Raw genomic sequence first — 72,089 nt, 5'->3', positions numbered from 1 at the left:
CTCACCGACGCCGACTTGTGCGGGGACTTCGCAGACCTCGCCACCGAGCTTGCCCTCGACGCCGGCTTGCCCACCGGGCGGGATGTAGCCACCGATTTTGAAGAGGTTACAGAGCCCGCTCGAGACCGGCTCCCGGCATGGGTGGAGGTTCGGCCAGACTTCTCCGCGACCCCAGGTTTCTCCGCCTCGGAGGGCCCAGGGGCGTCCAAGACCCGCTGCCACAGTGAAGCCTTGAGGCGGGCGGACCGCTCCTGCCTGGCTTTATGCGTAAAGCCCTGGCAGATCTTGCAAGTGGGGACTACATGTTCCTCCCCCAGACAAAGCAGGCAAAGGCTATGCCCATCCGTTTGGGCCATTTTAGCACGGCACTGGGCACAGTGCTTAAACAGGGCTGTAGAAGCCATTCTGGGGGGCAATCCAAAAAGCGAAGTCAAACACAGTCCGGGTCAAATACTTCACCAAGATCAGTCCGTCCAAATCACTAAGCAGAAGAGAAGTCAAATCCAGATCCAAGTCAGTCACGAGAAAGCAATCCAAAGCACAGGAAAAAAGCACGGAGCTACAAGCGAACGTTCTCCTCAAGCGGCGGCAAGAAGAGAACTGAGGGAAGGGGCCGTTGGCCGCTGGAGGAGCATGTGACCGTTTGGGCGGGAAACGGTCGCTGAGGCGCGCGGCAAACGGCCCCTTCGGAGCTGGGAAAGCGATAAAAAATCTTCCGGCGGCTGGCCTGCGCGTGCGCAGTACCCATGTGTGGAGGCACAGAAGAACGAAGATGAATATCAGGGCTACTACAAAAGCAAGGATTCAAGCAAGGAAAAGCTGAACCATGTCTGTACACCAGAGTTAAAAATGGACAATACCAGTACATTTTATTTATGTTGATGACTTGATAATATCTTGCCAAGACAGACAAGACATCAAAGAAATAGTTGATGGACTGAACAAAGAGGTAGAGGTGAAGCAACTTGGAGATGCACAACATTACCTTGGAATACAGCTAGAAAGACTTGAAGATGGAACTTTTCTTCTAAGTCAGAAAAGAAAAACATTGGACTTTATAGAATCTATTGGCATGAAAAACTGCAATGCGACAAGTATACCACTTGAACCCGATTACTTGAGAGAAAGAGATGGAAAACCACTTAGGAATATTGGTGAATACAGAGAAGCAATTGGAAAACTTCTGTACTTGAGCAAAACCACAACACCTGATATAGCAGTAGCTGTTAGCATCTTATGCAGAAAAGTAAGTTCTCCTAATCATCATGACTGGAACGCGATAAAGAAAATAGCAAGATACCTGAAAGGAACAGCAGACCTAAAGCTGAGAATCTCGCCATCTGAGAAACCAAGACTGGTTGGATATATGGACGCCAATTGGGGAGAAGAATCAAGTGACTACAGATCAACCAGCGGATATCTATTCTTTTATGGAAATGGACTGATAGACTGGACTAGTAGAAAACAAACCATTGTAGCACAATCTACAGCAGAAGCTGAATGTGTGTCAGCGGCGAGTGCCTGCAGTGAACTAGAGTGGATCTTCAACCTGCTAAAAGACTTTGGAATAAATGAACCTATACCTGTAGTTATGTTTGAGGACAATCAAGCATGTATTACTATATGCCAAGGAGAAAGTACTAAAGCAAGAAACAGATCTATTGGACTTAAATGTGAACTTGTGAAAGATATGTACCAGAAGGGACTAATAGAAATTGAACATTGTCGTACTGAAGAAATGGTGGCTGATATTCTGACTAAACCATTGTCTAAAACTAAGTTTGAGTATCTTCGTGAAATGTTGAATATGTTTGATCCTAATGCTGAGACAAAAGTTGAATGATGTTTGTTAAATATGAATGCATAATGACTTCCATGCTAGACCTTGAGAAGGGGTGTTGGAATATATGTGTGTTGCAAGGTCTGAGATTCAGTCATTATGGGGTTAATGTGTTTACCTACCATGCTATTGTTTAGATTGACCTGGAAAGGGAACCTGGCTCAAAGCCAATAATCTGCAAGCCCGGGAAACTTGAGTGTGTTTGTAAACTGTTATTGGTCAACAGGTCAGGTGACTGTCCTTTCAGGGTCAAGAAGAAGGAGGAAGAAGAAGATTCTCCACTTCCATTCGAGGACTTAGGTCCAGAACCAGAGACTGGATCAACACCAGCACATGTCCTCTTGTAGGGGACAGTCTCTGGAGTTCAGGGGTGTGTGATTTGGGGTGATCCAAAGATTATTTCGGGTTGCAGGGGGCTTATATTTTCACCACTTCCTTATTCAAAGCCATGTCTAATACAGGGTGCTTGGAGGGAGGCCACATTCAAGGACTTAGGTCCAGAACCAGAGACTGGATCAGCACCAGCACATGTCCTCTTGTAGGGGACAGTCTCTGGAGTTCAGGGGTGTGTGATTTGGAGGGATCCAAAGATTGTTTGGGGTTTCAGAGGGCTTATATTTTCACCACTTCCTTATTCAAAGCCATGTCTAATACAGGGTGCTTGGAGACAAGCCACATTCGAGGCCTTAGGTCCAGAACCAGAGACTGGATCAGCACCAGCACATGTCCTCTTGTAGGGAACAGTCTCTGGAGTTCAGGGGTGTGTGATTTGGGGTGATCCAAAGATTATTTCGGGTTGCAGGGGGCTTATATTTTCACCACTTCCTTATTCAAAGCCATGTCTAATACAGGGAGCTTGGAGGGAGGCCACATTCGAGGACTTAGGTCCAGAACCAGCGACTGGATCAGCACCAGCACATGTCCTCTTGTAGGGGACAGTCTCTGGAGTTCAGGGGTGTGTGATTTGGGGTGATCCAAAGATTATTTCGGGTTGCAGGGGGCTTATATTTTCACCACTTCCTTATTCAAAGCCATGTCTAATACAGGGTGCTTGGAGGGAGGCCACATTCAAGGACTTAGGTCCAGAACCAGAGACTGGATCAGCACCAGCACATGTCCTCTTGTAGGGGGACAGTCTCTGGAGTTCAGGGGTGTGTGATTTGGGGTGATCCAAAGATTGTTTTGGCTTTCAGAGGGCTTATAGTTCCCCACTTCCTTATTCACAGCAATGCCTAAAACAATTTTTTTCCAGGCAGGCCACATAGGAGGCCTTAGGTCCAGAACCAGAGACTGAATCAGCACCAGCACATGTCCTCTTGTAGAGGACAGTCTCTGGAGTTCAGGGGTGTGTGATTTGGGGTGATCCAAAGTATTTTTCTGCTGCTGCCGCCGCCCCTTTCTTCTTATTGAAATGTTCTGGGGGCATCCTATTTTGAAGCTGTTAACTCAAGATCTGGGTTTTGTAGGATGACCCAGTATAGGTCCACTTAGAGTGCTGAGTCTTCTGAATATGGAGGTGTATAATATGTGCCCCTGCAAACTTTATTTTGGAGTTATAGCTTTTCAGTTTTCACACAATATTTTTCTTTGGCTTTGCGAATAACGAATAAGGAATAAGGAACTGCAAATAAGGAACTGGGAACCAACTTCAGCTTCGTTATAGTAATGGCAATGACATCTGCCTTTGGTCTTGGTTAGCTGCATTGTTTTTTGAGGCACTTCCCGTAAAAAGGATTCTCACAATATCCTCAAATAGAATGTTTGAACCCTAAATTCTATCAAGTTCAAACAACTCCACAACTCATAGTTAGGAATGCTGTATTGTCCTGTCCTAATTTGTACTTCAAAACCACAAAGGAGTGGGGAATTGCCCCAATGTTACTGGTTTTATCCTCCCATCTTCTGCTTATGTTTATCACATCAAACAACCGGTTTTAGCAGAGATATACTACTTGCAGATAAGTATCTTTGCCATGGAAATGTAAGGATCCCAGTCCCCGGCTTTCCAGATTTCTGTCTTCTCTCAACCTTCATCTGTCCTTCATCAGTCAGCCATCCCCTCTTTCTCCTGCTGCATTCTCAATGGTCCAGCTTTCCAATCATTTTTAGAATTAGTTAATACCACCCAATCTGGCCAAAGTCATGTACCAAGTATCCATATTAATGAACCTCATTTACGTTATATGCGTATGCCTTAAGTATAAATATAGCACCTCAACAGGTGCCCACTCCCTCATTAGGGGTGTTTTCTCTGAGCTGGAGCTGCTGCTTTTGTTTTAAGTGCCTTTACGTCATGCATGCTGGGGGGGAGGGTTGGGCTTGATCCCCTGCATCTATACTTTGACGAATGTGGAGGGGAGAGGATTTTACCACCTTTGGCCTCTTGCTCTTCTAGATAGATTGTATGTTTTATTATTGCACCCTCACTTACACATACACTAGGACTTTTAGGAACATTTTGGAAACATAAGGTTTAACCAAAATAGTCAATCTCAACTATTCTGCAACATATGTGCCTGATTTCTGATTCTGTATATGGAGTGAATATTTCTCTGTTTTGTTACATGTTTGTTATAGTGTATCTGTTACTTTGTGTATTTGTTGCAATCCCATTGGTTGCCTATTTGTTAGCAATAAAACTCTGTCATCATATTTGAATGCTGGTTTTACTGTTCCCCAGTACTTTGATAGAATACATCCTCCCTTCCCTTCCTTGTCACAGCAGTGGTTAGCTCAGCATACGGGACCCTGGTATGTATAGGAAAATATCCTGACATGCACATCAATCCTAGTGGTGCCAGTCCATTCTTTTGACATGCTCAGAGGGGCACCTCTGGGGCCAGAAGGCAGACACATGTAGCCATTCAGGTAACAAAACCAGCCTAAATTCCATCAGATATATACCAACATCTCAAGCTAAAAGAATTGTTTATTTTAAAAGGAGGAGACAAGTCAGATTATTTCAGAAAGGAAACAAAACTTTTCACTATCTACAAATATGGGATATCTAGGTCAGGATATGCTAAAGTTTATATTCATATGAGAGTCAAGTAGGGTACAATGTAGGCAGATCATAAAGAAGCCAGATAATATAGCCTCTTCTCCTCAGGGAACAATTGGAGGGAAGACTGAGTAGAAAATTAACCATGGGAAAGAAAACTGGAGGAACCCTCCATGCATGTTCAATAGATATGGTATAATGATGAGGACAGCCTGGTCAATCCCTGGTTGGTGCAGACCAAAAGAAGTGAACTCTACATCATCAGAGCAAGAGAGAGGTGATGGCATTTAGACAAAGGGTTAGAAGGGACTACTTAAATTCAGAGTTCCTCTTAGTGAACATCAGGGCTGCCAATAATAATGATTTATGAAGAAAATGCAGAGGTAAGGAACAGTCAAGCAGGTCCTCTCAAGAGGTGGAGGACTGATGACCAAACCCACTGTCCACAGGAAGTCAGCACAGTATAATCTGTCTCAGGAAAGAACATCATCTAAGCCAGTTGTACAGCTATTTGGCTCCATGTGGTTTTAATGATTACTAATAGAATGGGGAAGCCATATTTAATAGCAATGTTAACAGTTCCCAAGAGTCATCCAGCATGGCAAAGCTTCTCTGAAGGAGGACACACAAGTACAACTACTGAATGGGTGTAGAGTTCAGGTGAGGATGTTAGAATTCTCATGACATCCTTTCTGGTACATGATTCTGCATAGTTTCAGGTACATCACTTTCTTACCTAGGGTTCACAGGCCTCTATACCCTCCCAGTGGGACGGGCAACCCAGGACTTACCTACTTCACACGCACTGCCAATGGGGTGTGATGATGTCATTTGTGAGAAGGGAGATCATCACGCCAGCTGCAGGCATGCTACTGTGCTTTCCACAGGGCCAATTCTGGCTCATTTGGGGCCAAAATTGGCCCCAGAAAAGGCAGGAGCACACTCACGGCCAACACAATGATGACACTTCAGGAAGTGATGTCATCACACCCCACCAGAAGCATACTCAGTGCAAGTTTTCCCAGGTTGCCTGCTGGTGGCAGACGATCTCTGGGAGGCTTGTCACCTCCCACAGATCACCAGTGATCAGTAGATAACAGTGCAAACCCCAGCAGGGTTGCCCACCATTGTCAGGCACATGGGAAGCCTATTCTTTCCTTATAACAACTTTAAACAAGCAAACAAGCTATGAAGGTAGAATGCTAGCAGGGTGGGTCGGTGGGCTATCTAGTTTTTTTTCAAAGTGTGCCACATGTATGATTATCTACTAACTAATTGTGAGTGTGGAAGCAATGTGTGGAGCGTTTGGATATCAGGGAACAGTGTGGAGAAATTAGTTTTACTTTGGAGGTTTGGTCTATACAAAAACTTCACCTTTCATTTTAAAAAATTTCTCTCTTTTAGCAGAGAACAGGCAGGAGAGGGTAACTCAAGCTGTACTCAGCAACACTTTAGAAATACTAATAACCTGCCTGCCCAGAGACAATGAAGTCTGCTGCACACTCTCACTTAGGAGGAAACAGAGATTTGGGAAATCAAGATGCTAGAAGGTCTTTCTGGAGACTTCAGGAAACATTTCTTTGACCCACAGAGGGTGGTCAAACAGAGATAATAAAACCCCTTGGCATGGAGGGGAAGCCCTCTCGCTGATTCCATTCCAAAAACACATCATTAAAACAATTTCTTGCTTGCAGCCTCTCCTTCCTTCTAAACCTCCTCTACTCTACTCCCTGACATTCACACACATACACTTGATAAAATTGTACTATTACTAATGAAGGAATACATTTAGTTTACCATTAATTAAACAAATTGTTTCAATGTATTTTTAATTTTTAAACATAATCTTGATCCTCCTAATGGACAGCCAGGTATGATACACGCAAATCTATTTCACAGACAGTACAAATTTAGCGAATGTGGTCCACTGTAGACTTTTACAGCTGCTAAACTTCTACACCTCTTTTCCATGGTTAGCAGAACAATTTATACTTCACCTGAAGTTCAGGACATAACTAATGTTATTCTAAAGTGAAAGTTTGCGCTGCAAAGAAGCAAGCATTTTCTGAAACCACTGGTCTCAGTTTGATTAATGTTTCTAGCAATCTTTTGTCAGATCAAATAAAGGTTATAATACATCAATTTCCCATTCTAGAAAGTTACCCTCTGGCTTGAGCTCTGTGGTAAGAATTTGAAATATAATGCATGTGTTCTACAATGCCAAATAAATCCAACCGGAATTTGGTTCATTCGCTTTTTTGAAAATGGCTTCAGAAAACAAATAAATATAAAACTACCAACCTTCTAAATACAAGGAAACTTTCAATTCAGCAGAATGACGGGACACCCACCAAACAATGCAGTTGTTTAATTTTTACCTTTCAGCTTCCTGGTCATAGAAGGCTATAAACTAGTTATGATAAAACATATATAAAATAAGGCATAAGAATCAAGCCTCTTCTCCCCTGCCCCCACCAAAAAGAAATCCTGACCACTAACCAGCCCATTTTTTAAAAATGAGCCCTAAATCTGAAAATGCTCTGAGCTTGTCAATGTCCTGTTCTCTCAAACACTCTGCTCTCACAGAGCACTGACAATGCTTTCTCCTTGGTGATACACCCCATGCTCTTAGTATTTTTGAATACTTCAAAAACAAGAATAGGAAAACCACATTGGTATATTTCCGCCAAACCAGCACTCCACTGAAAGAAAAATCAATGATGGGTACTGTCAGGCCTGGCTAGGGAATTCTCTCAGACTCTCCACTTCATCCAACACGTTTGTATGAGTTAAAGGTCTTTATTCAGATAAAACTCCCTAGAAGGGCACTGATAGATAGAGATTGCCTACAATGCTGAAGTAAAGTCTTCCCGGAGAGGTTATACCCCAGTCCCCCTCCCCCCAGTCCAAACAAGTCAGTTGAAGTCAGCAAAAGTCCTGAAAAAGATGCAAAGCTGAATTTCTCACAATTGGTTCCCACACGTTTCCAGCTGTACTGATAAGACCTCTTAGCAAAGCATAGCCAAGTACAGTGAAGGTAGAATGCTACACTACAGGAAGAAAGCCCATCTCCTGCCCCGCCCTGCCCCCCCCTCCAGTAGACATGCATTCAGTCATGGCAGGCAGGCTGGCTTGCCTTCCAGACATTACCCCCCCCCCAAAAAAACCTACATCTATAACAGAGTCACCTTACCTCAGTTTCTCCGGATAACGTTTGTGAAAAGCTTTGATGAGTCTTTTAGCTTTTACATCTTTAGCTTGAACCCACTCATTTTGACCCTGGTGAAAGAACTTCCATTTATCAAGTAAAATAATTTTCCTCTTCACCATTTTGAGTCCAACACATCTTCCACTTCATGATGAGATTGTCCATTCACCATAGGGAGGGGGGACTCCAAATTTCGGGTGCCAGGTATTATTACTTCGAGGATTTTATAAGGTCCAATGTACTTCCATACCAACTTTTTGCTCAGTTGTTCGCCCTTGAGATTTTTTTGTGGACACCTAAACCTCATCTCCAGGTTTCAGATCCGGCGGGGTGGGGGGGGAGCGTTTATGGTCTGCATGTTTTTTGTAATCCTGTTTGGCTCTTTCCAGGGTTTTTGTTATTAGATCCCACTGTTCCGTGATAGAGTTCCACCAAGTACTGAGATCCCCCACCCCTCTCGGGCAGGGGTCTTTCACAAACGGCAAGGGTTTGCCTTCAAAGCCCTGTGTGATCTTGAATGGGCATGCTCCCATAGAGCTATGAATGCTATTATTGTAATAATATTCTGGAAATGCAAGAAAATCAGTCCAATCATCTTGTTGATAATTAATGTAACACCTTAAAAATTGCTATGGGACTTGATTAACCCTTTCAGATTGCCCATCGGTCTCAGGATGATATGTTGAACTCAGCCCTTGAGTCATGCCTGTTACTTCCATCAGCTCCTGCCAAAACTTGGCAACGAATTGTGGGCCCTGATCCAATATTACTTTGTCAGGAAATGAATGGAGTCTTACTACATGCTGCATGAACAATGTGGCCAACTTTTTGGCTGTTGGCAACTTAGAGCATGGAACGAAATGGGCTTGTTTGGAAAACAAATCCACCACCACCAAAATCACTGTTTTCCCTTTGCTCGGTGGGAGATCAGTGATGAAGTCCATGGATACTACAGACCAGGGTCGGGGGCGCGTTCCAGAGGTTGTAGTAGTCCTGGAGGTTCCCTCCCCCTCTTTTTGCCCATTAAACAAGTCTGACATGTGGACACATTGTGACACATCCTTCCACATTCCTGGCCACCAAAACTGTCTTTGTATTAAATGCAGTGTTTTTAAATAACCCAGATGCCCAACCAACTTGGTATCATGACAGTGTTTCAATATCTCTCCCCATAGTCCCGGCGGGATATACAGTTTGTTGTTCTTATAACAACAATCATTTTCTCCCTTTTCTAAGTCTCCAGGCTGATTGCCCCCCTCCTTTTCCAGTTCCGCCTTAATTTTCTCTTCCCACTCTGGGGGGGGGGGGAGGGGGAAAGGAGGTTTGCCTTTGCCACTTGGTTTCTGGTAATCATGGCCTCTCCCAACTGGGCGGGGGAAAACATCATGTCTACCACTTCCTCCCTCTGGCTGTTGTGCGGAGAAGCGGGCCACTTTGCTGCTGAGTGTCCGGGTGAAGATGAGCGCCGCCCGGAGTTGGAGCCAAAGCTGAGGAAGCTACTGGAAAGGTGCTCGATGGGGCAACCCCAACCTACTTCCAGGAAGGAAGCCGCTGCAGTGGCCACGGCACCAGAGGAAGGAAGGGACACTATGAATGAAGAGCTCTTGTTGGACAACAAAGAGGAACCGAAATCACCAATCGGAAATGGCGGAGACCTGCTGTGAAGGGCACCAGCCGGCGGGTTGCAGAAGTCCCGGTGCCACAAAGGGTGAGACCTAAGGGAGTGTTGTTTTTCATAGTAGTCACCTTGTTAAACCCATGGAGAGGGACGAACATCAGGGTAAGGGCCTTAATTGACTCGAGGTGCAGCAGAGACTTGATTGCCCCTGCACTCTTGATGGGGTTGGGGCTGGAGGTGTCAAAGCTACCTGATCCCCTAGTGTTCGAACAGATGGATGGTATTGTGATGAAGGGGACTCCCCTAATTACGAAACCAAGACCGCCTCAGTGGGAATGGGGGGGACATTGGGAGGAAAGGACTTTTGTGGTCAGCCCGGCCACCAAGTTCCCCCTGGTGTTGGGCATAAGATGGCTGTGGGACCATGATCCCTATGTGAAATGGAAGGCTGGGGAGCTGTGTTTCCCTTCCGAAGCTTGCCAAAAAATGTATGGGACGTCAAGTGGGGCCAAAATCCTCACTACAGGAAAAAAGCCCATCTCCCTTCAGTAGATATGCATTCACAGTTATGGCAGGCAGGCTGACTTGCCTGACTGACAGGTACAGCATTGGATGGCTGATAATGGATAATATAGTGTTTTAGCTCCAAAAGTTGCCTTGAGGCTTTTCTTATCACGGAAATCTGAGCAGAAGCCATAGCCACATGACATTCTTAGTTGTAAACAGTGTAAGCTCCTTTCCCTTGAAATAATGACCAGGCTTGCTTCTACTCAGCATGCTCACAATTCAGTTTCGTATAGTGGTTAAGAGCAGCAGGACTCTAATCTGGAGAACCAGGTTTGATTCCCCACTCCTCCGCTTGAAGTCATCTGGGTGACCTTGGGTCAGTCAGAGCTCTGCCAGAGCTCTCTGAGCCCCACCAACCTTGCAGAGTGATTGGTGTAGGGATAATAATAACATACTTTGTAAACTGCTCTAAGTGGGCATTAAGTTGTCCTGAAGGGTGGTATATAAATCGAATGTTGTTGTTGTGGTTATATATGCATTACAGCCAGAATAGCAGGAGATATTTGTCTTTAAGGAGAAGGAAGCTTTGAATCTTTTTGTGGAGGAGAGGAGAAATCCAGGCCAGGGAGCTCATGCCATCAACTCCTGAAAAGGCCACCACCAATAATCTGAGAGAATGATCCTTTTTGTTGCATTATTGTAACTTTGAGGTGGGGGGGAGGGTGGTATTTTAAATTATAAACTCTATTGGCAGAAAATTGATGTTTAAAAGCAGTAAACACTCGTACTAATACTTGTTGTTGTTGTTGCCTGTCTATTTTCCACAGTCTGCCAGATGTTTGAGCTGGAATTTTTGGTCCATCTCCAATTTTATCCAAGAATCTTGTTATCAGTCAGGTATCACCTTAGTATGTGGCATGCTCCAAGTAATGTGGCTGTTTGCAACTGACCAATTGTTATCCTGTCTATGCCTATATCAGCTAGGCGTTTATTAGTCCATTTGGAATTGCACCTAACATTCTTATCACTACTGGAATAACCGTTGTATGTTTCTCTCAGAGACGTCGAACTTCAAATCTTAGATCTTGATATTTTATCATCTTTTCAGTCTCTTTTTCATCAATTCAACTGTCACCTGGATTGCCACATCAATCAGTTCCACTTTCTTATTTTCAACCATAGTAATACCTGGAGTATTATGTTTTAGCTTCTTATCCATTTGGAAATTTTCATTTCGAGATTAAGCCAAGTCCATATGAATAGGGTACATACCTTAATGGCACAGCTATACAGACCCTGACAAGATTATGTTATGCAGAGAGGTCAAAATCCATACACTGATCTGTGCACAGAAGACAATGAAGGGAGCCAGTGCATAATGCACAACTATGCCTTGTGGGAGCTGCATGCAGTACAGTAAGCAATTGTCCTGGTGTTATGAAGGAATAAATTATACACTCCAGCAATAAAAAGACATGCAGCCATTCCTCCTGCTCATATGAATCTTGTCTTTCCTGGCTGCTTAAATTTGCCAGGGGATGTGGACCTGAGAGGTAGTTAATGCCTCCTTGAATGGGGGGAGGGGTGATCACCCCAGCCTTGAAAAAGATTGTAGTGCATTCACTACTAAAGAAGCCTACCCTGGACTCAGAAGATTTCAGTAACTATCAACCAGTCACATTCTTGAGCAAAGTGATTGAATAGGTGGTAGCTGAACAACTTCAAGTTGCTGAAATCTTTCCAATCTGGTTTCAGGCCTAACTATGGGACTAAAAAAGCCTTGGTTACCCTAGTGGATAACCAGTGCCAGGATATGGACAGAGGGAGTGCAACTCATTTGATTCCCTTGGATCTCTCCACAACTTTCAATATCATCAATCATAGTATCCTTCTGGGAGGCACCATTTTGTGGTGGTTCCAATCCTACCTGGAGGGTAAATTTCAAAAGGTGGTGCCAGGGGACTGCTGTTCAGATCCTTGACCTTTGGCCAACAGGATCCTGCAAGACTCTTATCCCATATTCTGTTCAACATCTACATGGGGCTGCTGGATGAAGTCATCAGGACATTTGGGCTGTGCTGTCACCAATATGCAGATGACACTCAGCTCTATCTTACACCTCCAGTCAATCCAAGGGAGAATGTAGAAACACTGTGTAATCCACTTTGGGTCTCAGTGAGAAAGGCGAACTATAAATAAATGAATAAAAGAAACAATGCCTGGAGGTAATTTTGGAGCAGATGTGGGCTGGAATCAACCCAAAACATAGTGTTTTCGCTGTGTTTTTGGCCAGTTCCTAAAGAATCAGCCCCACTGAGACCCCATTTGTAATGTTTTTGTTTTTAACCTACCCTTGCCTTGTGACCTTTTTAAAACTTCTCCTTACATTATCTTAAACTTTTACCTCAGGAGGGCCTTGGTAACAGCCAACACTCCTTTTTCTCTCCACACACACATAGCTTTATGTATTCTCTACTTTACACCTTTTCTTTGGAGTTTGAATCCCATTGCTAGCACCACCTGTGGCGTTTTGCCCCATTTGTATGACCTATATATTGCTGCTTCCCATAAGGTTCTTGTAGTCACCAAAGGCTTTTTGCCTTCTTCTGTTTAAATGGTATTATAGGAAGACTTTGTTATAGATGATAGTATGACAGAATGGTTAGCATGTGGGGGATGGCTATGAGGTGGGGGAAAAGGGGAGGGTTTTTTTGCTTACCCAAAGGTAGAATATATTTATAAGTACAGGAACACATTAGTTTCAGAATAGGTTCATAAGCTTAGTGGTTTCAAAAATAGTTATTTTCTTATAGGTATATTTACAGACCCAGTCACAAAAACTAATTTTCTACACAGATCTTCACTAACAGAATAAACACTTCTCTTATTCACATAGATATAGATTCACTCAGGCTTTTCCACACAACTTGCCTAAGCTAATAACCTCTCTCTGAGATACATACAGACTGACCCAGGCTCATACACAGTTGGTCTTAAGACAGAATTTCTCAGACTTCCACACAGATTCATTGAACTTGACAGAATGAATACTTTCCCTCAGCACTCTGACTAAAAATGCAGTTTACTCCACCCCCTAGGGTACAGCTATCATCCAATCACAGCACACTTCAATCAGGCATCCAGACCACCACCACCCCCTCTTACATTAGAGGCCTGCATTTAAACGCACAGTAAGCAAATATTTAAAATCCCACATTGACCAGCAGAAATAAAATATAAAAACTTACTTTCATGAAAAACATTACACCATTGCTTTCATATTACACCAGAAGAGCCAGTAGAGCACAAGCATGCCATTTTGCCACATGCTTTGGCCAGGTGAGTGGGGAGGGGAGCAGCTGGGGGTGGGGAGCCAACATCGCTAGCCCTTTGCCAGTTTTGATTGGTTAGCCAGCTATGACTTTCCTGGGCAGAAAATATCTGGCCACTGTGATGCCTACTTTGGTTACATCTAGATTAAATTACTGCAGCGCACTCTATGTGGGGCTGTCCTTGAAAAGTGTCTGGAAACCAATCGGTGCAGAACGCTTCAGGCAGGATGTTGACTGTCATACGGACCATGTCATCTTAGTTTTGGCCTACCTACACTTATTTCCAGTCTGTTTTTCAGGCACAATTCAGAATGCTGTTGTGTTGACCTTCAAAGCCCTTTATGGCTTGGGACCAACACATCTGAAGGACCACCTATTCCCTTATGAACCTAACTAACCTCTGCATTTTCCAAAGCCCTGCTTCAAGTATTTTGGCCTTCTGAGATTAGGTTGTGTCATGTCTGTGCCCCATCCATGCCATTATTTGATGCTGACCTGTTATTCTGAATCAGTGTTTCATGCTGTACCTTGATGCCATATTGCCAATGCCATAACTGCTTTGCTTTCACCGGCTTACTGAAGTTGCAGGTGTCTTATCTAACAGTTTTGAAACTTTCAGTGCTTCTGACCTTATACACTGCCTGCTCCCATGAATTACTGTTTCAACTTTAATTTCCTGCTTTCTCAATGTCTTAGACGTGGTAGTTAAAATATGTGAGAAGTTCCCAAGACGGGTTCGCGCCAAAAGTTATGTTTTGCTGATGGGAGGGGGGAAAGGAGTAATTGTATTCTTTAAGAGGAATGATTTTTCCACGTTGCCATTCCTGTCAACCTGTTTTCACTGCTTAGTTGCTTACCTTGCTTCTGAATAACCCTATGGACATATCTGTGAAAATGACCCGATTCCTGAATAAAACCTTTTAACCAAGAGCCTGGATTCTTGCTGGAATGGTACAGGGGTCAGCCTGTAATCCATAGCCTGACAGGTTGGTGGCAACCCAAGAGAGGACCTTCTCAGTCATGGCAACAAAACTCTGAAACTCTTTCCTGAGAGAGACTCATCTGTCCCTTTCTATTGCCATCTTTCTCCAGCAAGTGAAGACTTTTTTGTTTTATTTGGTGTTCTCTCAGTGATCTCTCCTTCCCACACTATTTTAATTGTTGTTTTTTGTATTTGTATTTGAGCTTGGTTTTAGGTGTTTAAATGATGTGTTTTTGTTTGGTTTTAATAGTTTTTAAGATGTGTTACATGCCCACTGAAATCGTACCTTGGACCCATTTTTCTTCTGCAGATCCCCTCCCTTCACAAGCTGCTTTTTACCACCACTGGATAAAAGATACATCCACATACCTTTTTCTCCCAATAGAGCTGAAAGGAGCTGGAGGGAGAAAAAACAATTTCCAAAGGTGGGGGAAAAGTGAGGAAGCTTCAACAGCTGCATTTTTTAAAGTTTAAAAACATCACAAAACTATTTGTAATGTCTAGTTCTATCCTCTGAACATGCATGCCCACGGTAAGGAAACACAGGTCATGATACAGCTGGCAAAGGGAAACTGAGTAGGAAAGTGCAATTCCTATCCATAGAGCATGCAGAGTCCGAGACAGCTTTTCTGAGGGAAATAGAATTCATGGCTAAAAGCTTGCTCTAGAAATTTCCAAATTGTTGCTCTGAGCCCATCAGAGTGATGCACAGGGACCATGTAGAAATAACAAGAGTAATAACTTAGGTTATTCAGGCCCCAGAAAAATATCATCAACACTTTATGATCAATTACTTTAAAGACCAAAGAGAGACCTAAAATGACTGAATAATTTCCCTTCCTTGTTTCCAAGCAAAGCAAAAATCTTGTCATAAACACAAAAGCAGTTTCAGTGCCAAGCTCAGGCTGGAATATAAGCTGGCATAGATCCAGTATATACTTCTCATCAATGTAAAGATTTAGTACACTGACTATTAAATAGTTTCCCAAGACATTCCTCTACATTCTGTACTGGCGTTAGTCCTTATAATGCCATAGGATATAGGGAAAGTCTGAGAAGATTTTGCTTATCTCCATAACCTCTGTTCAGATCTCCTAATATCATTTGAGCTGAACATGGTTATGTCTCGAGAGCTATTTCAATGCATGGAATTCCAGCCACAGATGGGAAGTTAAACTGACATCATACAAAGCTAACGTAACACTACAAAATATAATCACTATTAACAGTATTTGAACTTGTGTTCTTCAGCTGAACCAAAAATCGAAAAAACAAAGAAGAAAAATTGTATTTCTGGCATTTAAAATTAAAATGTAGAGTCTAATAATGATTCCATTTTAATAAAAAAAAATCACTGACTAGAATTACATCATGCCTATGGCCTGGATCATAACAGATATGCAGTGTAGTAAGCTGCTACTGCCCTCTTGAGGTATACAAGAGACCTGACCAGAAAGAATCCTACAAAGGCTACAATCTTCTGCACCCTTACCTCGGGACAAATCTTACTGAACAACATACAGTACGACTTAATTCAGTGTAAACATTCACAAGATTGGAATGCAACTATTGTAGCTGTGTTCTTTGTAATTTTGTAACCCATTGATAAAGGAACCTAAACAAGTAAGACATACCTGTTGCCCCACAAGCACATTAAATTGAAGTATTTGAAGTATGTTTCATTCTTTTAAATTAATGGAATGTAGCCTGCATTAGTCTAAGAATCCCAGCTTCATTGGCTTATGATTTGCTATTGTGCAACTCAGTACTCTAAAACCACTTTAGTAGATTTATAGATCATAAATACAGAGTGTGTGTGTGTACATGCATGTATCCATAATATACAATCAAATATAAGGCAACTAAAGCAGCATTACAACAGTGACAAAGAGTTGTGTTCAGCTTCATCATCCCTCCTCTACCATTCCAACACAATGCAAATTCACTAGAATGATAGGAGCAGTAAACAGAGATGTACCATTTCAAATTCCTGTTGTCTCTCAGTTCCATGTACATTAAACCAACCTCACAATAAAATACACAATGAGCCTCATTGTCAACTGGGGATAGTGGTCTAATCTAATAATTTCTTTTAAAACAATTAGGTCTGCTGAACAGGACAAGAAGCAAGAGAAGCCAGCCTATTGTTGCCATACAAAGTACCCACAAAAGGGTCTTAAAATCTGACCCAGGTTCACTAGGAAATTTCTTTTCAATCTAGGTCTCAGCCCTGGAACTTGTAACTAAGACAGTACTTCTGAAACATACATGGAAGTACAAAGATTGAATTGATGCCTCCTCAAAGGCTAAGGAATGCTTTGTGATAGTGAATAAATGATACTGATTCCCCTCCATGTTGTAAAGAGATCATACAATCAGACCTCAGCTCTAAAGGCTACCAAGGGGTCACGCTCTGGACTAAGACTCCAGGAACAGCATTTGGTAACTTAATAAGAGCTTAGATCCAGAGGAGTTAGCCGTGTTAGTCTGTAGTAGCAAAATCAAAAAGAGTCCAGTAGCACCTTTAAGACTAACCAATTTTATTTTATTGTAGCATAAGCTTTCGAGAATCAAGTTCTCTTCATCAGATGTTCGGATCAGGCATCTGATGAAGAGAACTTGATTCTCGAAAGCTTATGCTACAATAAAATAAAATTGGTTAGTCTTAAAGGTGCTACTGGACTCTTTTTGATTTTAATAAGAGCTTGGTCACCATCTTGTATAAGGTGTCCTGTATGAAGCACACAGTCTAAGTGATTTTGTGCCCTCCATGTATTATTTTAGGGTTCATCCAACACTATCCCCGTATTACTATTTTTTAATAGGACTGACCTGGTCGAAAAGAAAGAGTAGGATCATTTCCCCAGATCAGATGATTGTTTAAACTTTTAGGAATGAATAAGTGGGAGACCAGCAAGGACTTGCAAGAGAGAGGAATCTCATTTTCTCCTCCCTATTTCCTCTTTCTCTTTCCTGCAAGTCCCTAGTCTCTTCCATTTTCCCGCTTCCTTCTCTCCTTTCTACTCACTCGTTAACCTACCTTTACCTGACTTCCTGCCTTCAGCTTTCCCTCCTTCCCTCCCACTGGCATCCTCTCCGAGAAAACTTTGGCTGAGTTGTGCAGTGCCAGTCACTTGACCAGGACCTGTTGTGTGGTGCCAGTTAGACGCAATTGCCTGACAGGGAATCCTCACAGACTTGCAGGGGCCACTTCATTTCCGCTTATATCCCCTTCCTACCATTTTTATCTCGTTCTTTCCTCCTTGCAACCCCCATATGCTCACCTTTCCTTGCTCCCTTCTCCCCTTCCCATGCACCAACCAACCAACCTTTCATCTGTGCCCAATCTTCAGCTATATTTACTATTTATTTTGTTTACACTCCACTTTTCTCAACAATGAGGACTGAAAGAAACTTAGATCATTCTCTTCTCCTCCATTTTTTGTCACAAAAGCCTAGTGAGGCAAGTTAGGCTGAGAATATGTAACTGGCCCAAGATCACCCAACGAGCTTCCATGACAGTAAAAATTCGAACCTGGGCCTCCCAAATCCTAGTCTGAAACTCTAGCCACTTCAACACACTGGCTTTTGTGAGATGGCTGCGACTGAACAGTAGCAAGTAGCCGAGTCTAGGTGAGCCATGTGGTATAATGTCACCCAACAGTTGCTGTCAGGCCTAGTCCTCCCTCAAAGGCTAAACAGGCCTGGAAAGCGCGCGCGCACACACACACACACACCACCTTAACTGACAGAAACAAGATTTGAAGGCTGTTGATGATAATATAGTTGCCTAGCAACAGCCACTGAGGACATTCTTTTTTTTAAGCTATAGATGCTCCTATTATTTGAGTGGAGGGTTAAACATTCGTTTTTTGCTTTTTTTAGATTTCAGATTTTCATGCAAACCTAGGGCTTCAGATTTGTAGAAAGATCTGTCTTGTCTGTCCATGGCTCTAATGTCTGACTTTAAGTGTCCATAAATTTGGCCATGTTGAGAATTAGATATATTGATAACATACTACAGCCAGGCCATAATATTAGCCAGGCTGCGTATATAGGTAGGGATTAACCAAGAGGATTTTACTGACTGAGAAGTTGTTACTGAATTTGTTTATATAGAAAAAGTTTTTATGCAAGCATCTTCTCTATATAAAAAATTTTTAATAATAAAAGGTAAACATTTGTTTACAAGAAAAAAAGGCACAAAGAAGAGTATTAACTAGATTTATTACAATTATACCATATACTATATAACACTGTTTCAACAAGAATTGCAACCTGCATAATTGATAACAGAACAGAATCAGAACAAAACAAAACACCACAGTGTCATATCATTATATGGCTAATATAAAAGTGTACTTTACTTGTGGAAACTTGTATCAGTATCATGTTTTTTGTTTATTATGCTATACTGTATGTAGTGTTTTCCTCAGCTGAGACAAAAGTGCAGGTATAGGATTTTATTAGGATTTCTGTTTGAAAGCACTCAGGTTTGATTAATTGTAGCAATTACAGGCTTGGCCAAATATTATCTAGAAGATTGTCCAGTTACCCAGTCTTGAAGCAGACAATTCAGTTTCTGCTTCTTCAAATACAAATAGTGGAAGGGTCTTCTAACAAAAAAAAAGTTTTTCAAAAACATCAACATATTGCTGGTTACTGCAGAAAATAAATATTTTAGAACACCTCAGAAAGTTGAAGGTATAACATTTTGTAATTTTTTTGTTCTCCAGCCAAAAGGAATAAATGTGAGTATTCCACAAGGTAAATCATGAAAGCCCAGTATTGACAATGGATCTTCTTTATAACATTTACCATGTCTTGCAGTACATGTCAGAGTAATATTTTCCACACCATTATAAAAGATAATACAAAGTTATAATCAATGGACTACAACAAATTGAAACAACATGGCAACCAACAGGATTTATTCCTCTCTAACTGTATCCCAATTTAATTTTCAGAATTACAGTTTGTATTTGGGCCTTGACAATGAATGTTCAATTGAGAACTACATTTTTTAAAATGTAGCTAGGCAGCTTGCATACATCAGAGCATTTGTTTTACAATTACATATAATGGGAAATAAAGCTGAAATGCAGTTTCAGCTTGTCTACATCTGTTCCATTCCACACCCCTTCAGGCAGCACTTGATACAGCCAATTTCTTCAAATGGTCCATGAAGACTTGCAGGCTGACATCATCCGTAAGAATAGGTGCCCCAGATTCCTATTGGTGAAGGGTAAATATTAGGTCACATTCATTATGGAAAACTACCTCTTAAGTTTTCCAGAACTTCTTGTGTGATAACCAAGGTGCATCAATGGGAAGCCCTACCATTTTAATGATTTAGCAAAGTATCAGCTGCAAATGGTATGCCCCAAAGTTCATTTTACATTAAAACTGACATGCTGGGTCAGACCAATGCCCCACTATGGTAACAGAGTGCTATCAACACAGACTAGTCAGATGCTCCAAGAATGCTCATAAGCATGTTTGATAGACATAGCTAATGTTTAGATATTTGGAACCCTTTTATAGATACTTATGTATAGAATTACCAATAGTGCTTTCATAGACAGCACTGTTTTCTTTTTTTTGTTTGCTTTTTTAATTTGTTTTTTGTCTGTTTTTGTTTTGTACTAAAAAAAGAAAAAAAATAGCTTGTTTGTCCCCACTGAAGATACACAGCTTCCAAAACTGGGGGCACAAGCTTTACCTGTCAAGACTACGTGATGTATTTTCCCCATATAGTTGTGTAATTTGTCATCAAATACTAAGACAATCAAACATTATACAAGCTTTTGGTGGTCTTTATCATATCTCCAGCTTCCTTGGCAAAACTGGTACTTTCTGCTTTTAATACAATGAAGAACTGAAGAATGATTGCCATCCCATCTGCCTAACTATAAGTAAATTAAAGTTTTGACTCACATGGCAAACTTAGCATTTCTAGATCATACATGAGGATTATTTATTTCTAGGGATTTCAAAACATCAATAAAGTTATTTCCATAATCGGAATAGTGAACTGTTGGTGTTATTTAACAATTGATTTTTATCAGGAATCACCACTTTGAAAAAAAATGCAGGAACAAAAAATTAACATCCTTTCAATTATCTGAGTTTTGATTAATCATATGAAAACTTACCTGTCCCCAAGCATACATATTGTTATGAGTCTGGGAAGGATTTACTTTCGAAAGAAGAAAACGAGCCTTTGATAAAAAGAGAAGAAGGTTATTCCCCTAAGGAATCATTAAAACGGTTCAAGTTATTACTTTTATAGCTTAAATGTATCAGTTTCACTGAATGAGGGTAATCATTATATAACCTGCAGGTTGCATGCTTCCCTAAGGGAGTAACTATGTAGCCTACAGGCTGACAATTCTGGTTATCTTTTCTTTAAAAATATTTTTAAACCTTTTTGTTTTCATTAAACTTTCAATTAATGATACAATTATTTTCAAGGGCTGGAAATCCACACTTTCCAGAATCCTAGAACAGCAGCAGGTTCACCAGGCATAGTATGGTCTTCCAACACACAATGCATTTCTAATACAGCCCTTCATACAATGCCCACCCCTAGCACAGAATGTTCAATGGAGTTTTCAGGTTGATGATGATTCCTATTTTTAATCATCCACACAAATTATGAGATGCCAACTGAAAGATGGCAAAACAGCGATAAAGCTTCACATTAAAAAAACGATAAAATGAAAATTATAACAAAGGAATCCTCATTAGGCAACAAATTTGGAGTTATAATACATGACATCTTCAAATCATTATTCTTTTAAATATCAAAGGAGAAGTATAAATGGGTTTACACTGTCATATACAGTGGACTGACATGTTCCCAAGTAGCAGTAGTATGACTTGAGATTCCAACTTGATGAAGTGCTCCTGTGTGGAGCATAGGAGAAGGTATATCATCTGTACAAACAGTTGAAAAAAGAATGTTGTGGTCTGTCCAAATCACTCAGAGAAGTGAAACTAGCCCAAGGCCAGGAACATGCAATGGCTGCTTAAACCTACTCTTGCATCTGCAGTCCAATACAAGAACACACCTTTAGTTCAGTGTGCCAGGTGGAGACTCACAGTTCATATGCCTTTCATAGGTATGACATAAAAATTTATCAAGGCAAGATCACTACAAGATAAGTTATACCGACATGATTCTATAAAGCAAAACATTTATTTACCTGACTACCCCCATGTTCTGTATCAATGTATCGTGGCATTGGAAATCTGGAATGGAGAATTTCCTGTGCGTCATCTGCTGGAGCTTGAAGCAAATGGCGGAAGTTTTCATACTCAGGCATGTCCTGGTAGCCTGACTTCCGCCATTGAGCTATGGTCTACAAGGCAATAGTTTACAGCTTTTTTAATGAAATAAAACAAAACTGAGAAATCTTATGAAAAAGTCAAATATTTTAGTACTGATCATGACTAGGGGTGTGCAATTCAGTATTCCGAGCTGAATATATACCCAAATAATACCTTTCCTGTATTATTCAGGTATATTCAGCATACTCAGATAAATCCAAATATGCCAAATATTGGATTTTCAAATAATCCAGAATTATTTGAGTTTATCTGGGAATCACTGCACCAGCCATTTTAAAGCTGACTGGCTTGTTTTTCCCTGACTTTCTCCCAAAGCAGACAGCAGGGAGAGGGGGCGTGAAGCAGGAGGGAGGGGGAGTGAGAGAGTGAGTGACCAATGGGATATGGTGTTGGCCAATCACAAGGAGTCTTTGACAGGACAGCCTTTTCCAAATTCTTGCAACAACATAAAATAAAGCCTTGCTTAGAGCAAACTCTATTTTAGAGTGAAATTTCTGGAGTGTGCTGTTGAGTGATCTTGGCCTCTGGCTGCTCTGGGAGTCTGCCTTTTGGATTAGCACAGCATTTTGGATTCTGTGTCTTTTGGATTACTTTGGGGCCTACTTGGACCACCTGAAGAACTCCTGCATGCCTGGAGAACCAACCACCTGAGGAACTGCTGCTTGGTTTGAGATGTCGTTAGGTCATTCCTAGTTTGGGGGGGGGGGGTGTTGGTTTGAGGAGGGGAGTAAGAGAAAGGGGCAAGCTTTTTCTTTCTTTTTAAACTTTCTTTTAAAAGTCTGTCTTTTTTTCTTTGTGGGGGGGTTGGGGTGGTGCACTGCTTTTGGGTTGCTACAGCTCCATGGTTATGGTTGTTTTAATTCTTTGCCCTGTTAGAGAGGGGGACTTTTGAATTTAGTTTTCTGCTGTTTAAAAATGTATTTGGTAGTGCTTTTCTTTAGTTTGTTTTTGTACTGATTTTTCCCCATTTAAATCTTTCTTTATAATCTTATTACCTTGGTGGAAGTTGTTTGCTTGGGGCGGGGGGCTGAATGTTGGATTTTTTCATTTAATATTTAAATGGTTCTTGCTGGGAAGTTCACTGAAGATTGTTTTTTGCTTGTGTTCTATGGGTGGTGTTTGATTGCCGTTGCAGGGGGTGTTTCTTTCTTGTGTTCTGTTCTTGGTTGGTGCTGCTGTGGAGGGTTCTTTTGCTTGTTTTCTGTGGTTGGTGTGTGTGTGATATTTGCTGCGGGGTTTTTTTGCTTGTTGGTGTTTGGTTATTTAAAGAGCTGTATTGTTGTTATTATATATTTAAAAGTTGCTGTTGTTTTTCTGAACAGCTGTTGTTGTTGCCTGCAGTAGTGTTTTGGGGTGCTCTTTCAGTGGATGCAGCATATGCAGGCCAAGAGAGGCACCCTGCCAGCAGAAGAGAAGGACAGGGAAAGGCGCTCTGATACTTCCTGCATATCCCCTTCTCAGCAGGGTTCCCCCACAGCCATCTCCCAGATGTCTCTGGAGATGGATGCCACGGGGGATGCACTCAGCTCCTCTGGACACACGAGGTACACAAGCCAGGATTCAGCAGAGGCAATAGTCAGGGACTGCCTCTCAGAGCCCTACGAGTTGTGTACCATCTGTCCTCCGAGCTACTGGGCCAAAAAAGAAGGGTCTTGCCAGACCTCTCTCGTGTGACTCAGAGGCTCCTCTCATGCCCTCTGACAATCATGCAGAGTGAGCGCGTCTTCTCCCACACAGGCAACATCATCAGCCTTCATCGCATTCGCCTGCAGCCCTGGAGAGTTGAACAGGTGGTCTTTCTGATGGTCAACTTGCCATTCTTTAATTTTCCAACTCCAGTCTTTTGAGAGTGAGTGAAATGAGTACATTCCCCTTATGCCTGCATCCTCTCTCCGTCTATGTTAGAAAAGTGCTCTTCCCAAAACTTAAAACTTAGGTAGAAAACCTGCAGGAAGTTTATCCAATTGGCATATCATATAAAATCCACATTTTCAACTTGGAATCACCCCCTACCAAAAAAACACTAGCCCAGCCAAAACCATCATTGGATTGTGACACAATTCAGTGCAGAAAATTAAGAAAAGCAGCACCAAGATGTTGCTCTCTTGCCACTGGAACAAGAAGAGAGATGTTAGGGAATTTACACCATGTATGTGCCAATACTTTAAAATAAGTAGAAACAAAACCCTCAGAAAAATGACGCTAGTGCACATGCCATTGTGTTGTGTTTACAGGGGTGGGAGGGAACACGAACACAAGGGATGAAGGGCAGTTTCTGCAACTCTGTCTATAGGTTCTTCTGAGCCAGTGAGTGACAGCATAGGCTGCAGAGAGAGGAGAACTTGGGTTACACAAATTTATCCCCGCTTTTCACTTTCTGAAGCCTTCTATAAGAGAGAGATCTTCTACTAAGTTAGTAAATGTGTTCTAACTTGCTTGCCATTGCCAGGACTGGCTGGCTGTGCTTGAGCAAGGTTGGTGGTTCTTCTGGGCATTTGAAGTTGGTACTTGGTTCTGTTCTGTTATCACACTGGCCCTGGGTTCTGTGAGTGACAGTGGTTTCATTGGGCTTGCAACAGTGTCCCTTGCTTCATTTTGTATCTCCTGGGATTCTCTGGTTTGGCATTGGTTCTGCTGGGCTTTCTCAGTTCATCTTGCATTGGGGCTAGCTTTTGGGCAGGGGTTGCCCCTGTGTGTTTGGAGTCTGGTTAAGGTTTCTTTGCCCTGGAAAGCCTTGGAATTTTCCCCCATAGGGAACTCAGGGCACCTTGTTCAGGGGCCCACAGACTTAGACCCCTTGGTCCAATCTTTTTGAAACTTAGGGTGTTGGTAGTAGACAGGAAAGGCTGGGTTCTCTGTAATTTTGGAGGAGTTTGCACAAAAAACAGGGTCCCCCACAGCCTCCTGGATAGGTTCCTCCATAGGGAATAATGGAACCAAATATATTAAGATTCCCAAATAAAACCCAGATCGGAATATTACATCGGTATTTTTGGACTCTAATATCCAAAATACTGAATGTACATGGTATTCCAGATACCTAAATCCAAATAATATGAGGGGGAGAGTTAGTCCACACCCCTAATCATGACACTATTTTAAGTTGATATTGAGAGTGTGCTATTACTTAAGATACTCTATTACAGCCTGAATAACAACTGTATCATATGAGAATCTGTTTCAAGCAATAGTTCTTTACGTCTCAAAGACAGATGTATCTCTCTTTCATTATACCTAACCTATTTTCTTTGATGGACAACCATAATAAACTTTCAAAGACAAAACTTGCATAATACCCTTTTTATCTGGACCAACTAAAATATCACAACAAAGCCTGTACATCATGATGTGATATTTTGATTCATCCTAAAAAAATAAAGTGCACAACACTTGGAATTTTTGTGTGGCCTATAGTCATAGAATTGCCTAATACCAAGCTAAAACATTTCATGAGCTTGTACTGACAATAACAACATCTTCCATGACCATAGAGCGGGCAAATTGCCAGTTCCCCATCTAATCAGGATTTATGCACTTCAAAATATTCATCTGCGATTATGGCCTGAGCAATTTAAAGAGCAGGATATTGTAAAAGCAACACCAAACGATCAACTCATTCTCATAACTGAACAGTTTAGAAATAGCCTCTGATACAGTATAAGGAACTGCTGCCAGAAGCCTGCCTATGACCTTGAAGAGCTTTATAGATCACAGTAATTATCCATGATAAATAAAATATGTCCAAAGGGTCGAATTTGGAGCCAAAGGTCATTTGATCTTACCTCTCCATGATAAATAAGGATCTGGAAAAAAGTATCCATGAGAAGAATGCGATCAGGCAGAATACTGCTGCTATCTAAGAGAACAGGCTAATATAAAGAGAGGAAATATTTTAATTACATAAGCAGAAAAGAAATTCAATTATTTTTAAAGATTCAGTTGTGTTCGTTACATTTCAGAAATTACATTACTGTCAGAAACAATTACTGTTAAAATTTTCCTTCAGTGTAGTGCAAATGTGATATCTATAAAGTGGTATTCTCATTTTGAATTCACCATCACTACTTATTCAACTGTTTGGCAAGAATAAGGGCAAATGAGGACAAGTTAACCTATTCTGAATTAAGGCAAAAATCAATAAATGTTAATGATGTGCAGTTTTTTAAAAAAAAAATTCTTACATGCTTGTTTGTATTCAGCTTTGTTTCAGTGGACAAGCCCTTCTTCTCCTCTGCCTTCTACCTCCTTTCCTTCCTTTCCCCACTCATATCCAACTCAGCACTAACATTCTGTTGGTTACTGCTGCAGTAAGGTGGGCTAACAAGCTGACAGTGAGAAGAAAAATCTCTTCCTGTTCAATCATCTCTTCCTTTCCACATGGTTCTGCACCATCCAATGTGTGAAAAATGGGGGGTGGGACTGTCTTCCCAACTACTGTTTGACTCACTGCCTGCCTAGCCACAGCATACAGCTCACAGTGTAGTAAATAATGGCATGGCAAAGAAAAGGAGGAATAAAATGTATTTGTTCTTCAAATAAATTGGGTATTTCAGCTCATTTTACAAAACTTTAATAAACACACATCCCTAATAAACTTTAGTAACCCCTGTAATCCAGGTAAGTTTCAGAAGTTATTGATGGGCTGTCCCCATCCCTGACTCAAGAACAAAGCTTTAAAGTTACCTTACATCCACCATTATGCCTGACCTTTAAATAGCAGATGCATTCAGGAGACCTTCTTGAGACTTTCTCCCTAATTTAAGTATCTTCTGGAATCAGTACAAATATTTGGCCTGGCACTTGATGGAAAAATTAAATGCATGTGGGACTATTTTACTTGATTTTTATCTTAATTTGAACTGTTTGAAGATGTTGCCAGCACTGAACTTTACATTTGGGACAGAACAGAAATAAAACAGCAGCAATGCATGTTTATTTTTCTCGTTGCAGGTTAAATGACACCATACCTCTGGAGGTCCATTGAACGAGTAGGCATAAAGGATTGGCTGAACCATTATAAGTGACTGAGTTAGATCTTGTCGCATGAAATGATGGCGATAATAAGAACTTTCATCAGGACTGTTGTTGAACACTTGCAAGAATGGAGATCTTCTTAAATGAAACATAAACTGCAAAACAAAGCGAGGCCAATAGCTCTAGAAAATGTCTGTGTTTCCTCAATGAATGAAGGATCAGAATCACTATAAGGCATCAAATTCAAATTACTTAATACATCAGTATCGACTGGCATTTTCCCTAAATGAGAACGTTTTTACAATACTTTTTTCTGATTGAAAAGAATGTACTTTTTGTTAATACCAGCCAAATTCTGATTAGATTGCTCCTATCGTAGTCGGATTACGTTTGTGCACTTGTCTACAAAGAGCATGCACATGTATGCTTGCCAGTTTGGCGTAGCGGCTAAGAGCGCGGGACTCTAATCTGGAGAGCCAGGTTTGATTCCCGACTCCTCCACTTGAAGCCAGCTGGGTGACCTTGGGCTAGTCACAGTTCTCTGGAGCTCTCTCAGCCCCACCCACCTCACAGGGTGTTTTGTTGTGGAGATAATTATGACATACTTTGTAAACCACTCTGAGTGGCCATTAAGTTGTCCTGAAAGGCGGTATATAAATCGAATGCTATTATTATGTACATACAGTGTACTGCATCTTTGAAAATTATACCACACACTGTAATAAAGCATTTTCTCCAGAAACATTTGAGACAAATATAAACTGAAGTTTTTGTCATGTTTCTCTTCATCTTTCTAGTTTAATTCTGAATAAAGGATAATTTAACAATTATGTTATTTATTGTATTGTCGAAGGCTTTCACGGCTGGAGAACGATGGTTGTTGTGGGTTTTCCGGGCTGTATTGCCGTGGTCTTGGCATTGTAGTTCCTGACGTTTCGCCAGCAGCTGTGGCTGGCATCTTCAGAGGTGTAGCACCAAAAGACAGAGATCTCTGTCTTTTGGTGCTACACCTCTGAAGATGCCAGCCACAGCTGCTGGCGAAACGTCAGGAATTACAATGCCAAGACCACGGCAATACAGCCCGGAAAACCCACAACAACCATATGTTATTTATTCTTTATTAATTTAATGGTATTAATTATATTATAGCTCTTGTTATGTTGATATAATATTTAATACTTACAACATACCATACTAGTATGTATCCAGTCACAGTACAAGTAATATCTTTACTATTTTTTTGCCAGTCACCATTCTACTGGTTTGATCAATTTGTGCAATTCCTCAAAATAGAACGGAAGGCCAGTTAAAGAATTTGAAGAGAAATGAGGAAAATATTTCACTTATAACGGAAAACTTTATAAGGTATCTCAGTCTTGTAAATCTGAAAATGACTGCATATTGATATATTTTATAATCTGATGACAGGATAATTAGTTATATAAAGATAATTGGTAGAACAATTGGTAGAATATTGAAATATTGGTCAAAAGCCAACATTATTGTTAAGTAAAGTATAAGTAAAAGATAATGATAAGTAGAGGGGAAATAAGGATTTTTTTCTAAGACTGGGAGTAGCAACGGGTCAGAATTTTCAATAGTACTTATCCTAATACTCTTAGAGGGTATGAAAACTAGCTATATTAAGTAATAAGCATTGTTATTGTTAATAATTGTCTTTTTTCTCTTTTATTATTACTAATATAACAAGCAGAAATAGGTATGAATTCTGCATGTGTTGTTCAATTGGAAAAATATATACTAGACAGGCTTAATGATTACTCTAATCACTATTTTAATATTTATAAAGGTTATGATTTTTGTACTCTGTATTTTAAAAATCCTTGTAGCACACAGTTATATATTTGTCTTGCTTGTCCCTTCTTTCTCCCCTTCTTTTCTGTACTCCCTTTTTGATTTAATAAAATAAAAAATAAAAAAATAAAATAGAATGGAAAAAAGCTAAGCCTAGCTCTTCTGTAGAGGGACAAGAAGAAGTTAGACAGATCTACCAAGTGCTTTTCCAGTCTGCACTTGAACTTAAATTATATTTTTGCTTTTACAACAGAGATAGGATCTTACTGGATAAACATCTCTCTTGTACTCCAGTTAAACTCCTTTTTGTCTGCCAAATGTTTCAGGACAAATATATTCTAGGCCACATCCATGCAGGTAAGTCATCTGTGTGAGTTTCTGAATCCAGGGCCATGGACCAGCAGATAATAAACCCTTGAAATTCTGTTTTCTTAATTTTCTGTTGTAACAATTCCCCAGATATATGTGCATTCAGATGTTGCGAATCAGAAAAAAGATCTTTCTGATGGACCTCTGAGCAACAAACAATGTTCCTGACACTACAGGAATGATCCACGTACTTGCATGCCCCTCTTTCCCCTCCCCTCATACTCTGCAATTAAATTAGTTATATCCTCTTTAATAGAAACCATTCTTTTCCATTACATCTGAACCACCAACCTACAGTTTGAACTTGTACTCCAAATCAGTTTGATGGCTCAGTCTTGACAGCGAACTATTGTTTACACTAAAACCAAGAGCCAAAACACACGTTAAGAAATACCTAGGTTCAGCACGTGTTCTCTTACCTCAAGGTTTGCCGGGATCTGTAGGCGTCCTGGAAGCTTAAAGTAGGCGTCCTGGAAGCTTAAAGATCTGTAGGGGTCCTGGAAGCTTAAAGTCCTGGAAGCTTAAAGGATCTGTAAGCGTCCTGGAAGCTTAAAGGCGTCCTGGAAGCTTAAAGCTTAAAATACAGGAGCCTGTATTTCCCTTCCCCTTTTTGCTGCTCTGTAAATGCTAAACTTTAAGCTTCCAGGACTCCTACAGATCCCGGCAAACCTTGAGGTAAGAGAACACGTGCTGAACCTAGGTATTTCTTAACGTGTGTTTTGGCTCCAAGAAGTAAATAACTGAATCAGAGGATGGGGGACACACATTTTTTTAACATCAAACCATGGGTCTCCATTATGTGTGAACCAATCCAACATCTTCAAGGTTCTGATCAGGGCAACAATAAATGCATCATATTTGCTTCTTCTCACTCCCAGTGCATCCTGAGATGCAGCACATTAAACCATAAATTGTCATTTTTTAGGACTAGTAAGCATGGAGCTGGTATCTAAATTCACAATGTTCCTCCATCCAGATGTGCAATAAGGAATTGCCTTAAAGTCAGCAAAGACTAAAGCTGCATCACAAGGAAAAACTTAGAACTTTATTAGGCAACTAGAAACAACTCCCATTGTGTGAAAAAGAACAGGCTCTAGAAAACTGATTCAGCAGGCCCCCTCCTGGCAGCAAGCAAGCGCTTTGCAGTGGCCTGGAGGCCAGAGCAGGAAGGCGCTGAGGAGAGGCGCGGAGGAGTGCTTAGGTCATCAATTCAGCAGGCACCCTCCCGGCAGCAAGCAGCCGCTTCACACAGTGGCCTTGAAGCCAGAGTCGTCAGCAAGGCACCTGCGTGATGATGAAAAGTGAGTTGTCACCAATACCACTTGCCTTTTATATAGTAGGATAGGAGGACGTTTGTGTGCAGAAGTATGGGACTGGCTGGAAAGGCCATTCAAGCCATAATGGATTTGGGTAAATTATTAAATCTTGCACAGCTGGTAAAGATGAGAAACCAATGAAGACAACAATAGTTACATGTAACCATGAAAAATATTCTATACAACAGGTACAGTAATTCTCCCAATGTTAGAGAATAAAGTTCCCAAGTCAGCCCCTGAGGAAAGGACAATGGTGCCTACGCTAATAGTAAAGCAGCACCAGCTACGGTCAGGATTCTGGTGCAGACACAGAGAAATGAAAACCAGAGATTGCACATCTAAAAGTTAAACTCAACTAGATGAAACCATAGAATGCACCATTTATAAGTCTACAATCTGGGAAGTGAAATGGCTTATGGGAAACACAACATTCTGCCCAACATTATCCATTATACTACATTGCCTCACAAATCCCAGATTTAACTATAACCATTTGTATGTTTTTGTCTCCACCTGCTGGCAATAAAAATTAAAATACAAATAATGCTTGTTACAGAAAGAATTCCAATTTCAGTTTCTTCCTACTCACCTGTGGGTAAAGAGAGAATGTTTCTGAAAACCTGAACGAACTTGGATCATCCTTGTGATATTCTCCAAATTTCTGACACTGGAGGAATTTAAATATAAGTCTAGGTTATCAGTGTAACACTTCTGGTATTAGTACAACAAGTTCAAATTCTTTTACCACTGTTACTCTAGGGACCTTTTACTTCAAAAGAGCAATGTGGAAGTTCTAAAATTCTATTTAAGAGTTCCAGATATGAAATCTAATCAGGGTGTTGAACAGGGTAAAAACATCTGTTCCACAGATGCGGGTGCCAACATTCACCTTAACAACTGAGTATTAGCTTTATGTAATATTATGTAATATTATCTCTAATATTATGTTCTTTTTCTGCATTTACAACTGCATTTACAACTGGAGGAATCCAATTAAAGTTCATAGAAAATAATGCTTTACATAGGTCACTGGTATTGACTACTTAGAAAAACGGTTTTAATTGTGCAAAAAAAGTTTTAAAATGCAAAGTTTAGGAATGCAGCAGTAAGATGCTTCTAAAACATTGCCAAATTCTTCCAGAGTCTATGGTGGCACTTTCCAGCATAAAGCATAACTATTGAATGGTCAGTGGGCAGTACACCCTAGTGGTTGGAAAATAAACACAGTTTCAAATAAGCAGTTACTTTCATTGTGAGATATATATGGAATCATAGTCCAGTTGCATATGTACTTGCTTGTTATAAACTATTGAGTGGTAGTGGGCAGTATACCCTAGTGGTTAGAAGATAAACACACAGTTTCAAATGCTTATGAAATATAAGTTGTGGTACAGTACTGGTGACTAAATAAGCGATTAATTCTTTGACTTGTGAAATTATAGTTTACACAGCCAGTAGGCTGCTTAGTTAGTCGGGCACGGTTGATACATTGTTTGTCCTAAATCTTTGTAGGCTTGTATTATTTAATCTGTCTAGATTTACATCTAGCAGGGGAAAGGAGAAAGCAAATAGCCTCCAAAGAATGAAAGATATATCATTTTAGAGAGGTTTGCAAAACAGAGTTGCAGGAAAGGATGTTGGAACAGAACTGCTCGTGTTAGTCACTTAAAAAATGCCATGTTCGTCTGTTGCAGCATAAAATAGCAGCACCTTAAAGAATGACAAAAAAAAAAACAATTCCAGATAAGATTTCATGGTCTAGAGCCATTTTTCATGCTTAAGCAAGAATAAAGTTTGACTAATTTCTAAAAGTACCAGTAGACTCCTGCTTACTTTCATTAAAAAGTTTGTCTAGAAAGTGTTCTTATCTTGAAAACAAGTGCATACAACACAATGACTCTGCCAAAAGTCCCCCACCTCTCTCTATTTTCATTTAATCTGAGAGCCAATGTACTGTAGTAGTGAAGCTGGAAACAGCTTCTAAAGCATTTCTAATGTCTCACCAGTCTGATAAGCTGTCTGTCCAACCACCTAAGAACATCTGGTCCTTCCTCTGTCTCAGCTCTGTACACTGCCAGTCTGGCCATAAGGATGGCAGCTGCCTCCTGGTCAAAAGAAGCAGCAATGTTTTGAATCTGCGTCTGAGCATCTGCCCAACTGCAAAAGAAAAACAATGGCTTTAGCATGCAATTATTCCTTTAGAGACTGTTTGGACATTGAACCAGAAGCAGGCCTTGAAAAGCAACAAACAAAGGAAAACCCCAAGTGGAGACCCACCACAATCAGGAGACCGCAGAGCACTCCCCACTACCTCCCGTAGACCCCTCTCCTCTGCCATCTCTTGTCAAGTTTCCAAAGCTGTACTAAGGAGTAGGAAGGCATCCCTGCAGCAGCCTGGCTCCCATTTGTCCCTGCATCTCAACTGACGGCTGGTATTCATAGTCAGCTGCCCCTGACAAACTATCCAGCAGCAGAAACTTACAACTCAGCAGCCTCCATAACTCTTCCTCCACTAACAAACTGATTAATTCAAGGTCATAAGCAGTCCTATCTACTGCTGTTTTACTCCCTTTCCCCCTTTTCTAATCAACCAATACCCAAGCAATTATCTATATCAGAAGCTCTCTCAAACCCTAAGGTCTAAATTCAAAGCATAAATTTGTTACTTGAACTGGGTTCAAGTTTGTTAGGCACTGGGATTCTTTTTGGGACAAGCGGGAGCTGTACAAGAGAGACGGTCTCCACTTGTCCCGAGAAGGAACCCGGCTGCTGGCACTTAAAATCAAAAAGGTGGCAGAGCAGTTTTTAAACTAAATGCTAGGGGAAAGCCGACAAGAGATAAAGTGTCTCTGGTTCAGGATGGTTCATCTCAGAGAGATGAAGGGCTAGGTATAACACTTCTACAGGGAGATAGATTAGAGTTGTCAACTGAGATGGAGACAAACAGTGCAGATGACCTAACTACGTCTCGAGGCAAAGTGTGCCGGGGAAGTTACAGGTGTTTATATACAAATGCTAGAAGTGTCCGAGGTAAAATTGGGGAGCTGGAATGTTTAGTGTTGGGCGAATCCATAGACATTGTGGGCATATCAGAAACTTGGTGGGATGAGGAAAATCAGTGGGACACGGTGATTCCTGGATATAAATTATATCGGAAGGATAGGGAGGGAAGGGTTGGTGGTGGGGTGGCTCTATATGTCAGAGAAGGTATACATTCCAGTAAGATTGAGAAGGTAACTGAATTAGATTCGCTTCTGGAAATGCTATGGGTTGAAATTACGGGCCCAAATGGAAACTTAACTGTGGGAGTTTGTTATCGCCCTCCAGATCAGAAAATAGAGGAGGATTATAAAATGATGACAGGATTAAAGATGGCTGCTAAACAAAAAAACTGTGTTGTAATGGGTGATTTTAACTACCCACACATTGACTGGGCCAATGGGTGTTCGAATCGGGGGAGAGAAAGTGAGTTTCTAGACTGTCTCAATGACTGTGCTATGGAACAGATGGTTACAGAACCTACTAGGGGAGAGGTGATCCTGGATTTGGTCCTCAGTAATGCTGAAGACCTGGTGAGAGATGTAAATGTGATTGCACCACTTGGGAACAGTGACCATAATGTTATTGAGTACAACATATGTATAAATAGGAAATTGCCAAATAAGACCAACACAGCCATGTTTAACTTCAAAAGGGGTAACTTTTCTGAGATGAGGGGGTACGTGAAGAAGAAACTGAAAAGGAAAGTAAAAAAGGTCAAAACACTTGGGGAATCTTGGAGACTATTTAAAACTACAATCCTGGAAGCTCAAATTAAATATATACCGCTGGTTAGGAAAGGCACAAATAGGTTTAGGAAAAGGCCAGCATGGTTAACAAGCAATGTAATAGAAGCTGTAAAAGGTAAAAAGGATTCTTTTAGGCAGTGGAAAACTAGTCGGAGTGAGGTTGATAAAAAGGAGCATAAGCTGTGGCAAAAAAAGTGCAAGTCTGTGATCAGACAGGCAAAAAGGGAATATGAGGAGCATATTGCAAAGAACATAAAGAGAAACAATAAACAATTCTTTAAATATATTAGAAGTAGGAAACCAGCTAGGGAGGCAGTGGGGCCCTTGGATGACCAAGGCGTAAAAGGATTACTAAAGGGTGATAGGGAAATGGCCGAGAAGCTGAATGCATTCTTTGCTTCTGTCTTCACTGTGGAAGATAAGAAGTGCATGCCCACTCCGGAAGCACTGACTTTGGGAGGGGTTTTGAAAGACCTGAGTCACATTGAGGTGACGAGAGAGGAGGTTATGCGACTGCTAGATAATTTAAAAACTGATAAATCACCGGGCCCAGATGGCATACATCCAAGAGTTCTGAAAGAACTCAAGTGTGAACTTGTAGATCTCCTCACAAAAATATGTAATCTGTCATTAAACTCTGCATCTGTTCCTGAGGACTGGAAGGTAGCTAATGTTGTCCCCATCTTTAAAAAAGGTTCCAGGGGAGATCCGGGAAATTACAGGCCAGTCAGCCTGACGTCAATACCGGGTAAGTTGGTGGAAACTATTATCAAAAATAAAATTAGTGGGCACATTGATGACCAAAAGCTGATGAGGAAAACTCAGCATGGGTTCTGTAAGGGAAGATCTTGTCTCACCAATCTGTTAGAGTTCTTTGAGGGAGTGAACAAACAAGTGGACAAGGGAGACCCGATAGATATTGTTTATCTTGACTTCCAGAAAGCTTTTGACAAAGTTCCTCATCAAAGGCTCCTAAGTAAGCTCAGTAGCTATGGGATAAAGGGCCAAGTCCTCTTGTGGATCGAAAACTGGCTAATTAATAGGAAACAGAGAGTGAGTATAAACGGGCACTTCTCACAGTGGAGGGTGGTGAGCAGTGGGGTGCCACAGGGGTCGGTATTGGGTCCAATGCTTTTTAACTTGTTTATTAATGATTTGGAATTGGGATTAAGCAGTGAAGTGGCTAAATTTGCAGATGACACGAAATTGTTCAGGGTGGTGAAAGCCAGAGAGGATTGTGAGGCACTCCAAAGGGATCTGTCGAGGCTAGAAGAGTGGGCATCCATGTGGCAAATGAGGTTCAATGTAGCCAAGTGCAAAGTAATGCACATTGGAACCAAAAATCCAAAATATAAATACAAGTTGATGGGGTCTGAACTGGCGGAGACTGACCAAGAGAGAGATCTTGGAGTCATGATAGATAACTCACTAAAAACGTCAGCACAGTGTGCGACTGCCATAAAAAAAGCTAATGCTATGCTAGGGGTTATTAGGAAAGGGATTGAAAACAAATCAGCCGGTATCATAATGCCTCTGTATAAATCGATGGTGAGGCCTCATTTGGAGTACTGTGTACAGTTCTGGTCGCCATACCTTAAAAAAGATATCATAGCACTGGAAAAAGTACAGAGAAGGGCAACTAAAATGATTAAAGGGTTGGAACACTTTCCCTATGAGGAAAGATTGAGGCGCTTGGGGCTCTTTAGCCTGGAGAAAAGACGACTGAGGGGAGACATGATAGAGGTTTACAAGATAATGCACGGGTTAGAGAAGGTAGAGAAAGATGTGCTTTTCTCCCTTTCTCACAATACAAGAACTCGTGGGCACTCTATGAAATTATTGAGCGGTCGGGTTAGAACAGATAGAAAAAAATACTACTTTACACAAAGGGTGATAAACACATGGAATTCGTTGCCACAGGAGGTGGTGGCAGCTACAAGCATTGCCAGCTTCAAGAGGGGACTGGACAAATATATGGAGCAGAGGTCCATCAGTGGCTATTAGCCACAGGAGATAGATGGTATTCTCTTTGTAGGGAGGTGGTGCTCTGTTGTCTTGGTGCTGGAAGGAAGGCATTGGGAGGGCTTCTGGTGTCCTGGCCTCACTGACAGTCCTTTAGATGGCACTGGATTTCTAGCCACTGTGTGTGACAGAATGTTGGACTGGATGGGCCACTAGCCTGATCCAACATGGCTTTGCTTATGTTCTTATGTTCTTATGTGTATGTGTTGCACAGATGTCTAAATTAATACATCGTAAGTTAAGGCTTACTTTCTGGCAACAGTAGTTACTCTAATGCGCCTCTGTCCACTTGAATGCTGATACTGAGTCACAAACTGGATCGCACCTCGTCCACCCTGAGGAATCGGGGCATTGTGCTGTTCCAAAGAGAAAACGTACAGATTACACTGAACAAAAATTCCAAGAACATTGTGTAGCATGACCACCACCATTAGGATTCCCATCATGGCCAAAATCTACTCTAAGCTTAGAAATTATCAGATAGAAGACACTTTAATAAATGTAATATGCTTTACAAATGACCGTTATATGAAAAACAAGTCAGTAATGCCCACTATCCATCTTTAGCAATATTTAATTCAAAATTGGACCAGTTTCTATCTAAAAATGCTTTAGGCAAAAAAAGTGGGGGGCATAAAAGATTTTAAAAACCTGCAATCAGTGCAGGACCAGATTATAATCAACATCAACACAGTAAGTGGAATAAGATAATAAATAATATATATAGCAATATTGAATGTTCCAAGTTAAACACATTGCTAGCATTCAGGTGCAATAACAGACCATGGCTGTTACAAAAACAAATTTTGGAAGTCCTTAAACAGCTTGGCTTGGAATCCTAATTTGTAAGCAAGAAAACAAAACATAATTTATTGTTTTTTCCTGATTCAGAGAAGCAATAATATATGTCTGCTTTGTGAGAATACAGAAGCTTCCAACAGCCCATGGGCTTCCAGAAATCATTCACAGGGTTTGTGATTCTGTCTGAATGTGTTAAATGCTCCTAAATATTAGTGTAACTGGGTGAGCTCTTGTTAGACAAGTGGAAATGAGCGGAGGTTAACATATCTGCTTTAGTTTTATTTGCGTATGCTATTTTTAAAATGGTGAAAGCTAGGCTAAAAAATAAAACACCTTCATCTTTCAATGGGTGTTTGCAATGTACACAAAGCCTAAATACGGTATTTGCAAATAATGGATTTGATATTTATTTCCCTGGGGACAGTGCAAGCTTCATGTTAAACTAACAACTTAATCATATTAGTAACTAGATAATGACCCCATTTTTCCTCCTACTGAAAGTGTGCCAATTCTTCTATCATGAACCATTATACCTTGACACCCAAGAATTGCCAATTAGAAAGGAACACCGCCATTTTTCTTTGCCTTTTCGTATGTCACTAACAATTATGAAGACATTTAATTTTGGAACTTTTTTAAAAAGTAAGTCAACGCTTCATGACTGACTAGAAGTCTATATTCATAGAGAATAGCAGCAAAACTCTACAGAAAAATCCCTGAAGTAGACATGAGAAGACTGTATATTGTTGCAGCTTGGATCTGAACTAAATGGGCAGTAAAAAAATATTCTTCTTACCTGATTAACCACCTCAAAGTACAATGCAAGGGTTGTACTAGGATTAAGTCCACAAATCTTCCACTGACATGTACCTCCTGTTCCTATCTCCTTTGGAAAGATTGCAAATAATGCTTTGAGTAAAGAAGGCACTTTATTACCAATGCAACAATAGGTCTTTAAAAACTTATTTCAGCAGACAATTCCTATCCCAGTGGTTTAGATACAAAAATGTTGTACGTTTTCTATAGACACTACTCTTTACTATGGCAACACAGACCAGTAAATTCAGAAAGAGGAAAAGAGAAAGCACTTATACTGTATAGCATAGTAGTTAGAATGTCAGACTATAATCTGATAGATCCAGGTTCAAATCCCCAATGTGCCATGGAAGCTTCCTGGATGACTTCAGGTCAGTCATACCCTCTCAGCCTAGCCTACCCCTCAGGGTTGCTGTGAGCATAAAATGGAGGTGAGGAGAATGACATAAGCTGCGTTGGGTCCCCACTGGGGATAGGGCTATGCACTAAAAAAAAAAAAAAGTATTTTTCAGATTAAGGTATTGGGAAGGCCATTAATATCAGTATTCCTGATAATCGGGACCTTAGATATCAGTTTTGTATTTGGATCCAGGTTTTTTTCAGCATTTCCAAATATTTATTTATGTTATTTATAGTCTGCCTTTCTCACTGAGACTCAAGGCGGATTACCAGGTCTATGATTCCCTATGAAGTAATCTTTCCGGGGGGTGGAGCAAATTATACCAAAATTGCAGCAGTGCTGCCTGTCCACTAAAGACTCTCCCCCCAGTTTCAAAATAATTAGGTCAAGGGTCTAATTCTACAGGCCCCTGAACAAGGTGCACCCAGTTACTTTCCATTGTTTCCTATAGGGGAAAAAATCCAGGGCAAAGAAGCCTTAGTCAAATACACAAGAGAGCAACCACCAACCAAAAACCTTCCAATGTGAAAAGAACCAACAAAGTCCTTTTGCAGTTTCCCAGGTGGGGAAAAAAGGGAGACAGAAGTGATTCTCACAGGCAAATGGCATCACTCGTTAGAGGGGAGCTCAAATGTCTGTCCAGTCATCATGACAATTCTTTCATAGCCCATGAAGAAAGAATCATCATGACTGGACAGACAATTGAGCTCCTTCTAATGAGTGATATCATTCACCTCTGAAAATCTCCTCTCTCACCTCCTCCCTTTTTTTACCTCAGAAACATGCAAAAGTAATTAAAACAAGCTGAAAAACCTTTGAAATGGTGGACCTGATTAATCTCAAATGTTTCCTAGATTAATTGATATCAATACTAGTATATCTGAAAATCCTGGATGTAACTGGGATTCTTGAATATATTTTCAGATCAGACATACTGAACCACACACCCCTAACTGGGGAGAAAAGCAAGGTATAATTTAAGTTTTAAAAAGTTAAATATTAATCTGCAAGGCAAGACTATACATATTCCAGGGTGGTAGCTGTATCACAGTCAGATACATATTTATTCAGAAGTACCATTGATCTCCCAAATAAGCTTGCATAGGATTGCAGTATTAATGTGCTGCAGCAAAAAACAGAAGTTAGTAACATTAACTGCAAAAGAATTTAAGCACAGATTTGTCAACTTACATTTTCTGATACACAAGGCCCTTTAGAATTGAGAGAGACACAGGGTCCAATAGCTCCAGATATCTTTATTTCTCTTGACGTCTAGACATATTGAAAGAGGGGGAAGAGTGAATCATTTTACAGCTTGGCAGTTCATACTTATTAATCTACTTTAGTGCAGACAAAAATGAAGCTGAATAAGGGAACTTATTCAGCTTCAACCCCTAGGGGGACCTGTGGTTCCACTTCCTTGCAAGACCACTCACTGAGTCTTTGTGCCCATCTTGGGATGCTACACTACTCACCACATCAGCCATAAGTCATCCGTGTATTCCTTTCTAAACAAAGAATTCTGCAAATTCTTCTCTTTATTAAAAGCATTTCTGGTATTTGTATACCTTAACTCCTCGTATTGTTTGTAGCAGCCCATATGTTTGTTTTCAATTTTTTTCAAAGCAAATCTGGTACAAACATTGGGGCAGATGCAGAAAGAGAGAACAGATCTTCTCTCAGAGCAGGCACCTGAACTAGATTAGCTCTGAAGTCCCTCCCCACAACTTCTATAATTCAGTGGATATTATTTTACTTCTTCGATTTCTATATAATATACTCTGCTGGATGTAAAGCTGATTGTGTGCTTTTCCCACATGCTGCCCAAGCACTACACTGGCAGATGGAAAATATAGGAATTGAAAGCTGTTCCTCCTTTTCAGCAAGGGAGAAAGTGCTTTTGAATATTCAGTTAAGCATTGTGAGTGGAATCTAAATATATTTATCAACATAAAGCAGCATGATGAAGGCTGAGGGTTGACTGCAAAGATACAGATCAAACGCCAAGCATTCTACCATATTAGTTAGTCAGTAGGAGGAGGATTTAAACAGTCTTGCCCAAGCAATGAATGCAGCATCACAGTCACTCTAAATTCAATAGCTTATTTGCACAGAAAAAATCTAAAGGTCCTACGACAAAAGGTTTAAATTGAACGGCTGACTGAACAGTTACTGCTAGCAATAACAACTACTTACTGCTATCACTCTGTTAGTTGGCCTGACTGCAAGGTGACATGTGATGGAATAACAACATCAGATCAGACCTTTACAATATGTATAACTAAATTCCAAACTCTACCTTAATTTCTAAGGTGCCTCCAAATCCCATCTTGAATTGCCCCTGCACATCTTTAGTAAACACCCGCTGAAAGGTTTGTTTGAACAAGGAGGTATTGAAGGAGTCTCCCATTACCATGTAACCCCTACACAATGATCCAAAACAGAAATATAAGACATACAAACACACAATATATGGACTGCGCAAAAGAATAGCTGTGCTGTTGACCTATGTTGCTCACTGTCACACACCAACCTGCTGCTACAGAACTGCCACCTATCCTGCATACTCATTTATGCCCCCAACCTCCTATTCTGCCATGCTTCCTTATAATACTGTGCATGTGGAGCATGGTGTTTAACAATGTCTACCAAATATAAGCACACACTATGGCACCTGTGGAGACACTGCCATATTGGTTAGTGTGTGGTAAATTTTTCCACACTTCTATAATAATAACATTCAATTTATATACCACCCTTCAGGACAACTTAATGCCCACTCAGAGCAGTTTACAAAGTATGTTGTTATTATCCCCACAACAATCACCCTATGAGGTGGGTGGACTTTAGAGATCGGCACGAACCGGGAAAATGCCATGAACCACGAACTTTCATGAACTTGCCCCAGTTCGCGAACTGGTTCGTTTAGTTTGTGGTTTGTCACTTCCGGGGGCTGTAGAATGCCCCCCTTGACAGTCAGAGATATCAAACTCACAAGGAGTCTTCAGCAGGCTCTCCTCCAGGAAGATTCTGTAACTCCCTCTTCAGAGGAAGATTCTGTATCTCCATCCCACGTTTTCATGGCAACCTTTTGGTGCTGGAATGTATTTCAATGGAGCCAGTGCAAGTCAATTGGCAATGGAACTTTCCCAGGGGCAGCCGGTTTGGGGTGTATAACTTGGACATCCAAAACCAATCTTCGCCAAACTTGGAGGGTGGCTGGAGGAGAGCCTGTTGAAGACTCCCTGTGAGTTTGGCATCTCTAACTGTCAGCCCCCAGAAGTGACAAACCACGAACCAAACGAACCGCTCTAAAAGTTTGGCATGGTTCGTCACAAATGCGCTCCCACGAACCACCAGTTTGCAAACCACAAACCAGCCCGGTTTGTTACAAACTTTGGTTCGTATTTCAGTTAGTGCCCACCTCTAGCTGAGAGAGCTCTGGACTGCTGGGACTGACCCACTCAACTAGCTTCAGTTGGAGGAGTGGGGAATCAAACCTAGTTCTCCAGATTAGAGTCCTGCCGCTCTTAACCACAACAAACTGGCTCTCAATTCACAAACATGCACCATGATAGTAATATAACACAGCGGCCAGGACTAAGGCCATCATGAGCCTATTATATAACAGAATGTATGAAAAAATTACAAAATGAAATGAAAACTCTCATAAGTTAGAGACTGGATTTAACCTCCAAGTATTTTCACAGAAAGGAATGATGCAAGCAACCATAAGGTCATTCTGTCTCACAGTACATAGGCTTTTGCCACTGAAAAACCAGGTTGACCTAAATAGTGTTTCCAAATTTTTCAAGAACCTTCCCCCCAAAAAACTTCATATATTTTAAAAATATAAAAACACAGAATAAGCAAGACAAACCCTGTGTAGTTGGGACAACATTTCATCTCCAGAAGACCAGTCTGATCTAGTGCACATGCGTAGATGTCAATAACATGACCTGTTGTAGCCGCACGATTTGCCAGGGCTTCAAAATGCTAGAGATAAAAATGCAAGTATTTATTTTTCCAAATAAGTAAATCAAATCCTCCATATCCTACACTTCTTCAAATATTCTACATAAAATGGAATATTTGCCAAATTATAGTCTTTTTAGAATATACATTTTTGGTTCCTAATTGTTCTAACACTGCTATGCCAACTGTTATTATATACTTTTTCCTTGTAAGGAGATATACCAGATATTAATATATATTTGACCCCCTACATCAGGCCAGGAAAATCAACAGGCTGGACTCCATAGGCAGAATTTAGTTCTAGAGAAATCTATTAACTCTAGCAGATGTTTGTAAAGAAAGCCTAAAGTATGGAAAACAAATAAATAAATAAATGGGAGTGCCTTAACTAAGCTTTCTGAACAGTGCTCCTCAACAATGGAGAACGTGGACTTGGATCCAAGACCACCTGCCAAATTTAAGATAGCAGACCAGTCCCACAACAGGGCTAACAAGGGTTCTCCCAATGACTTCGATGCACAGAAGAGGACACATGAGAGAAAGGGTTTCGATGGGTAGCTATATAAGTGTAGCAGGAAAATAAAGCAGGAATGCAGTGGCACTTTAGAGACTAAAATTTTATTCCCATCATAAGCTTTCATCAGTTAGAGCTCACTTCATCAACTGTATGGAGTCTACATTACCATCCCCCCCATTGCAGCCTTTGAGAGGCGGGGTGCGTGCGCATTGGACTAATTGATGTTCTCTTACAACAGCAGGATTTGAGTCCAGTAGCACCTTACAGACCAAAAAGGTTTTCATGGCATAGCTCTGACTCTGACTTACACCCTGAAAATCTTACATCTGACAAAGAGAGCTGTGGTTCTCAAAAGCTTATGCTACAATAAAGTTGGTTAGTCTTAAAGGTGCTACTGGACTCTTTACTACTCTGAAAATCTTGTTGGTCTATAAGATGGCACTGGATTCAAATCCTGCTGTTCTACTGCAGACCAACATGGCTACCCACCTAAAACTTATGCTGGAGTAAAATCTGGTTCATTTCTAAGGTGCCACTGGACCTTCAGGTATCCAGACAGTTTAAACTGAGTCTAGAATGCAATTAGGAACCAGTGCAGCTATAAGAACTGGTGTTGAGTGTGCCCTCAACTCCATGCTTGTCAGCAGTCTATCCTGCACATACAGAGCCAACTGCAGTTCCTGAATATTTTTCAGAAACAATACATCACAATGAAATCTAGAGGTTACTAGGGCATATATTCAATGCTATTTTCTGTTTTAATAAAATGTTGCTGTTTTTTAAAGAAAGTTTTGTTTCCAAAGAAATGACCTAGCTGGCACGGCAGCTGACGTTGAAAAAGGGGTGTTCCATGCCATGGATGCAATCTGAAACAGTGCTAAATGCAGGAGCTTCCACCAACCCCATATCAAGCTGTAAATCTGCAATTTTAGAGGGAGGATGACATCTTTCAAACCACCCGTAATACCTCCTCATAGTTTAATTAGCCCACACTTCATCAACAACCTTTCCCTATTTGAACTGAATTTCAGTCTATTGCTAAATAGCTGTTATTACGCTGCAAGTTTCCCAACGTCACTCCACAGAACTTGCTACCACAGACTGGGAGAGAAGCCAGGCAGCAAGAAAACAGTAAAGGTACACTAGACAGTGCAGTAAAAAACTAACTGCAACAATGTGAATATCAGCTGCAATGCCTTCTGTGGCATCTAATTCCTCCCTAACTACCTAATCATTAATAGGTAATGGAAATCAAACCTGACACTCATTAACAATTATAAATATGTACCCATTTTCAGAGAGCAGCTCAGACACTAAAATTATTTTTTAAATCTTTTAAGAGATGTGGGAAAATATATATAATTTTTGGAGAAATTAAGTAAGTGCCCATTCAAACTGTATCATGTGCTCTTACCTTAGTAGCCTTTTTAACATATTTGGCATTGTCTTTTTCAATGTCGTGCCAAGATCTTATAGGCAGCTTAAGTTCATCCCCAACAACCATCCCAGGTCCCTGGGTAGCGGGTCCTCCAATAAACATCATTATACGAGCACCGGTATTAGGGAAAGTACACTGTGAGATAATTTTTTTTAAAGAAAATCACTAAGCAAAAAAGACAAATATTGCAAAGAACTATATACTGGAAACAGTTATGGTGAAACAAATGGTACAATTTCTATGTCATGTTTTGTAATATTCAGAATGGCTTTTCACATTTTAAAACAACCTCATGCAGTATTCATTCTATAATCTAATCTATTTAGTATTTGTGACAGACGGCTATCACAAATCACTTTTCCCAATTTAAAAAAGAAATATTTGAATACAAAACACGTTTTTAAAGCAAGAAAGCCTATATACTTAATGTATAACTGGACAGCATGATCTTCAAAAAGTAAAACTCACATTCGTTAACCTTTTTGTAAAAGCTAGAGGATGCCTATGAGCTTTCAGACAAACATGAAGGAGAACTGGTTACCTCTAGCAGTCCTACAGCTATGGAAAGAGCCACTCCAGAAGATCGCAATGGCCTTTTCCCTTGGGGAACAGGCCAAGGATCCCGTTGCAGTTCACCCAAAAGATCGGTGAGATTCATGTCAATTTTCTGTACTGGCTGTAAGAATCTGAAGACAACAACAAGAACAGTAAACAAGATATTCTTACATGCTTCATTTTTAAAATTATTTTAGCCCATATATTTAGTAGTATCATATTGAATGGCTACTGTAACATCTCAAATTTGGATTTAGCACTTACGTAATAGCTCACCAAGCTGTAAATGTATTATGTACATTAACTTGAAAGTAAGGTCATAGAAATCAATGGTTTTGATTTCTTGAAATTTACTGAAATTCTCAATAACCCATAACATACAAATAGCTCCCCACCCCCCCGCAAAAAGCCTTTAGTTATACAACCCATTTATATAAGCAAGTGGTTAATGTCTACCCAAACAAGCATCCAATCCTATCAGGATATCAGGATATACTGCACAGTAATAGAAAATGCAGGGCTTGTACAGAAAGTAATTACAAAATCTTAAATGTAACATTCTAGAGTGACGAGCCAGGGCTTACCGAAAAGGTATTTAGTGTTCTAAAATACCTGTTTGAAGGAGGTGGTTGTTGCACCTGAGGACCACGACCCACTTGTGAAACATTCATTTTGGTAAGTCCTAGCATTTCCTGTTAAGAATATGTTTTAGAATAAAATATAACAATTTAGTTATACATTCACAGCATAATCTTAAACAGAGTTGCTCTAGTCTATGCCCATTTATTTCAATGGGCTTAGACTGGAATAACAATTGCAGGTTGGATCTTATAACACCACAAACAGAACAAGTTCACAGGAGGAACCCCCTCTTCAATTCTCAATGCCCCCTAAAAAGCTATTTGTGAGGATGAGAGTGTCCTTGGGAATTTGGAATGCAGTATAGAGGAGCAGCATCCAGAAGACAGAAATCAGTAAAAAATCTCCCCTATATACATGCACGCACACTCTGCATAAATTCTAGAAGTTCTTATGGAACAGGAAAGAGACTGATTTCTGCCAGCTCCAACGCCCTTCAGGATACAGCCCAATACACCTGCATCCCACATTCTTCTCAAAGCTGTTCCAGTTCCCAGGAAAAAATTTCAAGGGCCACCAGAGCTGCAGTGGTATGGGAAAATCAGCAAAAAAATCTTTTTCACAAACATACCTCATTTGTAATGTGATACAATACACCCCTAAATTAAAAACATTATTTGTATTAAATATTTCTTATTTGTTTAAAATTACTTTTGTTGTTGTTTTTGAAACACAAAAGATTGTAGGAGACATCTATATCAATTTTCTCATAGAATATAGTAAGAAAACTTTCAGTTCCTTGAACTATGACTTCATTGAATTCTGAAGGAGCAAAACTACAAGAATGTGCAAGACCATTTTTAAAATATTAATTTTGTATTTACCTGAAGTTGTTTTGCAGTAAGATCCTTTGTCCCTCTAAAGACATAACTTTTGGAAATTCCTTCACATCCAAGCTCATGAACTTGTACCATTCTTCCAAAAGTAATAAGTCCTACCAGTGCAGTTGAAGGTAAGAGGCTCAATGACATTTGCATGGATTCCTTCAAAGCCTGCAAGTCTTCATCTTCCATACAGGTGTCAACAACATAAAGAAATATCAAAGGCATCTGAGGTCCACGCTTTAAGCAAAAGTGAACAACACTGAAATATTAATGTGACTGGTAAAAGGTAAGGAAAACAGCATTAATAAAACAACAAGCATACTAGATCCCACTGATGCTACTATGAACATACTTGTGCAAAACTGGTTCCAAAACTGTTTTAAAATCTATAACTTAACACACATGGATCTTTCTGACATCACACAAAATGATTTGCACTGGCTTGTACAGGTATAGCAGATTCCAAGACACGTAAATCTGTATTGCAACACTGCACCGCAACTATAGTTTTAGAAACAGGCGTGTAGAATAACGGCTACACAAATAGCTCTGCCTTTAGGATGTCCTCCTACTAATATTTATTTATTTAAATGCCTTTCCTCCTCTTTATTTATTAAATTTATTTATTAAAATATTCATACCCTGCATTTCCTCTGACTTCAGGGTGGATCTAAACCAAGCTTCCTGTCGTCACAACTGGTTATGACAATTGCAGACGCAAACCTGATCTACTATATTGCTGGTACAGTACCACAAGTTGCAATAGTATTCTTGAACTCTGGATGTTGTGGTCCATTTCAACTGCTATTCTGCTTCTTCAACACTCCACAAGGTATTTCAATCATGGTATTTACCTGTACTACATATTCAATACTAGAAAACTGAGGTAAGAGTTCTGCAGGCTGGTTCATCTCAGATATACCCGCGTACGTAGGAGGAAACTGGAAAAGAAAGTTTATTTGTTAAAATATTTATACCCTGCTGACCACAGCGATCAAACAGAGGGCAACTTTCAAAACAGGACACTCTTTTTAGTATATGTGCTACCAAAAAACAAAACAGAACACATTTTATAAAACAATTGTTTAAACTACGGTGTGTGCCCCTCCCAAATCTGCTTAATTCAGATCTGGTATTCAGGAATATCATAAATATTCCGGATACCTGAAAGCTAAGACAGATCCTCAATTTAGGTTCAGTTTTAACGAGGAATCCCAAAAATATTGGGCTATTATTCCCTATGGGAAAAGCTATCTAGAGGACAGGAGGGGGGCATTTTTCAAGCAAACGTCACCCAATTAGCTATTAACCTAGTCCTGCTTGTCCATTAGATACCCTCCAAGCTTCAGGATGATTGTACCCAGGGGTCCTGTTCTATTGTCACCTGAACAAGGTGCCCCCAGCCATTCTCCATTGTTAGTTATAGGGGAAACATTTCCATGGCTTTACAGCCAAAGAAACCTTAGGCAAATGGGCAACTCCTGGACAAAAGTCACTTCCCAATGCCAGTCCCAACTGGCAGCTGAACCAATAAAGCCCAATACAACCAAATTGAAGCAAGGGAATCCCACCAAAAGCAAGCAGAAGGGAACCAACATCAAAACAGAGAATCCCAGCAGAACCAGTATCAACCAAGATAATCTCAACAGAGCCAAATTGAAGCAAGGAAGGACACTATTGCAAGCCCAACAGAAACCAATGTCACTCAAAGAAAACAGAGCAGGCAAAATCCAGGACCAATGCAAGCACAACAGAACCAATGTTAAAAAGCTAGATTGAACCAAACTGAAGCAAGGAAGGATGCTGTTGCAAGCCCAACAGAACAAACAACCAACATCAAACCATTACCAAACAAGTTTGGGAAGCCTGTACAGTGGAGAAATCTCACTTATTCACTCACTCCCCCTCCCTCCTACGTCACTCCCCCTTCCCTTGGAGAAAAAAGCCCTGAAAAGCCTTGGAAGGTCTATATTGATCTCCCCCACTCCACTGTCAACATTACTCTCCTTCATACCTAAATTCTAAAGCATATGCATACTTAGAAGTCTATATAAAGTTTTTCTTACCTGATTTCTCTGATAACAAAAATTGCAAGCCCATAGTTTTGCTCGATAATCTACCTGGCTACAAAAATAAAGTTGAAAAAGGTTAATGAATTAATATATGTAAGTCAGATGTAACAACAAAGTGGCTTCATACTAAAGCAAACAAATGGAAAACAAAATGGATTCACATCCTTATTGGTCATCACTAACTACTGGTAACTCTTGTTTCTCTGAAAAGTATCTTTCTGTTTAAAAACTTCTATGTGCAGAACACAGTGGCTTTTTTATGCATGTATAAAGCACCTGAGCTATTGTTTATTTTCTCTTTCAGTTGATTAAAGCATTAGACCCAGCATTTGGCTGTCACAATTTTCACCTCTTCAATCCCAGTACTAATGTTTTATTTGGAATTATATCAGGTTGAGTTCAATTACTTGACAAAGACTGCAAACAGAAGATAGTTTTTTGGAGACTTTAATAAGGAATGAAAGACATAATTACATACATCTACTTTTTCTGTCCTAACATGAACTCTGGTCAATACAGGTTTTGAACTATTATAAAAACATATTAAAAGTCTCTGGAAAAACTACACTCTATACCAGCTTTAATGCCCTTGGGATCAGGATGAAAACTGACTTTCCAGAGGATGAGTTTCTGCCTTTCCCTGTACTGGGTGACTTCTGCAAATGTATACAATAGCAAAGGTAGCATGGGATCTTGTAAGGTAGAAATTACTGAGAGTGAGGAGGCTTAACCCTTCCCAGCTCCCACCCAGTTCTCTTCTACAAATACTCACACTCACAGTTTTCCTTAAGAGAGATAATTCTCAATCTGAATGCAGCTGGAGAAAAACATGCTGAAAGTGGAAGGCAGAACTCTTGCAAGAGAGTTCCCTGCTCCTGCCCCTGCATTTCTCTCACAAGGCATACATGGAATTAGGAACTGTTTTATAATATGCAGTTGTGCCATAAGTCCAGCTTGAATGCAAAACACACACAGTGCAATCCTAAGTAGAGTTCGATTTCAGTGGGCTTAGACTGAAATAACTCTTCTTCGGCTTGCACTGGTCAGAGTGCTGAGTAAGAAGAGTAAGGAAGCTCACTGAGCTTGCACTCCTCGTGCAAGAGAGAGGCAAATTCACACAATAACCTCTCTTTGCTGTGCCCTCTCCCCATGCTGTAAGGCATATTGTTCAGAATGGTTCCCAAACCCTCAACAGTGGGGGTGGGGAGTGGTCTACTGGGGAAAGGCAAGAACTACTTCTATGAACTCATTCAGTTCCTAGGATTCTAGATCCAACTTCACTCACTGAAGAGTAGTTTTGAAAGATCTAGCGTACATTAACAGTGCAATCCTAAGAAGAGTTACTCCAGTCTAAGCCCATTGATTACAATGGGCTTAGATTGGAGTAACTCTTTTTAGGATTGCACTGTTAGTGCGCAATATTACATCAGTCCTGCAAATGTTCTTAGACAATGACAATTCCAAATCTGGGGGAAACGGGCAGCAATTTATCATTTCTGAAGTAAAAACAATACTGTATAGAGGAAAAGAACACAAATAAAGAGCTGTTGTTGATTTTTAAACTAATAGTATTTTCTTAGGTTCTGAGAAAATCAGATTTTGCCTTTTTATGTGTAAAATAACTGTCATGTCTTTTCCTATGTATAATTTTATACTATGATAAAAGGGTCGACATAACAAGGTTTTTGTGAAAAGTTGATGTTGAATATCAGAGACTAGATAACCCGATACAACTTTAGAATAAATTTGAAAACTAAAAGTATTTATAAATCCAACAATTTCACAGCATCTTTAATGAAATTTTTTCAGAATTACAAATATTGCTATTTAACCAAATTTAAACAGCTATTGGTTTACCATAATGGATTGAGAACAGCACGGCAGGTAGTTCTACTGCACAGGACTGGTTCATACTGAATAGGAGGCAAGTCAGGTCGTTCTTTCAGTGGTGTAAACAGCGAAGCCACTGGAACCACCATTCTTGTGGCTTCAAGACGACTGGAAGGCCATACATTCCAGCTGAATCTAACGCCATCCCTATCTTCATTCTGCTGGATGAATTCCAGGAAGGTTGTCATTACTACACTTCTATGCCTGTAACAGAAACATACATTCACTGATACACGCTAACTTTATTGAATAAATAAGAATCTCAAGCCATGTTTTATCTGAATAACCTAGATAACATCCGCACCATTTGGATAACCAGCTATCAGAAAGCAACTTGCATAAAGTAGCATTTAGCAGAGCCCAACGAGGGGAAAAACAAGAACAGTTGCTAGGAGCTTCTATTCAGTTTGGATGGTGAAGGTGGTGTATTTCTAGATGCTAATCCCAAGAGATGGTAGTATGTCAAAACATTCGAAACAAACAAGACAAGATAAAAATACAGCTCTGGAACATGTCTGGAAAATGACTTTGGTCTAAAAAATATTAGGATTATGACATACATTTTTAAAAAGGCACATATATGAGGACTCAATTCTAACATTTTTAATTCATAATTTTAGACTAGATTTCTATACGCTGGTCACCACAACACATGTCAGCATATTATGGACAGTTACTATTCTACACAAAGTTTATTAACCATTTGACATTAATGCCAGTGACTAGGCTATAGTAGTCATGGCCCACCATATATATTGAACAAAAAAAGTTAACACTAAAGCATCCAGTATAAGACAACAGCATAGTACTGAATCTTGTTTTTCAGTTTATCTCATTAATTTAAAAATATTACCAGACTTGCTACTGAAACTACAGTTCATAAGAGGAGTGAGAGAATGGCTATATATATATAATTAAATTAATGAGATAAACTGAAAAACGAGATTCAGTACTATGCTGTTGTCTTATACTGGATGCTTTAGTGTTAACTTTTTTTGTATATATATATATATATATTGAACATGCTGTAAAGCTAATAAACTTGGTGACAAGTGTCATGTCTTTGGTAGAAGTCTGATTTCTCTACCAACCAATATGGTAGACCAAAACAGGAACTCAGGCCACTACATTTTGGTGAGTTCAATCCTATCTGTCTTACTAGTTCCAGAAGGTGGTGCTGAGGGACTACTTTTCTGCCCTATAGCATTATTGCTATGGTGTTCTCTCTCATGCTCCATGCTAATTAACATCTGAATAAAAGTGCTAGCAGAATCCCTCTAGAGATTCAGAGTGTCATCAGTAAACAGAGCACACTGGACTCCACTTCTCCCTTTCATCTGAATCAGGTGACCAATCTGCTAATAAACTGAAGCTAATCTGTTGATAATAAAGCCACACAAGAATTAAGTCAGCGTGTTTTGGATGTTTAAGAGGTAGCACTAAGGTTGCCTATATCACCTGTAAAAAAAGATGTATGCTGACTGCTGATTCATTTCCAGGCACAATTGAAGACACTAGCGATTACCTACGAAGTCTTAAATGGACTGGGACCAGATTTTTAAAAGCCTTCTTCCATACACACCAGCAGATAAGGCTGTACTACATGTGCCCCATCTGCTGAAAGAAAGAGACTGAGCATGAAGGACAAGATGCCTCAGCTGTGGAAATCTCTCCTTTCATCAGTTAACCTAGCACCAGGCTTTCATGACCAGGCAACCACCACCTCCACCTCAAGCCTCATGTTCACTTACTGCTTTTTCCTCATCTTTCCTCTCTAAAGTGGTGGTTGTATTATTGTTTTTAGTTTTGTTATTTCCTATTAACTCAAAGAAAGCTGTACATTATGATTTAATGCCTATTAATCAATTGGTCTTTTAGCTTTAATGTAGGTCCATTTAGCTTGTTTAATTGTTCTCTTATTTATTTTATGCTTATATTTGCATGGAAACTGCCTCAAGAGCCTCTTGATAATATGGTGAGGTTTATGTTTTGACAGTAAATAAATGCAATATAGAAGCTTTAGACATGACCTGCTTTTCTGTGCAAACAATTAATTTAACACTTTATCAGGATATCAAACTCCATTAGAGGGCACATTACATTCTTAGATTATAATGTAAAACACAGTGAGTAACACAGTATTGTATAAAATACAATATTATTAAACCTATTATTATTAAACCTCTATCCTAATCTGAAGACTTAACACAAATTACAATATTCCTCATACCAACCCTGTGAAGTAGCACTCAAAAATATTAATCAGAGAGATTTGTACTAAGATCTCCCAAATCAAACTTGGGAGCACATATTAGCCCTCTGAAATTACAGTCTTGAAGAGAACACCACTAGATTTCTAACAAAAGTTTTGCTCAGGGTCTTTGGTTTTTACTGGAGGAGATAAAAGGGACTCAATAGCACTTCACAATTTTTCTGTGCTTTTTCACATTGCTTTAAGGTCTGAGTTTTAAACTTTACTACAATTGTTTTCAGTATCCTGCTTTAGAATGAACTCTCTTTAAATTACATTAATTTTTATTCAATTTTGCCAGTTGGTGTATCTTCAGTACACCAGTAAAAAATTCAAGGATACAAATTTCATAATTTAACAGCTTATATAATATAATTGTACTGAGCTGGTCTGCAAGAATCAGCTTTTGAATCCCACAGGTTTCAAAACCAGCTTGTCAAGCAGTACAAGGAACTGCTATAAAGGATAAAACCTCAAAACCTCTGCTGAATTTGATATGCGCGCCATTGTACTGACATGTATTTTTATTCATTAACATCCTTGAAATTCTGCTTTATCCAACTAGTTCTATTAAGAGAATTACCCTGCGTGCTGCCTGTACGAGAAAGCATAGCACTATGACTTTATGGAAAAGACACAGGCTTCTATTACCAAAGGCTGGAGGAAGCAAAAAAGGTAACGAAGCACTGCAATCCACAGAAGGCCGTGAGTAATAAGGGAGTGGGGGGACAACTACAGACTATACTGTTTTTCAAACAATTTCTTAGAGAAATGAGATATAGAAGGGAAGCATATAGTTGGCTGAGAACTATGTGCCTTGATGTTATGATTTGTTCTTAAAGTCACTTAGAAAAAGGCAATTAGAAGCAAATGAAATCCTACGAGAATAAGCAAACGAAAGTGAATACTAATATACCAAATATATTCACTGGCACCTCACTGCTACACAAGTTTGCTCAGATGTCTTGAGGAATTTAAATCCATGTCAGTCTATATAATGCCCGAGGCACTAAAACTCTGTTAAACAAATCTATTAATGAGAAATGCTTCTACTTTTAAAAGTAATTTTATTATTACCTGCTTTTACATCCTACAAGGATCAAAGTGCATACAACGTGTTGATTGGAACAGTAGTCTTCAATCTTTCTACATCCAGGACTCACCTTTAACCTCAATCCAAAACACGAGACCCAGATTAATGTTGCCAACAAGTCTCTCTCTCTGACACACACACACACACACACACTTTTTTGTTCCATGTATTTTAGAAGAAAAAAGGGGGACAAACATAGCAAAGGTGCTACTAATGTAACATACTCTTTGCCCATGTCACAACTCATCTCTGAGTATCATGAATTGGAAAGTGGATCAGGAAGATGATGTGATTTCATCTCTCCAACAACCCATGGTTGGTACGTGCGTTAATGCCAAACGCACATTTAGGTTCAAAGAACTTTGGCAAATGTCTCCACTTTCTTCCTATTTTGTGTTTTCCCAATTGCAATACAATTTTAGGTTACCAAGATATGATACATTTGCCCCAATAAACACATTTTATTGATAGATAACTGTCTCAACTGTATTTCTGATCGTGCCTGTTTCAGAGAGTGCAGATCCTACACACACATGAAACCCAGGATACGTGCTTCTTATTTAAACCAGCATAAACTTAATCAAATATGATAAACCCAGAAATGTGTCAGAATGATATTTAAGAATCTAAACAACAAACAAAACTAGTTGAATCCAGATAAACTTTCTGGGCACATTCCTACTTGGTCATATCCATTTAAGAAGACATAAACTTAATCACCTTCAAGAGCGAATATTTCACTCCAACATACGTTCAGCTCTTCCTTCTAAAATAATTATTTTATTACACTATATCTAATACTAAAGCAGATGACATTACATATAAGCAGCAAAACCAGATCACCAACAGTTAAGATACAGGGTTTTTACATACTTGAGAGACTTACTAGGTACACAGAAAAATATGATTTTATAAATTAATCAAAAGGAAAATACTCTTTTTTTTAAGGCTTGATGAGGACTGAGCATGTTCAAGAGGCATAGAATGATTTAGAGCCTGGGGGGTGGAGGGGATGAGGCAGAAATGGGTCTGTTCAAGCCTCAGAGTTCATAGAATCCTGGAATCTTGGAGATTCCTGGGTTGTGATGGGGTGGGGGGCCGGGGGATTACATGTGGGGATCACAAATCTTTTATTCCCCTCCCCAATCAATTCCCCATGAACCCCCAGCATAGTCCCTCTAACCGTAAACTTCCTGACACTGATTTCATTTCAGCATACTTGTTATAGCTAACAAAATACATGCCTACAAATAAATCCTTTAGCGGTAACTTGTTCTTTGAACAATGCCAGTGGAATGCAGGTGACATTGTATTACATGTATTTCAATCCCTAAAGCCAGCTATAACTTTTTAAAAATTGTTTTTAAAAATCAAACTAGAGAACTAGATTCTGAATCTACTTACTATTTCTTGCAATTTTAAAGGTTCCTAAATGAATTCAATTATCCTCTGTGCATCTGATAAATTGGCTCAGGCCAACAAAAGCTTGTGCCATAATGTGTTAATCCTGAGACAACACCATAGCTCTGTTGCTTGAACCGAACACATGCATTCTCCTTGTGCTCCAAAACTGACGGTATTTCGCAGAGGGGAATATATTTGCAACACATCTTTGACACAATGTGCAGTTCATTTCACCCTCAACATAACCAGATAATCCCAATTAACTTTGGTTTAATGCAACATAAACAGGAGTGGGGTGCAGCGAGAGAGACTGTTTTCACACGTTGGACTTTCAATGAACTTTAAATGCACTTTAGCAATCGTTTGCAAATAGATTTTCCTATTCCAGAAAGAAAAATCCAGTTGCTAAAGTGCATTAGCCAACGTGCGTGAAAGAAGCCGTAAGAGAAAGGAAACAGAGCTGCAGCTGGCATTTTAATACACTTGCCAAATTAAGGCCTGGCTCTCCCAGACAAGCCCATATCCCCAAATGTTCTGGTCACTGTACACTAGAATCCCACGTGAATTCAAGAGGGAAAGTGGGGAGCTGTCTGCACTACCTACCATCATCTATCCATACACACACACTCGAGTAAAGAATTTAAAAAAGGAGTCCAGTTTTACCCTCAGATACAGAAGCTCTCTTAGATCTGTGGATAAGTTTTAGCTTCAGAAATTAGATGGGCAGGGACAACAGAAGAACCAGTGATAAGGCGAAGCAGCTTAGTTCAGAGAGGGGCGCCTGAAAGCCAGCCCCCTGACCCCTCTCCTCACAAGGCTCGGAGGGGAAGGGAGTAAAGCCTCAGTCCCTTGACTTGCACCAGCCGAATTATGCTTCCAAATCACGCCCCTCATACCTAAGCGAGTACGGGGGCCATTGGCAGCGCCTCTTCTCCTCCCCAGCTCCTGGAGTCACAGTCGCCAAGGGACTCTCGCCTCTGCCACTTCACTCAGTCGGGCCCCGGGGTCCGACTGAAAGAAACCGCAAGCCCTTCGCTCCCCCCGCGCCCCGCTTTCGTTGCAACTTACCTGCCTCGACGAGAACAGCCTCTGCCCGCCTTCCCTGCTTCACTCCGGAGTCGGACCCAGCAGCCCGAGCGGCGCCGACGCAACCAACATGGCCGACGGGGAAAGCCGGTTGCCACGTCAAAGGGGAGGACGTGAGGCGAGAATCCCGAGGCGGGGGCGAAACTCTTTTCCCCCTTCAGAAGAGCCGCAAAAGGCGGACCTTGCGCTAGCCTTAGGTGGTCGGCGGTCTGGCAGCCAGGATGCCCCAAAGCACCGAGTGTGCTCCATGTCTGCGGTTGCGTTTAAAAGTGGTCTAAAAGTCTCGTTTTTCCAGAGAAGAGTAACATATAAGAGTCTCACATCCTTCCATACATGAGCAAGGTTCGAGTCCAGCAGCGCCTCAAAAGACTGGAACCTCGCTACGGCTACCCACCTGAAACATCCGTGGAAGATCATATACCCCCACCCCAGAGCTGTGGTGTATTTGTTGTGTATGTTACAACGGGACAATCTGCTTTCTCCCCTCTGATAACTGTGTGAGTGGACTTCGTCTCATGGGATGGAGCCCCTGCTGAGTTCCCTCAGGTGTCTGAAGAAGGGCGCTCTGACTCTCGAAAGCTTACACTCTGAAAACCTTGTTGGTCTCTAAGGTGCCACCGAACTAAAATCCTGTTCTACACGGCCACCCTTCTAAATATTCTCAGTTAGATAGAACTGTAGACTAATATGATCTCGCTTGTCCTGAGAACAGTTGTTACTGCTCCTGTATCTTCCCTCTCGTTAATAAAAAGGCGTTGTGTTGAGCATACTCTTATCTGCAGTACAAATCGATTTCTGACCTGCAAGCAACCGGGAACATCACATGGTGTCAGAAGCGTTCCTGTTTCTTCTTTAGGTCTCCAGGACTGCATAAGAAGATTCTTGATTGCACCCTTTATTTAGTTTCTGGTAGATTGCTGTTTTGGTTTGCAGTAGAAAAGTATGAATCAAATCCAATGGCAACTTAAAGAACAGCAAGAGTTTTAGGGTATAAGCTTTGGAAAGTTGAAGCTATCTGATGAAGGGAGGTTTGTCTCTGGGAAGCTTATACCTTGATAATCTTGTTCTGTATTCTGGATTCAAATCTTGCCCTTTATTTAGTAACAAAGCATTTCAAGACTCCTTCAAAGTTCTCTTTTGTGGAGAATTTGGGGAAAAACTAGAAAGGATGGGGACAGAAATTAAAACTACATAGCAGGCACAAAGGCTAAAGAAGAGTCTAATGTCTATAAAATTGCAGGTTTCCTTCACTGCATAGGAGAAAAAGCCCTAGAGATTTATTATGGTACAAATGGGGAGCCATGAGAATCACAGGGGGAGGGATTCCATCCGGCCCCCCACAAAGCCCAACTGCATCCACCACTAGCAGCAGAACTCCCAGCTGCCCCACAGCTTCACAATGTCAACATTCCAGCAACCCCACAGCATCGCCTCGTAGCAGTGACAACATTCCTCCCCCCACTCCCCTGACCTGTATGGGATAGCTAATACATGATTTGAACTTGATAACTGATGGATAGCCAATTGAGTGACTAATATGCGTGTCCACATAATGAAAAGCTGTCATGCTAATCCCTTTTAGTTAGCAAACTCATAGGACTCTCGAGTTGCATGTTATTATTGAACAAAAGTTGCAAAAACATAATTTTCAGAAATATAGGATATATAACAGTAATTTCAGAACTATTTTTCCCCTGGTTCATAAGATTATATTTATGAGATGAGGGATTGTGGTGTTGGTTATGAGGACAGTTTACAAGTTTGAACTGGGCCTGAAAAAATAATGGTTGGGCCCTGAGTACGTATATGACCAAAGTAAGAAATTACTCATAAGCAACTGTTATAACCAGCCTTTTTCCTGACAAAGCCACTAAGGGGTACGTGCATCGATGGCTGGCATAACCTGTGCAGCATTTCCCTCATGGGATCTCCATGCAGGGAAACACAGCCATGATGAACCGTCTGTAAAACAACCATACTTATAGCTACTGTAACGCACTGCAGAAGTTTGCCGTAAGGGGTTCAGGTTTCATCAGTATTAAGGAAATACTTGAATCCGCACAACTAAGAATGCTTTCTTGGAAGGAAGCCCCATGGAATAAAAGTGGAATGAGCAGGCATACTTAGTCTTGCTCCATAAGAGATCTGCCTTAAACAGCTCAGCCCTGCTCAGATGGGCTTACCCCAGGATGATGTTTTGTCATCTAAGATATTGACTCGAAAAAGTTAAATGCCAAAAGCCCGCACCAGACAAATAGCCCCTAAAACAACTGCATGCAAAATGAATCCCAAACATGTTGTGAATTTTTTAAATAACAATTCTCTGAATAATCACGTGCTATGTACTGTAAATTAATTACCGTAAAAAACTTAAAACACCAACACAAATGTATTTTAAGACAATCGCTTCGGGTTGTCTATACTACGGACAAACGTTCAGCGTAGCTTGAACAACAATAAAGAAAAAGCAGTCGCAAGCATTTCCGCCGGGCTGAGAAGCTCCCGCCGCTTCCTTTGCTAGCCTTGGCAGCCGGAGGAGGAGCCACGCCTCCGGCGCCAGAGGGAGGAGGCGGAACCAGATCGGCCGGCCCTATGCAGATGAGGCGCGGCAGGGCATTGTGGGGGAGCGGCCCCGGGGCGTATGCTGAAGACGGAGGGGGCCCGACTACGCTTTATACGCCGGCTTTCGGAGGCTGCGACGCGCCCCAAGACGTGGGCAGTCAGGGGGAGGGGCCGGCCGGTGCCCGCCGTATCTTCAATAGAAGTCGGAGGCGGTGGGTAGGGGCGGCCGGTCGGGCAGAAAGCATACTTACCTGGCAGGGGAGACACCTTGATCACGAAGGAGGTTTTCCCAGGGTGAGGCTCATCCATTGCACTGCGGGTGTGCTGACCCCTGCGATTTCCCCAAATGCGGGAAACTCGACTGCATAATTTGTGGTAGTGGGGGACTGCGTTCGCGCTTTCCCCTGACTTTTTTGGTACTAATAATAGAATTCATTTCTTCTTTATTTTCTGCTTGGTTTCTTACTTTTTTTACTCCTTTCCTTATGCTCCCCACCTTGTTCAGTGTTACCTGCGCTCAAGTCCCCTCCTACCGAGGGCGACCCTATAAATGAAAGACCACCAAAACATCCCATCATTAAACAGACTTGCTCAGATCTTGCAAACTGGAGGGCAGTGCCATTCTTTTACTAAATCAAGCCATCTCCTTTTCCTACTGCCTTCTACTTTCCCTAGCATTATTGACTTTTCCAGAGAATCTTGTCTTCTCCTAATGTGACCAAAGTACAATAGCCTCAGTTTTGTCATTTTAGCTTCTAGGGGGAATTCAGGCTTAATTTGATCTAGAAACAATGGCTCCTAGGTTGTTGTTGGTTTTCCGGGCTGTATTGCCGTGGTCTTGGCATTGTAGTTCCTGACGTTTCGCCAGCAGCTGTGGCTGGCATCTTCAGAGGTGTAGCACCAAAAGACAGAGATCTCTCTGAGAGAGGTGTAGCACCAAAAGACAGAGATCTCTGTCTTTTGGTGCTACACCTCTGAAGATGCCAGCCACAGCTGCTGGCGAAACGTCAGGAACTACAATGCCAAGACCACGGCAATACAGCCCGGAAAACCCACAACAACCATCGTTCTCCGGCCGTGAAAGCCTTCGACAATACAATGGCTCCTAGACTCACCTGGGGGCCAGGTAGCTGCGATGAGGGGGAGGTGGGTGGGGAGACAGCGTGGTGGCCGCCATGTTGTGGAGGGGGCAGGGGAATGACCAGGGGCTGGGGAAGCACGCCCAGGCTCATCTAGTGCAGGCCCCTGGTCTACAAGCCTGGCCCCTGCCCCTCAGCAGCCTGCACCTTTTAACTTCCAGCAGGCAAGTTGGAGAGGGCAGTTTTGTGAAGGGAGTTTAGAGATTAAAATGAATAAATAAATCAGAAAACAAACTGGCAAGCAAAATGGTGGCTGCAATGGGTTGCATGCTCGACAGTACGTGTTAGTCATTTGTGAACATCGCCAGCTGCATTCTTCCCGGCTGGCAGCTAGCGTAGCCAGGGAACAAAACTGTTGCTCAAGATGCCTACATTGGGCACTGATCCGTTTGGGGGGAAACAGGGCCCTCAGGCTCAGTTTCCCTATTACGGGGTTCCCCATAAGGGGTCTGGGGAGTGAGGAATGGCTGGTGCATGCCCAGTCGGGGGCTGTCAGTCCGCCTCACTCCCAGGTGACGGGATGATCCACACACAGGTGTACACCCACCTGGCATCCCACTGACTGTCATACCATGGTTCCCGCCCTCAGCAGGGGTCTGAGGAGGCGTGTGGGTCATTGGCTTTGCAGGCGCTGGGGAGATCAAGGCGTGAATGGAATGTTCATGCTAATGCCGAAGACTGTAGGTGATTGAACTTACCGCCTCCCCAGCTGCGGGCATGAGATCGTGACAAGAAAGGGTCTCGTTGGGTCACCCCACTTAGCACATTCCAATGCCTTCTTCCATGATTAGATTCCCACCCCAAGATCAAAGAACAATCAATCAGCACTGATAAGTTTATAATTTGTCTCTGGAAACATACCTTTTCATATCTGAATTCATCAACTCAGCTCTGGGGAGATTCATTAGTAAACTACCCCTTTGTGAGGCAGCAGGAGAGACTTTACATTTCCTTTTACACACCACGGTAGCAGCAATCAAAGGGTAATCAAACCATTGTTACTTCCCAGAGATGGCCTTTGTGGTCCTTGTCCCACTGACTGAAGGGGGCTCCCCAGCCTTGGAACATGTTTTGCCCTATAAGAACCAGGGCTCTTGCCTCATTCAAACCGTGCACACAGGGGCGTAGACTTTCCAATTTCTTTTTAAAAAAGAAACCTGAGGAATGGGACAGCATTAGAAGTGGAATCTTCTAACATTCCCCGAATGTAAATTGTAGCCAAGCACTTATATTGCACTTATATCCAACAGAGGCCTTGCAATCTGACTGTTGCTACATTGAAAATGGGTGGAGCCAGCCAGGGTTAAGGACTAAGCTAATTAGTGTGTGTCATAGTCATAGGTATTTTAAGACAGTGTATAAATTCTTTTTTATATAAAATTTATTTTTATAAATATAAGCAGAACAGGAAAAAAATAAAAACAATAGCACAATTATAATTATGTCAAAAGAAAAAGAGAAAACATAATATAACAAACAATATAAATAACTCGGGTTTTTTATATCCAGCACATATCAATCCTTGAATGTGTTTGGTGTCTGTCAGAAAAGTAAGTATAGTCTCCAATATTCAGATTTTTGATCCTACAAGCATCTTCCAATTGAAACATTTCCGTATAATTAAACACATTTTGAAGATGGGGGGAAGTGAAGAGAGGGGAGAGACTTCTGAGGTAAATGCTCTCTGGATTTATGGCTGTCAAAATCTCACATGATCTCTGGTCCTTTCTTTTATTTGTGTAAACCGCTTCAGTGGCCCACAATGTAAAAGAGAGACAAGCTTGGTTGATAGTTTGTAAGCTTTGTGTTCCCTTTGTAGGATCAAAAATCTTTTAGACATTTAACCCACTATTTAAGATATTACTATTTTATGTACTTTTAGACATTTAACCCACTATTTAAGATATTACTATTTAAGATATTACTATTACTACATACACTATTTAAGATATTACTTCAAAAAATAGTTTCTTGATAGGAGGAGAGAGAGCACATTTTGGGGGAGTTTGCCTTCTTTGTTTTTTTTCACCTATCTTTTTCTTAGATCCATTACCCCATTCATGTGTCCGAAGATCATTATCTTCTTGAAAATTGAAAATGGATTGGAAAACATTTTCATTAAAAAAATTTCTCTTGCATTATTTAGTGCATATATTGTTGCTAGTGTGTAAATCTTGCCTTCCAGAAGCCTGATTTTCAAAATCAAATATCTTCTATCAAAGTCTCTTAATTCTTCTGCAACATTTATTTGTAAATTGTTTATACAAACTGCAATACCTTTTTAAAATTATAAATTCTTAATAAACACACTAATACATACAAGCAAAAAACAGGAACAAAGCCCCAAAGAATCATAGAAATGATAATATGATATAACAGGAAGGGGGGGACAATCCTGTGCTTCATCGGCTATTGTAACTGAGACCTTCATGTGAGATCTGAGGGGGCTTGAGCCCCTTAGCCCCCATACAGTTCACTGGCTGCCTGGGGAGGGGCTCAGCCCCCCCTGGCCAAATCCGGGGGGGCTCGAGCCCCTCAGCCCCCCCGTAGTTTACACGTATGCATGCACGCTTCCTGGATCCAAACACTGCTCCCTTAGGGTCACCTTCCCTAAGACTCTCTCTCCTGGTCGAGAACGCTGGACGTTTGGAGCCCTCTTCCTCTGCAGACTGCTCTACTCTCCAGATAGGTAATTATTGCCCTGAAATCCCTCAAATTACAAATTAGTGGCTAAGTGGGGTGACCCAACGAGACCCTTTCTTGTCACGATCTCATGCCCACAGCTGGGGAGGCGGTAAGTTCAATCAAAAACACATGGACACAGTGGTGGTGACTATGGAATCCCAGTTATCTAGAGTTCGTCTCCCCCCTTCTGCAAGAAGCACAAAGTTTCTTGATTCCAAAAGGTTTATTGAAAGACAGCACTCAGGAAACAGTTATCCATATTCCAAGGACTAGGCAAGTCTTGGCTGAACAAAAGCTTTGTTAAGAATGACACACAAAATGAAAGTAACAACATTTCAAACACCCATTCCCAGCCTCCCCCCCTTAGTCCTGCCTAGAAGGCCTGGGAAGGCGAGGACATCAAGGTTGGCCGGAATGGAGTGATAAGAATTCTTCGCTCCCATGGATATATGCGGCTTGGGCAACAACTGGGCCTGGAGGGAGAGAACTAAACAACTACAGATTATAACATAAGAACATGGCGTAGCTTTGGCTTGAGAACTGACTAGCAAACTGACACTCTGACATTCTGCCCCCCTTAAGACCTCTCCCCTCACTCTTCTGCTCCTGCTTTCTCTGGGTATTTTTTATGGAATTTAGCAACCAGTCTGGGAGCATTTACATGAGACGTTTCTACCCACTCATGAAACCCCTCCTCAAAGTCCTTTCACCTAACTAAGTGAAAGAGTTTATTGTGTCTGCGTTTGGAGTCTAAGACTTCTTCAATTTCATAGTGCACTTGATCTTCTATCATGGTTGGGAGTGGCACCAATTTGCTGGGATGCCACTCTTCTGGGGGAGGTGCTTTCTTGAGCAGGCTGATGTGGAAAGTTGGGTGGACCTGGCGTAGATTCTTTGGTAATTCCAGTTCTACAGTCACATCATTGATTACTTTCTTTATTGGGAAGGGTCCCAAGTATTTCAAGCCCAACTTTTTACTAGGTTGTTCCGTTCTGAAGTTTTTGGTGGAGACATACACTTTATCTCTGGGGTGTAATTTCCACTGTGCCACACGATGGTGATCTGCATACTTCTTGTAGTCAGCTTTGGCTTTATTCAAAGTCTTTTGGATTTCCGTCCACTGTTTTGCCAGGGAGGTCCACCACTCGCCTAAGTCCCCCGAACTTGTGCTGGGGGGGGGGTTGCATCTCAAAGGGGAATGCTACTCCTTCATAGCCATGGACAATTTTAAAGGGAGTCTCTCCTGTTGAACTGTGTACCGCGTTGTTGTAAGAGTACTCGGCAAGATGCAAGAGCTGGGTCCAATTGTCCTGTTGGAAATTAATGTAGCTTCGGAGGAATTGCTCTAACACTTGATTAGTTCTTTCGGACTGTCCATCACTTTGAGGATGGTGGGCGGAGCTTATTCCCTGTTCAATGCCCACCACTTGTAAAAGCTACCGCCAGAAGTTGGCAACGAACTGAACTCCCCGATCCAATATGACCTTGGAAGGAAAAGAATGCAGTCTTACAACATGTTTCATGAATAAACTGGCCAACTTCTTAGCTGAGGGAATACTGGAGCATGGGATGAAGTGGGCTTGTTTGGAGAATAGATCCACCACTACTAGAATACAGGTACAACCTGGAGGCAATGCGAGCGGATTTAGCGCAAGCCACCTATGTGATTGTGTTGCTGGTCCAGGGAGAGGATGGTGCAGGGGGTGCCGGGGCCCAGGCCCCAGCGGGACTACATCAGTTGCTTGAGTTGGCGGCAGCCAGGGGCAACGCAAGACCGGCCGCCCCGCCCACGCAAGGCCCACCACTCCCGTTGCCACCGCCACCAGGAGGAGTCGCACCTGCCGGAAATGGTGCACAAGGGGGGTAGTGCCCCAAGGACCAGTGCCAGGAGTCCCTCCAGCAGGGACCCCCCAGGCACATGTCATCAGAGGAACTGCCCCTGCGGGTCCAGGGCCTACTACCCCTGCGGCAGCCGTACCTCAACTTCAGGGGCCGGTGCCACTGCCGCAGCTGAGGCAGCAACTGGGACCAAGGGGAGTTGGACCACCAGGGAGACTCCCAATTCCACCGCCACCCCAACTGTGTCCAGGTGCCCCAGGAGCTCTACCAAGACCTAGGCTGCTGAGGCCAGCGCCGGTTCAGCCGCGTCCCCAAGGCATACCTCCTGCACCACGTCAGCCACCTGTTCAACCTGTGGACGTGGGAGGAGCTGGTGAGGGCATCAAGTGTTAGAGCAATTCCTCCGAAGCTACATTAATTTCCAACAGGACAATTGGACCCAGCTCTTGCATCTTGCCGAGTACTCTTACAACAACGCGGTACACAGTTCAACAGGAGAGACTCCCTTTAAAATTGTCCATGGCTATGAAGGAGTAGCATTCCCCTTTGAGATGCAACCCCCCCCCAGCACAAGTTCGGGGGACTTAGGCGAGTGGTGGACCTCCCTGGCAAAACAGTGGACGGAAATCCAAAAGACTTTGAATAAAGCCAAAGCTGACTACAAGAAGTATGCAGATCACCATCGTGTGGCACAGTGGAAATTACACCCCAGAGATAAAGTGTATGTCTCCACCAAAAACTTCAGAACGGAACAACCTAGTAAAAAGTTGGGCTTGAAATACTTGGGACCCTTCCCAATAAAGAAAGTAATCAATGATGTGACTGTAGAACTGGAATTACCAAAGAATCTACGCCAGGTCCACCCAACTTTCCACATCAGCCTGCTCAAGAAAGCACCTCCCCCAGAAGAGTGGCATCCCAGCAAATTGGTGCCACTCCCAACCATGATAGAAGATCAAGTGCACTATGAAATTGAAGAAGTCTTAGACTCCAAACGCAGACACAATAAACTCTTTCACTTAGTTAGGTGAAAGGACTTTGAGGAGGGGTTTCATGAGTGGGTAGAAACGTCTCATGTAAATGCTCCCAGACTGGTTGCTAAATTCCATAAAAAATACCCAGAGAAAGCAGGAGCAGAAGAGTGAGGGGAGAGGTCTTAAGGGGGGCAGAATGTCAGAGTGTCAGTTTGCTAGTCAGTTCTCAAGCCAAAGCTACGCCATGTTCTTATGTTATAATCTGTAGTTGTTTAGTTCTCTCCCTCCAGGCCCAGTTGTTGCCCAAGCCGCATATATCCATGGGAGCGAAGAATTCTTATCACTCCATTCCGGCCAACCTTGATGTCCTCGCCTTCCCAGGCCTTCTAGGCAGGACTAAGGGGGGGAGGCTGGGAATGGGTGTTTGAAATGTTGTTACTTTCATTTTGTGTGTCATTCTTAACAAAGCTTTTGTTCAGCCAAGACTTGCCTAGTCCTTGGAATATGGATAACTGTTTCCTGAGTGCTGTCTTTCAATAAACCTTTTGGAATCAAGAAACTTTGTGCTTCTTGCAGAAGGGGGGAGACGAACTCTAGATAACTGGGATTCCATAGTCACCACCACTGTGTCCATGTGTTTTTGATTGAACTTACCGCCTCCCCAGCTGTGGGCATGAGATCGTGACAAGAAAGGGTCTCGTTGGGTCACCCCACTTAGCCACTAATTTGTAATTTGAGGGATTTCAGGGCAATAATTACCTATCTGGAGAGTAGAGCAGTCTGCAGAGGAAGAGGGCTCCAAACGTCCAGCGTTCTCGACCAGGAGAGAGAGTCTTAGGGAAGGTGACCCTAAGGGAGCAGTGTTTGGATCCAGGAAGCGTGCATGCATACGTGTAAACTACGGGGGGGCTGAGGGGCTCGAGCCCCCCTGGATTTGGCCAGGGGGGGCTGAGCCCCTCCCCAGGCAGCCAGTGAACTGTATGGGGGCTAAGGGGCTCAAGCCCCCTCAGATCTCACATGAAGGTCTCAGTTACAATAGCCGATGAAGCACAGGATTGTCCCCCCCTTCCTGTTATATCATATTATCATTTCTATGATTCTTTGGGGCTTTGTTCCTGTTTTTTGCTTGTATGTATTAGTGTGTTTATTAAGAATTTATAATTTTAAAAAGGTATTGCAGTTTGTATAAACAATTTACAAATAAATGTTGCAGAAGAATTAAGAGACTTTGATAGAAGATATTTGATTTTGAAAATCAGGCTTCTGGAAGGCAAGATTTACACACTAGCAACAATATATGCACTAAATAATGCAAGAGAAATTTTTTTAATGAAAATGTTTTCCAATCCATTTTCAATTTTCAAGAAGATAATGATCTTCGGACACATGAATGGGGTAATGGATCTAAGAAAAAGATAGGTGAAAAAAAACAAAGAAGGCAAACTCCCCCAAAATGTGCTCTCTCTCCTCCTATCAAGAAACTATTTTTTGAAGTAATATCTTAAATAGTGTATGTAGTAATAGTAATATCTTAAATAGTAATATCTTAAATAGTGGGTTAAATGTCTAAAAGTACATAAAATAGTAATATCTTAAATAGTGGGTTAAATGTCTAAAAGATTTTTGATCCTACAAAGGGAACACAAAGCTTACAAACTATCAACCAAGCTTGTCTCTCTTTTACATTGTGGGCCACTGAAGCGGTTTACACAAATAAAAGAAAGGACCAGAGATCATGTGAGATTTTGACAGCCATAAATCCAGAGAGCATTTACCTCAGAAGTCTCTCCCCTCTCTTCACTTCCCCCCATCTTCAAAATGTGTTTAATTATACGGAAATGTTTCAATTGGAAGATGCTTGTAGGATCAAAAATCTGAATATTGGAGACTATACTTACTTTTCTGACAGACACCAAACACATTCAAGGATTGATATGTGCTGGATATAAAAAACCCGAGTTATTTATATTGTTTGTTATATTATGTTTTCTCTTTTTCTTTTGACATAATTATAATTGTGCTATTGTTTTTATTTTTTTCCTGTTCTGCTTATATTTATAAAAATAAATTTTATATAAAAAAGAATTTATACACTGTCTTAAAATACCTATGACTATGACACACACTAATTAGCTTAGTCCTTAACCCTGGCTGGCTCCACCCATTTTCAATGTAGCAACAGTCAGATTGCAAGGCCTCTGTTGGATATAAGTGCAATATAAGTGCTTGGCTACAATTTACATTCGGGGAATGTTAGAAGATTCCACTTCTAATGCTGTCCCATTCCTCAGGTTTCTTTTTTAAAAAGAAATTGGAAAGTCTACGCCCCTGTGTGCACGGTTTGAATGAGGCAAGAGCCCTGGTTCTTATAGGGCAAAACATGTTCCAAGGCTGGGGAGCCCCCTTCAGTCAGTGGGACAAGGACCACAAAGGCCATCTCTGGGAAGTAACAATGGTTTGATTACCCTTTGATTGCTGCTACCGTGGTGTGTAAAAGGAAATGTAAAGTCTCTCCTGCTGCCTCACAAAGGGGTAGTTTACTAATGAATCTCCCCAGAGCTGAGTTGATGAATTCAGATATGAAAAGGTATGTTTCCAGAGACAAATTATAAACTTATCAGTGCTGATTGATTGTTCTTTGATCTTGGGGTGGGAATCTAATCATGGAAGAAGGCATTGGAATGTGCTAAGTGGGGTGACCCAACGAGACCCTTTCTTGTCACGATCTCATGCCCGCAGCTGGGGAGGCGGTAAGTTCAATCACCTACAGTCTTCGGCATTAGCATGAACATTCCATTCACGCCTTGATCTCCCCAGCGCCTGCAAAGCCAATGACCCACACGCCTCCTCAGACCCCTGCTGAGGGCGGGAACCATGGTATGACAGTCAGTGGGATGCCAGGTGGGTGTACACCTGTGTGTGGATCATCCCGTCACCTGGGAGTGAGGCGGACTGACAGCCCCCGACTGGGCATGCACCAGCCATTCCTCACTCCCCAGACCCCTTATGGGGAACCCCGTAATAGGGAAACTGAGCCTGAGGGCCCTGTTTCCCCCCAAACGGATCAGTGCCCAATGTAGGCATCTTGAGCAACAGTTTTGTTCCCTGGCTACGCTAGCTGCCAGCCGGGAAGAATGCAGCTGGCGATGTTCACAAATGACTAACACGTACTGTCGAGCATGCAACCCATAGCAGCCACCATTTTGCTTGCCAGTTTGTTTTCTGATTTATTTATTCATTTATTCATTTAAATCTCTAAACTCCCTTCACAAAACTGCCCTCTCCAACTTGCCTGCTGGAAGTTAAAAGGTGCAGGCTGCTGAGGGGCAGGGGCCAGGCTTGTAGACCAGGGGCCTGCACTAGATGAGCCTGGGCGTGCTTCCCCAGCCCCTGGTCATTCCCCTGCCCCCTCCACAACATGGCGGCCACCACGCTGTCTCCCCACCCACCTCCCCCTCATCGCAGCTACCTGGCCCCCAGGTGAGTCTAGGAGCCATTGTATTGTCGAAGGCTTTCACGGCCGGAGAACGATGGTTGTTGTGGGTTTTCCGGGCTGTATTGCCGTGGTCTTGGCATTGTAGTTCCTGACGTTTCGCCAGCAGCTGTGGCTGGCATCTTCAGAGGTGTAGCACCAAAAGACAGAGATCTCTGTCTTTTGGTGCTACACCTCTCTCAGAGAGATCTCTGTCTTTTGGTGCTACACCTCTGAAGATGCCAGCCACAGCTGCTGGCGAAACGTCAGGAACTACAATGCCAAGACCACGGCAATACAGCCCGGAAAACCAACAACAACCTAGGAGCCATTGTTTCTAGATCAAATTAAGCCTGAATTCCCCCTAGAAGCTAAAATGACAAAACTGAGGCTATTGTACTTTGGTCACATTAGGAGAAGACAAGATTCTCTGGAAAAGTCAATAATGCTAGGGAAAGTAGAAGGCAGTAGGAAAAGGAGATGGCTTGATTTAGTAAAAGAATGGCACTGCCCTCCAGTTTGCAAGATCTGAGCAAGTCTGTTTAATGATGGGATGTTTTGGTGGTCTTTCATTTATAGGGTCGCCCTCGGTAGGAGGGGACTTGAGCGCAGGTAACACTGAACAAGGTGGGGAGCATAAGGAAAGGAGTAAAAAAAGTAAGAAACCAAGCAGAAAATAAAGAAGAAATGAATTCTATTATTAGTACCAAAAAAGTCAGGGGAAAGCGCGAACGCAGTCCCCCACTACCACAAATTATGCAGTCGAGTTTCCCGCATTTGGGGAAATCGCAGGGGTCAGCACACCCGCAGTGCAATGGATGAGCCTCACCCTGGGAAAACCTCCTTCGTGATCAAGGTGTCTCCCCTGCCAGGTAAGTATGCTTTCTGCCCGACCGGCCGCCCCTACCCACCGCCTCCGACTTCTATTGAAGATACGGCGGGCACCGGCCGGCCCCTCCCCCTGACTGCCCACGTCTTGGGGCGCGTCGCAGCCTCCGAAAGCCGGCGTATAAAGCGTAGTCGGGCCCCCTCCGTCTTCAGCATACGCCCCGGGGCCGCTCCCCCACAATGCCCTGCCGCGCCTCATCTGCATAGGGCCGGCCGATCTGGTTCCGCCTCCTCCCTCTGGCGCCGGAGGCGTGGCTCCTCCTCCGGCTGCCAAGGCTAGCAAAGGAAGCGGCGGGAGCTTCTCAGCCCGGCGGAAATGCTTGCGACTGCTTTTTCTTTATTGTTGTTCAAGCTACGCTGAACGTTTGTCCGTAGTATAGACAACCCGAAGCGATTGTCTTAAAATACATTTGTGTTGGTGTTTTAAGTTTTTTACGGTAATTAATTTACAGTACATAGCACGTGATTATTCAGAGAATTGTTATTTAAAAAATTCACAACATGTTTGGGATTCATTTTGCATGCAGTTGTTTTAGGGGCTATTTGTCTGGTGCGGGCTTTTGGCATTTAACTTTTTCGAGTCAATATCTTAGATGACAAAACATCATCCTGGGGTAAGCCCATCTGAGCAGGGCTGAGCTGTTTAAGGCAGATCTCTTATGGAGCAAGACTAAGTATGCCTGCTCATTCCACTTTTATTCCATGGGGCTTCCTTCCAAGAAAGCATTCTTAGTTGTGCGGATTCAAGTATTTCCTTAATACTGATGAAACCTGAACCCCTTACGGCAAACTTCTGCAGTGCGTTACAGTAGCTATAAGTATGGTTGTTTTACAGACGGTTCATCATGGCTGTATTTCCAGAAAACCCACTAGGTGACGCTGAATTGCTTTAAAAGTCAGTATCAATAGAAAACCTCTCACTTGAAACACAATACCAGAGTTACAGTTCTATACCCATTCAAACCTATAGATGTCAATGGATTTCACATAGTGTAACTTTATTTACGATTACATTGTGAGAAAATGTCCTGGACTTCAATGACATTGAAGTCACCTGTCGTTCATTTTCCTCTCTGCATCCATCTGCTTTTTTAAAGTACATTTTGGGACAGATCTGATAAATGTAGATTGTGTTTGTTTACATTATTTCTAGTCCCCCTTTCTCACTGAGACTTCAGGTGGATTACACAGTGTAAATCAAATACAATAAACAGGATGCAGCATCCAATAAATGGTGCAATAGAATGTAGATTATAGAAGTCTGGAACCAACCAAAAATCTGAAACAGAGCTAAAACAAACTTGGTAGCAAAGCACAAGCATTTAAACATGACACTTTAAACAATGCATAAATTATGTAGTAGAAGAATACTTACAGTAACAGACAGATAACAGTGGTGGCATCCTCTTTCCCTGTCCCTTTACCAATTTAACTTTCTGAACCATTTAATTACAGTACAATCCTATTTGGTGGTGGAATGTGCCTATTAAGTTGCAGGCAACTTATGGTGACCCTCTAAGGTTTTCAAGGCAAGGAGCAGAGGTAGTTTGCCATTGCCTGCCTCTGCATAACAACCCTGGTCTCCCTGGTGGTCTTCCATCCAAATATTAATCAGGGTCATCAAGATCTAACAAGATCCAGTATATATATACCTTTTCATTTTTGAATTTTCTCCATAAAATCCAAACTGCTGCGCTATGGGGGAATAAATTGGAGGGGGTAGGTGTGTTGGTGCTTGAAAGAAAATGCCTGTGGACAGCATGTCTTAATTTCTTCAACAGTCATGGGTTCAAGACTGATTGGCAGTCATAGCCTCATTTCCATTAAATTAAAGCTGCATGTTCAAGATATGCACACATTCACTCAGGAGCAGGGGACAATGGCTGCCATTTGCAATACAAACAACAACAAAAACACCCCCGTTTCTCCTCCTCTGGGAAAGTTTTCATTTGAGAAAGCCCAGCATAGACTCTGGGAAACTTCTCTTCAAATCTCCACATTCAGCCCATGCAACTCACCTTGGGACAATCACTCAAACCTGGCCCAACTTGCAGGGTTGTTGTAAAACACAGGAAGAGGGAACCATGCATGCTTAGAAAGTTTTGGCAGATGGGATGCAGAGGGACCTTCAATCCTCTTTTGCTCCCAAGCAACCATCGAAAAGTGACTCCTCAAAGGGCTGCAGCCCATGTCTGTATTGAAAGCACAGACATTTCCAGCTGTCACCAGGAATAGGAAGGGGATGGGCAATAGCAGCAGACATGTCCCACCCAAGCCTCTCATGAGCAGCAGTTCTCCTCACAGCTTTCTCTGTGGGAGAGGCTGTGGCTCAATGGCAGAACATCTGCTTGGTATACAAAAGGCCTCTGGTTCAATCCCCAGGTTCTCCAGAGTCAGGTAGCAGGTGATGTGAAAGAACTTTGTCCAGTATCCTGGAAAGCCACTGCAAGTCTGAGTAGATTAAGATTAGTAGATCTGGATGGACCAATAGACTAAATGCAATATAACAGAGTTTCATGTATTTATGTGACTGGGCAGATGGCTTGTTGCTGGGACCAGGTGGATGGAAGACCTGGATTTGCAGACTGACACGGAATTGGGCGGAGGGGGGGGCGCGTCATGGCCGCTGTGGAGGTGAGTCTGC

The 72,089-nt window shown here is 41.6% G+C and overlaps 1 protein-coding gene and 2 non-coding genes across 3 annotated transcripts; 1 reads left to right on the top strand and 2 right to left on the bottom strand.

Moving 5' to 3' along the window:
• Positions 1-18,698: 18,698 nt before the first annotated feature.
• On the bottom strand, positions 18,699-55,966 carry SEC23A (SEC23 homolog A, COPII coat complex component). The gene is made up of 20 exons (XM_054971953.1): positions 55,869-55,966; positions 50,020-50,256; positions 48,157-48,214; positions 46,945-47,031; positions 46,091-46,327; positions 45,240-45,319; positions 44,614-44,758; positions 44,049-44,207; positions 42,023-42,138; positions 40,442-40,565; positions 39,334-39,414; positions 37,723-37,812; positions 36,375-36,481; positions 32,319-32,472; positions 30,905-30,982; positions 26,809-26,970; positions 25,624-25,710; positions 21,697-21,852; positions 20,644-20,709; positions 18,699-19,720 (listed from the first exon to the last, which is right to left on the bottom strand). The coding sequence occupies exons 2-20, from the start codon at positions 50,238-50,240 to the stop codon at positions 19,631-19,633; spliced, it is 2,298 nt and encodes a 765-aa protein (XP_054827928.1). The 5' UTR covers positions 50,241-50,256; positions 55,869-55,966; the 3' UTR covers positions 18,699-19,630.
• A 2,725-nt stretch (positions 55,967-58,691) lies between these two features.
• Positions 58,692-58,855, top strand: LOC129325338 (U1 spliceosomal RNA). The gene has a single exon (XR_008596599.1). It is a non-coding gene; the product is annotated as a U1 spliceosomal RNA (small nuclear RNA).
• Positions 58,856-69,273: 10,418 nt separating this feature from the next.
• On the bottom strand, positions 69,274-69,437 carry LOC129325337 (U1 spliceosomal RNA). The gene has a single exon (XR_008596598.1). It is a non-coding gene; the product is annotated as a U1 spliceosomal RNA (small nuclear RNA).
• Between the last annotated feature and the right edge of the window lie 2,652 nt (positions 69,438-72,089).

Source organism: Eublepharis macularius, chromosome 2 (assembly GCF_028583425.1).
Source record: "Eublepharis macularius isolate TG4126 chromosome 2, MPM_Emac_v1.0, whole genome shotgun sequence".
Classification (NCBI taxonomy): Eukaryota; Metazoa; Chordata; class Lepidosauria; order Squamata; family Eublepharidae; genus Eublepharis; species Eublepharis macularius.
The sequence above is the reverse complement of the archived record's forward strand: the minus strand, read 5'-3'. Positions and strand labels throughout refer to the sequence as shown.

Bases quoted from the DNA above. Each gene is read 5' to 3' on its own strand.
- SEC23A (XM_054971953.1), bottom strand. From the start codon at position 50,240: ATGACAACCTTCCTGGAATTCATCCAGCAGAATGAAGATAGGGATGGC. The intron at 42,139-44,048 runs GTAAGAGCACAT...TTTTATCTCTAG, and splicing joins ATGTTAAAAAGGCTACTAAG to CATTTTGAAGCCCTGGCAAA. The intron at 37,813-39,333 runs GTAAGTTGACAA...ATCTTTCCAAAG, and splicing joins GGCCTTGTGTATCAGAAAAT to GAGATAGGAACAGGAGGTAC.